Source organism: Triturus cristatus, chromosome 6, assembly GCF_964204655.1.
Source record: "Triturus cristatus chromosome 6, aTriCri1.1, whole genome shotgun sequence".
Classification (NCBI taxonomy): domain Eukaryota; kingdom Metazoa; phylum Chordata; class Amphibia; order Caudata; family Salamandridae; genus Triturus; species Triturus cristatus.
In genome coordinates, this window is record NC_140589.1 from 830,892,593 (window position 1) to 830,964,681 (window position 72,089).

The following is a 72,089-nucleotide window of genomic DNA, read 5'->3' on the forward strand; positions in this document are numbered from 1 at the left end:
GGGAAATGATAAGGGAAAGAATACCTAATGCATTCTTTTTGGATCTAAGCCCATCTGCAGTTCAACCTTCATACAGCAATTATATTTATATTTAGTAGATTTACAGTTCCTCCAGTTTGTATCTAAACTCCATATATTACAAGTAGGTAAAAGTTGTACCTACCAAAGTATAACACGACCAGAGATGGCTTCGTGATTGACAGAAGTTGTAAGAGAAAAGAAGTTTCTCTACAACATTATTCCAAATAAAGGTATCTACAATATAAAACAACTTTGTATGTTAGCCATTATGCAAATAATATCTTTATAGTTCAAATTTAAGACAAAAAGGATAGAGGTTGAAAGCAAGATTGCTTTCTTTGGCGTCCCCTTAATTCTTCAAGTAATAATAGACACGGGACCATCACCTCCAGATATTTATGTAATCTTTTGTCTCTCCCCCCTCCTAGCTTTCTATGATAGGGGGACACACCAAGTTATGGATAAAGTGGGAACTTTATTATATTGAGGTCCAAGTGCAGATATATGGGTCTACTTTTAGATTATAAGAAAGAAGGGTGTCCAATAAAAAAAGGGTCCAATCCAACATACCCTCCAAGGACTTTTGGATCTTCTTTTGAATGGACTTGCAGAATTTTAAAAGTCCCTGTTTAAATTTCAAAAGATTGACTGAAGAACAAACCAACACGCATTGACGAATATTGTAACACAATCAGATTACACCTTGCTCCAGCCCTGATGAAAATCCCTTAACACAGCCTAGGGTTGGAAACACGTCGGCATTTCCTCTTATCCACGAAGGGGGCAAAGTTAACTAATAAACGTGTTGGTCATTTTCATTCATTGTCTAATATTGCCTTCTGTTTTAAATACTTAAGTGCATACTGTTGATTCTCTCACTATTTCTACTTCGTTAAAGCTGGTGGTAGAGGTGCTTGACATTTCTAAAAATGAAGTGAACTGGGATATTTGTTTCAGTTTCTGTTTAGCACACAGCTGTTATATCACTCCGTATCACCATTACTTCATCCGTATCACCATTTCCATCAACAAGGGCAAATATTGTTAAAAGCAACTACATTATGCTTGTCAGAGAAGCATGAAAATGAAAAACACAATATGATTCAAGGAATTGTCCAGCACAATAATTAGATACATAACTTTGATAGTAATTTCTTAAGTAGCGCTTTAAGAAAAACCCATGATTAGAAGTCATCTCCTCTGTTTACAACATTACTATCACTTTGAAATAACAATAACTGGAAGAAAACTGGAAGTTTATGAAATTCAGGCAAATATTAATCAAAACTTCTCTTATGCCTGTCATTTCTCAGGGAAATTAATGGCCATGCAGTTGCTATTTCTCTTAACATTGCAGACATCAGTGACTCCTTCTTCTGGTTCTACTCAATCTCTCCACAGTCTTGAATAGAAATGCTTTTCAAGGAATTCAGCAGTACCTCAATATTTCCCCATTTACATCATTCACCAAGCCCAGCGTTTCCAGATGGACACTAGCTGATCACACAAAATCCCCAAAGATCCATTATCGCCTCCCATACATTTGCATTCAGTCATTCATAGGCCTCCATCCAAATTAACATTCACAAATAGACCATTGCTATACAACTGTGTGAGTGAAAATCTCCTCAATCAAAAATACCCATCTTCTGCAATGCTGCCTCACTCCCATCCAATCCTGGATGGCAAGTGTCTACCTAAACTGACCCTAATTTCCATCATCAACTGGACAAGACAGAACCTGATACAACAATTGACCTCTGACATGAAGATAGATTGATTTACATCCCTCATCTCTACGGACTCTCAGGGTCCTAAGTAGAGACTGTATTTTGCTGTCCATAAAGTAGTACACTAGTAATATGACTTACAAACTACAAAATCCTGTTCACAAAACTATGGCTGGAGATCTCCACCTCTGTCCCTCTTATCTTTTCTGTGCAAAGATCTCCACTGCAGTGGTAGAGATATGCATACAAGTAGGTATACATTTTTATAATAAATGTGGACGGGACAAAGGAATGTGGCTGGAAAATGGAAAATACTGCTAAATGTTGTGAGATTGGAGAAATTAAAGAAGGGATTTATAGAATGACATTCTAACAACACTCACATAAGAGTAAGACTGCTGCTATTCACAAAGTACACTTTTAAAGTTACTACAGTCCGAAAGGTGTAAATGTACTCCAGTCCAACCTTGGAGTAAGTTGAGCACCACACATGGCTAACCACTGGCACTGCCCTTAGAAATCAGTAGAGGTGGTGCATTAAAGTCACAGCCCCTAGGAGAGAATGTAAAACAAATCTTCACTATTTAAACTATACATGAATTTCTGCTGAATGTTACAAGTATTATACATCATTAGTAATTCATTTTAAACATGGATTAATAAACGTAATTTTAAAAAGCACATTAAGCTATATAACTTGTTTAAAATATATTAAATTAATGTCAATTAATCAGTCAAGTGTTTGACACAATTTAGTGAATATTAAATGCAAATTAAAATTTTACACAGTAGGATGTTTTTACATTATTATGTAAAGCATATTATTTATTAACTAAATGAATCTTTTAAATAAAAAATTATTTTAAAAACATGTAATTTTGAGGAGTTCATATGTTGTAATAGTTCATTGCATTAGTTCTAGTTTCAAAATAAAAATGTAAAATTAATTTACAGGTATATTTTACAAAATAGTTTTAACATTTTGTTTTTAACGAATTAGAAATTTCAGTAACTTTTCTTACATTTTCCCATAGTAACCTCTCTGCATACATCGTGATGGTCTCCTCCTTTACATTCCTAAATCGGTTGTTGAATGCTCCACCCCTGATTTGACGGGGTGTAGGCATGTGAGTTCTATGTGTACATTTACACTTAGAACTGGGGATTAGCAAAAAAAAGTGTAAATATGCACATGAATATTTACCTTTGTGAATAGACACATACTAACATGAAATGGCTTTTGGTCTCAATTGAGAAATATATATATGTTATATATATTGTGTCCTAAATATTGCTTACAAAAACATTGTCCCAGTGGCAATAGTTTTGCAGATAATATTTGGGACCAAGGATTTAGTGTAGATGACATTTTGGCTATTTTTCTGGCATCAGACCTCATTACAGTGGTTCTATACTCCTTTTACTCTTTACATGGAACCATTAGGTGAATTATTAACGACAAACACTTCTGAAGGATAAACATTGCAAATTAAACTCTGAAAGCCTGGTATCATTCTTTCTATGCAGAATAATATCTTCTTTCCGATACTTGGACGTGATGCTCTTCTTCCTAGCCTGGTACCAATGAGCCAGCATCCTTGATTTCCCATTGGCTTCTCTAATGAGAATCTTGCGTCCTGCTGCTCATCTTATCAGATGGCTAACCGAATATGACAACATCACTGCCACCTAATAGCTGTGCATTGGTTAACCATCTAGTCTGATATTATCTTCAAAACCTACCACACCATCTAAAGAGGCAGCAACGGAGCAACAGCCGACACAGCAGAGAGAGAAAATAACCATCGCAGCAGAAGAATAACAAGCATTGATAACGTAAGTTTTTATGTGAGAGAAAAAGGGTTTGAACAAATGAATCCCTTAACGTAACGTTGCATGCACAGGCAGAATGAAGCTGTAGGAATAAACTAAAATAAAAAGAGAAAAACAATTAAGTGTGTCTCACATTAAGAGAAATGAAAGCAGAGACACTGGCAGTTCCAATATCCCACATAGGCACCCTGGAGCAATAACTAATCTTCCAACATTCATTCTAAATAAAAAATTAAACCACGATGGAGGAAATTAAATATGCAAAAATAATGGTATTTTCTGACGGTTCAAGCCGATAGCTTAAAAATTGGGAAATACAGTCAAAGACACTTTGTCAGAATCTGAACAGTTTAGGACAGGTGGCAAACACGTGGCTGCACACTGCAGAGACTCGAGGCATACACATTACCCTAATTCTAGGTCTCCAACAGCATATTTTATTTGATGTGACATAAAGCTCAAAACATATCTGTTGTAGTTTGAAGAAAACCATGAAGCCAAGAAGACGAGGTAAGTAAAGCATTTATTTCCTGTCATCCACTCTCCAGAACTGGAGAGCTCTCCTCAACATTCTACTGTCACCTCTCAAGGGACATACCAACATGGTGGGAAACAGAGGGGTGTGCGGAGCATACCATTTAATACAGAACTGAGATTACAACACATCTCCCTATATATGTATTAAGAGAAACTATAACATGACATATACATTTTTGGCATGGCTAATACACCAACTTACAGTTGAGATGACACAGCAATTCTGTCCTTACTCCACGTCTGACCATTCTCTAGGCGTACCACATTCTTGCAATCTTTATCCACTTTTTGGTGTGTCTGATACTTGCTCAACCCAGGTTGTACATGTGTGGGCTTCTTCACAACCACAGTGGTACCCCTCGTGTACTCTTGAGTTTTGACTCCCTGACTATGATCATACCAACCCTTGTACCTACTTTGATGTTGGGACCTCAGCTGCTTACTGACCCCAAGATCTGGGTTCACCTTTTTTCCACCCCCCAGCCAGTGCGGGACCAGTTTGGTACACGGTTCCCTTCCCCTTAAGTTAACAAAAGGAGACACTCCCGTGACCAGATTGGGGGTAGTGTGGTATGCCCAAATGCACTCTCTCAGGGAATCTTCCACGTTGAACCCACTAGCAATGGCCAACTGAATGTGCTCTTTTATGAACCTGTTAGTTCTCTCCACCAACCCATTGGCTCTCGGACAATAGAGTGCAGTTCTCTCGTGTTTTATGTTTAACTCTTCGAGAAAAGTGGTCATGGCCTCTGAGGTAAACTGCACTCCATTGTCAGTAACCAATGTTGCCGGAATACCTTCATACACGAATACATTCTTCAAGAATGTGATGAGGTTACTCGTGGTAGTCTGCGGTGTGAACTTTACGTTTACCCAATGTGATGTATAGTCCACCAATACAAACATAAACCTCTTCTGGGTGCCAAGAACTTCCATGGGACCAATTATGTCGACTGCCAATTTGGTCCAAGGAACTTCTGGCATCTCTACAGGGGATAAGGGTGTCTTACGTGCAACCTTGCTCTTATCACTACTTGCACAGCTATTGCATTCCTTTACTTTAATTTCAATCATGGAGTCCATCTTTGGAAACCAGAAATCGTTCCTGACTTTGCATTTGGTCAGGCTCCTCCCCAAATGGCCCTCATGGGCCAGGTCAATTATTTTGTTTCTCATGCTGCCAGGTGGAACAACTCTTTTCCCCCTATGTATCATATCCGACATAACTGATAGTTCATATCTCACTTCCCAGAAATCCTTTACTTCTTCTGGAACTTGAGAACGGTGTTCAGGCCAACCATTGAGAATTAACTCTCTGAGGATGCTCATTTCCTTGTCCCCCGACATGCTTTTCTCCCACTCTTCCTTCGACAAAGAAGAGAGATGCATGGAAAAAATAGGAGCGTCCAACTTTTCCTCTTTTGCATACTCCTGCAGGGGTGACCTTGACAAATAGTCTGCAATTACGTTCTTAGGACCTGGCAAATACTCTACTTTGAAGCAATAGTTTTGTAACCCCAGGACCCATTTAGCAATGCGTGGGGAATTGTTGTGTATATTTTTTGGTGAAAACATGAAGGTCAAAGGCTTGTGGTCAGTGTGTATAACAAATTGTATCCCCCACAGGAAAAATTTAAAATGGTTCACTGCCCAGAAACACGCCAAAGCCTCCCTCTCAATCACGGAATAGTTCTTCTCCGCCGAGTTGAGCGACCGTGATGCAAATGCAATAATAGTGACCTTCCCTTGTTCATGTTGAGATAGCATTGCTCCCAACCCTTTGTTGGAGGCATCTGTGGTCAGGACCGTTTTCTTGCATGGGTCGAATGCGCCCAACGCAGGTGACTCAAGAATGCTCTTCTTTATTGCCTTAACCGCCATGCTGTGTTTTTCTTCCCACAGAAATTCCTTCTCTTTTTTTAGCATGTCACGCAACTCATCACACATGTCAGCAAAGTTCCTTACATATTTAGACATGTATTCAGCAAGACCCAGGAACGATTTAAGTTCTTCCTTGTTGGTAGGATCATGGGCGTCCATAACTGCTTGGACCAAACTATACTTTGGTTTGAATCCATCTTTGGAAATAGTATGACCCAAATAGTCAACTGAGTCCACTTTAATTTTACACTTTTCCAGTTTCACGGTTAAACCTGCCCTGGTCAATCTTTGACACACCGTGTTAAAAATGGCATCATGTTCTTCTTCCGTAGCCCCATACATTAAAATGTCATCTTGGAAACACAACGTGTTTTTGACACCATCCAACACTTGTTGCATCACTTTCTGGAAGATGGATGCCGCTGAGGCTAAACCAAACGGCATCCTTACAAACATGTAAGCACCAAACGGCGAAGAAAACGCCGTTAGCGGTCTAGAATCAGGGTGTAACTCGACTTGGTGGTAGGCCATGGACAAATCGATGACTGAGAAAAAACACCCTTTACCCATTGTGCTCAACATTTCATTTATGTTGGGCAGAGGAAACCTCTCCACCCAGATGTTGTCGTTTAGGCTGCGTAAGTCAACACACACGCGGATACCCTTATCGTTGGCCTTAGACGCTAACACCAGGGGGGCCAACCATTCAGATGCATCAATGGGTTGTATAACCCCCATGTCGCATAGTTTGTCCAGCTCGTTTTTCAGAACTTCTCGCAAGCGCAACGGCACAGGGCGCGCCCTATGAACTACTGGTTTTGCGCCTTTCTTAACTTTGATTTTGTGCTGGAACTCTTTCAATTTTCCTAGTTTTTCTGTAAACAGGTCAGGAAAGGCCTTTTGTAGACGACAGCATTCCTTGTTGTCAAGGGTGTCTACCAAAATGACTTGTTCTTTGTTATTTGGATCAAGGATGATGCCTAGTACTTTTTGGTGCTGCCATCCCAAAAGGTTCGCCCCTTTTTCAACCACATACACTTTTCCCATCATAGATCTTCCTTTAAATTCTATGTGGCTATTCAACATCCCCACTAGGGGAATGGGGTCTCTGGTGTACCCCTCAGGAGTAATGTCAGGAGGATGTAGCATGTTTTTGCTGCAACCTAGGATTTCCTCGAAGTCCTTTTCATTTATGAGAGTATACGGGGAACACGAATCAGCAAACACTTCAATGGCTTTGTTGTCTATATGTATTACACATTTGGGATAGTTGGGCTTGGACGTTTCATCACTGTCCTTGACTTGGAAAACGAATCTTGCCTGTGTTTCTCCACTGGGATTGCTGACCCTGGAAGTGTTACTCGTCCCCTCCCTGCATACTCTGGCCAAATGCCCTCTTCTATTGCATTTTTTACACATAATACTGCGTGCTGGGCAAAATGGGCTATTAGCTAAGTGGTTGCTGCTTCCACACCTGTAACATTTCAAATTTTGACCTTCCTTGTGGACGGATAGATTTTTCGCACTTTCCCTATTATGCACCTTTAGCACTTCTCCATCAACCTCTTCACATTGAATGGGGGCGACCACTTCTTCCTTTGCTTTCATTTCTTTAACACACTTGGCCGTGTGCTCAATAGATTGGGCAATGGCAATGGCCTCCTTTAAGGACGGATTTTTTGCAAGTAATTTTTCCTGGACTTTCCCACTGTTAGTACATCTTACTAGTTGGTCTCTTATTAAAGAATCATTAAGCTCCCCAAAGTCGCACAATTGCGTCAAACCTCTAAGAGCCGCTATGTAATTATTGATGGATTCGCTCTTTCCTTGTACTCTGCTAAAGAATTTGTGGCGTTCAAGCACCACGTTGACTTTGTCTCCAAAATGAATTTCTAATTTCATCAGTGTCAGGTCGTACACATCCGCATCGTCCTCTTCCTCCAGTTCAGGCTCGGGTAAAGTTTCGTAAACTTTACGACCATGCACCCCCAAATTATGCAATAGTATGTGTTGTTTACGCAAAGGAGAAAACCTTTCTCCACCCATCGCAATCAAATAGGATTCGAACAGCTTAGTCCAGTCCTTCCAGTGTATTTCTGGATCACCACAGTCATTTAAAAATGAGGGCGGTTGGCTCATCCCAGGCGTACCCATATTGTGAGAGATGGAGGGTACTTGGTTGACGTAACTTGCCTGGCAGGTGTGGGAATACACCCTGCGGACAATCACCCGCTAGCTAACCCACTCTAACAGAGCCTTGTGTAGGGGATACTCCAAGTCACTCTAATCCCCTTGTAACGCTGTAATAAGGTGAGATCTAGAGGGAATTTGCTTTAAATACGACTTCCTCTTTCTTTCTGATAGATTGCCAGACTCTGGAGAAAACCCTGCTGAGGAGACCTTAAATAGTGTAGTTTACAGTGTGTGTGCGCATCACAGAACAGAAACGCACTGTAGTACAAGAAGCAGGGATACTATCTCCTTCTTTGGGTGCGCCTCACAGTAACTCCATAAGGCACGTGAAATGTGTGCCTATCACAGTGGAAGCAAACAATGTAAACGGAAAGGTCTTACTTTAAAAGACGAATTATCTCCCTGGCTGGCAGATCGCTGCACAGAAACCGATGATCGGTGACCTCCCGATTCACAGAGGCATGACCCGGCTGATGTTGACTGGAACACCGGTGATCTGCCGAGAGGCGTCGACTCCCAGCTTCGCCGTGGTATCGGCTCGACGCTGCTGAAGCGCTGGGACTGACAGGGGGCGTGTCGACTTCCAGCTTCACCGTGGTACCGGCTGGAACAGCTGAAACGCCGGCAACTGACAGGAGGCGTGTCACCCTCACGGCCGCTGAACTCGATGAGGCGAGGGCATGAACTTTCCTGCTGCGAAGACAGAACTTGCCAGCTGACTGAGGGGAAACCCCAAGGACGTACACTCCTCTCGTGTTAACGCGCCTGGGGATAGCAGGAGCGTGTTGAGCTCAGCGCCGCTGACTGGATGAAATGAAGGCATAAGCCTTCCTCAGCTGAGGAGACAGAAGTTCCACGGAGGGTTTATACCACAGGATAAGCGGAGAGCACCATGAAAAGGCTGTCAAGGAACCCGTTGCTGCGATCCCTCGCGTAGGTTCGTCGTGGAGTCAAACTGCCCCAACAGTTTTGCTGTCGTCCTTTTTATCAAATCCGGAGAGAATGTAACGAAAGGGGAGATGACAGGCTGCCCCCTGCGCAGAGACGTCGCCAGTGTTGTAGTTTGAAGAAAACCATGAAGCCAAGAAGACGAGGTAAGTAAAGCATTTATTTCCTGTCATCCACTCTCCAGAACTGGAGAGCTCTCCTCAACATTCTACTGTCACCTCTCAAGGGACATACCAACATGGTGGGAAACAGAGGGGTGTGCGGAGCATACCATTTAATACAGAACTGAGATTACAACAATATCTTTATAATGCTGAAGTCGATATTTAGTTATATTGGTAAAGGATTACATAACACTAATTGCCTCCTTAAAAGGTGTTTGGGATATTGAGTTTGGGAGCCATTGCATCCATTTATTGTCTCATTTATGCACGTCCAGCGGCATGGGAGCAATCAAAAATCATTATACTTTTACAAATACCTATCACTTGACTATGTAAAAACTCTGCCAGGGGAGGTAGGAAAGTATTGAATAGTTAACTAGTTTCAGTAAAAAAAAAAGCTGGTGGTGCCTAAAAAATACTTTTTGGGTAGATATGATTTTGCTCCTGCAGTTTGGAGAAAATCTTAAATTTGCCAGCGTGCTTTTCTGCTGAGCAAGTGTGTGCTCTTTCAACAGCTACTAGAATCATCCAATGCAGACAAAGGGATGAGTGTTGTTCCCACAGAGAAATGATGCGATATGTCTTTTCAATATTTACATTTTTTTAAGGGGATCATGATAGATTCAGGGAAATGTCTCAGACATTTTGCATCATATATGGTTGTGATGTTCTCCTGTAGCACAGATGCGTAGCAGGTAATCCAGTTGGTGAGATGTAAATAAAATTCCGAAATGTAGTAAAGTGGGAGACTCTCACCTCAACATTTTGATAAGTGATTGGCTTAAGGCTGCCGAACAAGAGAATCAAAGTTATTAGTGTTCTCCTTCCTTATAGAAGAGGTACATGTAGCTCTCTCATGGCATATTGCAGGCTCCAGTGTCCCCAGGTAAAAGTGGAAATTGTTGAATGAAACAAATGGAAACTCTCAATCTATCACCACGCCTAAAACTGGTAATTGAGATGGATGGGAACCAAGAGCCTGATTCACCAAGGTAAACTTACATTTTTGTTTAAGTTTACGATTGTTTGCTATTCACAAAGAGATTTAAGAGTAAGTAAGTATTTTTTTTTATTATGCTTCATTAATTAAAACCATTGCATACATTAATACATTTTAAATAAAATATCTAGCTCTTATACAGTAAAAGACACTATTAAAAGGCCCAACATTTATCCAATAATAAATAAATGAGAATAAAAAAAAAATTAAAAGATGGACTTGAGTTGTTGAAAACTTCTGCTCCATACTCTTATAAGTCTGTAGATGTTGTTCCAAACAGTGACTATTCTGATGAAAGTTAGTTCTTAGCCAGTTTGGGCGAGTTTTTCAATCTTTTTGCGGTTATATCAAGAAATGTAGTTTGCTGACAGTTTAGCTGTATTATCTCTGGAGTAAAGCACAGCATTACTGCTTGTCTGCAAGACCTAGCTCCATGCTGCCTGAACGTTGGTTTTAGCAAGGTTATCCTAATATCTCTTAGGCTATTACAGATGCATATAATGTGGATAACATCCTCGATTCTACAGCCACATAAACGGCAGAGCTGGTCTCCTCTACTTGTCTCCCAAAGAGGTAGGAATTGATTGAAGGGCCCCATCCCCATCCGGAGTTTTAGGAATTTTTCCTTGGTGGTGATTTTTATTCCCGTTGTCAAGTAGGATTGGGGTTTGAGTGTGTTGTATGTGTTCAGTACCACCCAGCCGTGAGCTTGTTTGGCTAATGCATTTTTCTCCTCTATGACAGATAATAGTTGAGTTACCTTTGTTACAGCTTGTTTAAAAACAAAATGATTCGTTGAGATGTTACACAAGTCTGTTAGGCATAAAAGTTTGATGGATTCCTGCAGATATTCTCTTGCTGGCACTTTTTCGGGGCGAGACAGTTCTTTCCAGAGTTGGTTGTTCAGGGATCCTTCTTCATCGCCTTTAATTTGATGCCAGCATTTCACATATGCTCCCCTTCTTTCCATTGTCTGTTTTTGAAGGCCATATTCCAACCGTATTTGAGCTGGGGAAATGTTTCTAGGGAGTTGGAAGATCGCTCGGTAAGAGTTTGATATTATGTTATCAAGGGTTGTTACATCTTTTCCCTTCCCGATTTGCTCCCGTAGGTTATTGTGGGCTGAAGTTTGGCTCGCAGGACCCTTAGCAAAGGGTCGAGCGTCAGGTCCGGTAGCAATTTCTTCAGTGATTTTATGGCTAGGTAGGTCATTACCCCCTTTACCTGCAAAGATTCCATTTGTGGTTCAAACTAGTTGTTTTGGTCTAACGTTACCTCAGGTATTTGTAGCTTGTTGCTTGGTCTAAACAGTGACCGTCCAGGAACCAATTGAGGTGTTCCTTCTTGTAGTGGTTTACTGCTATGATTTTTGTTTTATTGAAGTTTATTTTTAATGCATTTGTGTTGAAAAACTGTGAGTCGCGTTCAGGAGATGCTGAAGTCCTGTAGGGGTCCAACTTATCAAAACTAGGTCGTCGGCATATAATAAGTTTGACAGTGTCATGTTTCCTAGTTTTGGTGCATGGGCTATACTTCTGTTCAGCTCCTCCGGGAGATCCGCTAAGAAAAGGTTAAACAGCAATGGGGCTAGGACGCACGATTGTTTTAGCCCTTTTGAGCTAGGTATTTTTTTGATATATGTGAACCAGCGCCTAGCTTTATCTTGACCCATGTGTTAGTGTGCAGGTTCCTGAGTTGGTCTAGGAGAGGGGGCGGTATCCCCCAGCCGTCCAATTTTTGCCAGAGTTTTATTCGGTCGACATGGTCAAACGCAGCTGTGAAGTCTATGAAGCAGAGAAACAGGGGGTATTTTCCCTGCTTAGCTGCGTCCATGAGCAAGGTCAGTGGCATAATGTTTGTTATTGAACCTTGTCCCTTCCGGGACCCTGTTTGTGTTGGTGGGATTATATGGTTGTCAGAAGCCCAAGTGGCTAGGTTGTTTAAGATGAGCCCCATATTTGGCCTCAATGTCTACGAGGGCTATCAGGTGGTAGTGTTTTTGGCATAGACCTCGCACCTTGTTTATAGATTGGGCTTATGATTGAGCCTCTTCATGACTCAGGAATTGTGGAGGTTCTGGCTGCATGCTTAAAAACTGGTGCTAATGCATTGCTCCAAAATTCCGGGTCATTTTGTAACAGCATTGGCGGAATGCCGTTGGGGCCAGGTGCTACTGCTGCAGATCGGAGCATATAAATTCTCCCTACTTCCACGGACAGAGTAATTCCACAGTCATACGCACATACACTCATCATACGCTAGGGCCCATCACACTAACATTCATTCTATTACTCTATCCACACTGAATATACGAGAGAAATCCTAAATCAATCTGCATCTAATCTGAGGTCAATGCGACCTAATTGATCTGTCTTGAATCATGATTTAAACATTAGGAACACATTTGAAAACTCAATAAATGACAAAGAAATAACCACCCGACACTGTGATTCAAACAAAGGATTATTTTATCTAAATTAGTTCAAATGAAAGTCAATCAATAGCGAAATCATTATTCTCATAATTACCTATTCTAGCTAAATGTCGTAAATGGGTCAGGACAGGTCTCTCAGTAAAGTCTCCCGAGTCGCCGTCCTCTCAATCAGCGTCGATCCTCTCGAGCATAGGTTCAAGAAGAAGTGGCCTTAGACCCTCCCTAGTCTAACAGTATTTATACTTAAACTTACATATTGAAAGTTACAATTAAACTCTAAACGTCCGTTGAGCCATTGAGCAGAGCTAGCAGGAAAGGATGTTGACTCGCAACATTTAGAAAATCTCCGCTCTCGAAAATCTCAAAAATAAAAACACGGAAGAAGGAAGCTCAAACTAAAAAATGCAACATCCATGAATGCTCTTCCTCGGAATCATAGTGAAGCCACCGCAAATTTATCAGAGTTCATTGTGGCTTTATTCTTTTCCAAGGGCAACTGGCATCAAGCCCGGAGCTGCTGTCCTTACGGAAACTTTTAATACAGTCAGAGGCCGAGGTCAGGTGGTTTCCAACCATATTCAGCGAGGCCTCTCGTCGTATTTCATCTACTCAAATGCAGGCTGTAAATATCGGCCATCTTTGTCTAGGCCAAAACAGACCATCTTAATTAAAAGAAACACAAAACAGCGTTACCACATCGTAATGATTAAACAGTGTTAATTCCCACTAATACCCTTATGTGTATGTAATTATCTAGCCATCTGCAACACAAGGAAGCATTAAAGCACGTTATTTTAAAGCGCAAACACATTACAAATAGCACTTTAGCCACACATATTTACTTAATTTGCTCACCAACTTAGTTCACGTATTAATAAAGCAACATAAATGCATTTCCACGTGTAATTCTTTCATTAGTAAAGTTGATTAATCAGAAACTTCAACAAAATTGATATTTAACAATTAATTATCAGTAATTTTAATTATGACATATAAACATAAACTGAAGTTTAAATTTCAATAAATTTTCAATAGAAAACCCTGCTCCAGCAATCCCCCCTTTGGTGATATATTATCACCACAAAAACCAACCCAAAAAAAAAATGTAGTCCCCATTTCTTAGGAGAAATTCAAATGTCTTTTTGAACAACATGTTACACACCAGTCTCTCTTTCATCCTCTTCTCTCGATTCTAGGTACACACTCTCCCTAAATTTCTCTAATTCAATTTCTTGTGGGTCTCTCTTTGACCTCTTTTGTTTCTTTTCAGTATTCTGTCTTATTATCTTCTTTTTCCCTCCCCTGTTTTTACAACACAAACACCCTAATCTTAGTATCAATAAAGCAACAATTACACATGTCAAAGGAAATAATATCTTACCAATTATGGTACTACCTATCTTAGCAATAAAGTTCTTAACAGCAACTATCTTATTAGCCAATTTAGTCCAGATACTTTCCGCTTCCAGTGGTACTAATTCTTCATGCAAATCAGTAATATTTTTGATATAGACCTTTAGATCTCTGCTTTCGTCAGGAATATAAGTGCAACAATGTTGAACTTTCAGCATTCCACAGACTCCACCCTCTTTGGCCAATAGAATATCAAGGGCAAGTCGATTTTGCATAGACATGGCGCGTACGGCAACCATCTCCGTATTTACCAAAAGAAACCCTCCAGCGGTGCTTGTCGATAAGCGATCCACCACTGTTGACAGTTTCCAAATACCATATGCATTTAATGAAATTCCCACTGCTGGAATTAAAGCTCCAAAAATATCTCCTACAATTTCTGACCAAGTTTCCCTCTTAAAGCGTGTTAGTAGATTAATCTGTTCTGCATCTTCTATCTTATCTATATGGAAAATCTTTGGAAAGACCAGGCCAACATAACATGTGCCATACCAATGGTCAGGCAACCTGTAATAAGCCTTATTCCCACAAATATAATACACTCCCGGGATAACTGGATCTTCTCCTCCCTTGAATCCCCATCCTGTTGCAACAAAGTATGTATCATGGCACTCACTAGTCCCAACGAAATAATTATTATATTGAGATTTCCTTCTGGTAATGCATAGTTTACCCTTCTGTGGTGCATCTAAAGCCAAAGTTGGACTGGCCCCATTCTTCAACTCCTTTCCCATCTCAATATCCCATATTGTCTCACTCATTTTATATTCCCCTGCCCTTTCATGCATGCTCACTCTCCTTTTCTCTACCATGTCTAGGAAAGCCTTTTCTTCTTCTTTCAAACTGCAAGTTAAATTGTTTCTAAAAATGTAATCTAATGTTAATTCTTCTGTTTCAATAAAAATCTCACCAAAAATGTTAGCTTCTTTAGCAGGGTTCAGTTTCTTATTCATAGGCAATTGCCCAAAAATGTTATCTTTATTAGACATCTCATAATCTATTTTCCCTAACAAATAAAAAACACTACTTAACACACTACATGAAATCCCATACGTAGCTGGAAGATGGTGATAAGTAACTCTTTCTGAAATGGATGCAGGCAATTGCATACAGACGTAGCAATCCCTCACTTCCATTGTTTTTACATATTCGTACAACAACTTTGTAAAAACATTGCTTGAAAAATCATTAATTGACCTATCTCTATGTATGTAAATGTTACTAATTCTAGTTGGAACTATTTTCTGTGAACTCTTCTCTATGTTAGTCACATTCCCAGTATGTATTCCAAAAGTGTCTACTGTAACTCTAAAAGTAACTAGTAAAGCAAGTACACTCCATAGTAGCATTAATAATCCTGTACAGCAGCAGCACATTCTACACCATCTTTTCAAAAAGGCACATCTACTTTGATTGTTTTCTGTGTTAGCCATCTTATTACTCTGGCAGTGTCTTTTGACTTAGCCTCTACTACTCCACTACTGAATTTCTAGAACTCTAGATTATTTCAAACAGCTAATTTTAGATTTTCTTCTTTTCACTCTTCTCCAAGTGACTCCTTCAGTTAACTCAATTTTGGATTTTCATCACTTTTCACTTCGTCTTCAGCAACATCAAACTATATCAGATCTTCAATATCCTGAGCATCTGACTCTTCTCCAATGTCAGTCAATGTAACTTTCAGGATTCCAACAGTTTTTCCCTCCTCAACCACTTCTCGTAAGGTCCCCTCTGGATTTCCTTGACTTTCTGCCTCTTCTTCTTCAGACAATGCCACGTACGTCCATTCCGGTGACCTATACTTCTGGTTGGGCTTTCTGATTCTCTTGATCTCCTCTGGTTCTTTTGATTCCTTTTGTTTTTCACCCTTTGCTTGATTCTGACTCGACACCTCGTTCACCTGTTCAGCTTTCAATGAATTCGCTCATGTCAGTCTGTACCTTAGCCTCTTTATCTTGTTAGGCCAAAGATCTCCTCTTACACTCCTTCTTGGTCTCACTTCTTTATTATTTCTTTCTCCGATCCAAGTTCTCTTTCTCAGAACTCGACCCTCTGATTTCTCATTCTCACTTTCATCCGATTCTGTTTCATTTGCCTCTGGTTCATGAACAATTTTCTCTTGCTCCACAGATTTTTTCTCCACCGATTGAGATTTCCCTATTACTGTCCCTCCTCGGGTCTCCGACACGCAATCTTCTTGCTGTCTACTTGTCCCTTCACCTAGCTTATCAGGAATGTTCCCTACACCTCCTCGGGGGTCTTCCGCAATCTGTCCCTGTCTATCTTCTTCTGACCCTACTTCTTCAGGAGTAATCTCAAGTGGATTTTCAATCTCTTCATCTGACTCAGGTGTAGTCTCTGCGGAATTGCTCTTTTCTCCTCTTTCTTCTCCACTGCTTGTAGGAACTTCAGGCACTCTTACAGAATCCGATCTCTCCTCTGAGGCTCTCAATGTTTCTCTTGAAGTCTCTCTCGGAAAGAAAAAAGAATCACCTGACTCTCTTTCTCCTTCCCCCCTTTCAGGATTCTTTTTTCTTCTCACTGGTTCAGTCTCTGCATCATCACTGGAATCTGACTCTTCAAAATACTCTTTACCAGTCCCATCCTTTGGATTCGGAACTCTCAGAGTATGACTTGCATGAACCCAGTTTTTCACACCAGCACACTTTACTGCAGTTGTCGTAGTCAGAATAACTTGTCTTGGCCTTCCCCACCTTGGAACCAAGCAATTTCTTCTTCTGTGCACTTTTATCCTCACCCAGTCCCCTGGACTCAGATCATGGGCTTGCTTCTTTTCAAGTGTGGTGGCGTCTCCTCCAACCTGGTGAAACACAGAATGAACTGCGTCAGCCAGGCCTTTACAGTATTCCAAAATCATGTCATCAGTTATTGTCATCAACTTGTTGACAGGCACAAAAGCATGTCTCATTGCTCGTCCCATCAATATTTCATGTGGACTCAACCCTGTGGTTCTATCTGGAGTAGACCTAATAGTCATTATCACTAGAGGCAAGACATCAGGCCATTTCATTCCAGTGGCTAAACACATCTTACCAATTCTGTTTTTGATTGTGCCATTCATCTGTTCAACAACACCAGAAGCCTCTGGTCTGTATGCACAATGTAGCTTCTGCTGTATGCTCAATGCTTCACAAATTAAACCCATGAGCTCATTGTAGAAGTGTCCACCTCTGTCTGACTCAATTGTCACTGGGAACCCGTACCTAGGAATTAACTCTCTTAACAGTAACTTTGCCACTGTTATTCCATCATTTCTCCTAGTCGGATAGGCCTCCACCCATCTTGAGAACAAACAGACTACCACTAGAACATACCTCAATCTATTCACTTGGGGCATTTCAATGAAATCTATTTGCATTCTGGTAAAAGGACCTCCTTCTCTGCCTATTGTTCCTAGGCTCACCACTGTCTTCTTTCCTGTATTGAATTGCTGACAAATCAAACATCTTTGACAGATGCTCTCTGCAATCAGCCTGAACTTTGCATTGTACCAGGTTTGTTTAAAGGACCTAATCATAGCGTCCCTCCCCAGATGTCCCTGACCATGATACATTCTTGCCATTGTTGATAGCATCGAGTTAGGCATGACTGGTCTTCCATCTCTATAGATCCAAACATGATCTTTCTCTCTTGGGACACAACCTGCCTTGATCCAATCTCTCATTTCCTCCTCTCCTGCTTCATCCTGCAACTGTTTAACTTCATCGCATGTTTCTAGGACATTAGTAAACATCCCAGAACAAAAAGACATTTCCCTTTCTCGTCCCCGGTTAATCGAATGATTGTTCTTTGCACAATACTGTGCTATGTCATTTGCAAAACGATTACCAAGAGTAACAAAATCATCTCCTTGTCCATGAGCAGCACATTTTACAACTGCTAGTTCTTTAGGCAGCTGTATTGCCTCAAGCAACTTCCCAATCACTTCAGCATTCTTTATGGGAGTCCCACTCGACGTCAAGAAACCTCTCTGTAGCCAAAGTTGGCCAACATCATGAACCACTCCAAATCCGTACTGACTATCAGTCATCACAGTCACTCTCAAATTCTTCCCAATCTTGCAAGCTTTCGTCAATGCCACCAATTCAGCCACTTGAGCAGATCTAACTCCCTTCAAAGGCGAAGCTTACATAACTTCTGAAACCTTGCACACCGCATATGCTGCACTTAGCACACCATCTTCAGTTCTCAGACATGATCCATCCACAAACAACACATGATCACTCTCAGGTAGTGGCAGAACTCTCATGTCTGGTCTAGGTTTTGTGCAGTAGTCAAGCACATCCAAACAATCATGATCAACATCATCTCCCACATTCACATTTTCAGCATCTGGCAAAAGAGTTGCTGGATTCACATTTACACATCTCTCAAGGGTCACATTTGATGCTCCCAGAATGATTTTCTCATATTTAGTCAGCCGACTATGTGACATATATTGAGTTCTGCTTCTTGTCAAAAGAATTGCCACATCATGAGGTACGAACACCCTTACAGGATATCCCATTATTATACCCTCACTCTGTTCCAAGCTTCTGCATGTAGCAGCTACCGCTTTCAGGCAACCTGGCAAACCCACAGCTACGGGGTCAAGTGTTGATGAGAAGTACGCAATTGGCCTTCTCAGTCGTCCATGTTTCTGGATTAACACCGAAAGTGCACATCCATTTCTCTCACTACAGTACAATTCAAACTCCTTCTCATAGTCTGGCATTCCCAAAGCAGGTGCTTCACACATTCTGCTCTTCAATTCTTCAAATGCTGCCATTTGTTCTGCATTCAGTTCCAATGGGTCTCTCACCTCACTTTTAGTCAACTTAATCAGCGGCTTTGCTATCAGGGAGAAATTACTTATCCACTGACGACAATAACCCACCATTCCCAGAAACATCCTCACTTCTCTCTGGGTCATTGGGGCTCTCATTCCTCTGATAATTTTGATCCTGTCATCAGTCACTTTTCTCAGACCTTTTTCAATATTGTGTCCAAGATAATGCACTTCTTTCTTGCAAAATTGCAATTTGGCTGGAGATACCTTTAACCCTCCATCTGCCAGATGATTCAGTAATGCTATGGTATCTACTTCACAAGCTTCACGTGTCTTCGATGCCACAAGTAGGTCATCGATATACTGCACTAGTACTGAACTTTCAGGCATGATCAAACTCTCTAAAGACTTTTTCAACAACTGATTAAATATTGAAGGACTCTCTGTATACCCCTGTGGGATACGGCACCATGCCAAAATACGCTGTCCAAACCGAAATGCAAAAATCGACTGGCTGTCATGATGCAATGGAATTGAAAAGAAAGCATGACACAAATCAATTACCGTGTACCATTCAGCATCATGAGGAATCTGATACAAAATCACTGACGGATTTGGCACAATGGGACAACATGCTACCACAATTTTGTTAATCTTTCTCAAATCTTGTACAATCCTGAACTTACCATTAGGTTTCTTCAGCCCCATTATCGGTGAATTACACGGGCTACTCAGTAACTCTCTCAAAACACCCTGTTGAATCATCTTGTCAATTATAGGGGTTATTCCCTCAATTATCTCTGGTGTCAATCTGTACTGTGGGATATTAGGATAAACGATTCCTTCTTTCACTGAAATCTTCACTGGATCTACATTATTCATCAATCCCACATCTTCTCCAGTAAAATCCCAAACCGCTGCTTTTACTGTGTGTCTCAACTCTTGAGGCAAATCATCTGGATTAAACACAGCATATGTTCCAACAATCTCACTTTCTCTATTATCTAGAGTCATCCTGTACAAAACATCCTCATCTGGTGTCTCAAAAGCTATTCCATCCGGAGTACAAAAAATTGTGCAATTCATCTTACACAATAAGTCCCTACCTAACAAGTTCACTGGACTAGTGTCACAGACTACAAATCTGTGCATGTCTGAAAATGTCCCTATTCTTACCCTTACTGGTTCGGTAAGACGAGTTTTAATCTGTGTATTAGCTACACCAACCACTTGGATTGCTTCGTCCGAGAGAGGAAGATTTCTTATATCTGCTGACCTGACAGTTGATCTCGTCGCTCCTGTGTCTACTAAAAAAGTAACACTCTCCCCATTTATTTTCCCATCTACAAATGGTCCTGCCTGGTCTATTTCTAGAGTTGCACCAAGTATGCACTCTTCCTCCTCTCTTCGGCACCGTCAATAGTCCCCTTCAGACTCACTCCCTTCATTCTTTAACCAGTACTGCTGTACCGGGTTTGAACGCCTCGGTTTGTTTACCTGCTCATCATTGTAGAATCCCGAGTCCTGGTTATATTTCTGGGACCCTCTATTCTGCGGCAAGGGCGGTTTTGGCTCTTGACTCTGCTGTCTGACAACCTTCTGCTGTTGCTGCTGATGATTACACCCCTCGTTCTGCACCTGTTGATTCAATGATTTATTCTCATTACTCACTAATGGTGGATTGGTACACTCGGATCTCCAATGCCCCAATTGTCCTCAGTTGTGACATGGGAACTTCTTTTTGGCTTCTTCTAGATTCCCCTTTCCTTTTCCTGTGCCATATCTGGGACTATTTCCTGGATTATTTGCTTGTTCCACCAACTGTGCTTCTTGTCTTTCTGCAACTTTCACCTGTGCCCACATTGCTTTTTCTTTCAGCTTTCTCTGTTTTGCCTCAATTTCATCACTGAAGTACTTTGCATGTCTCAGGATTTCATCAATCTTTTTACTCTGCCAATCAACTGTGTGCTCACGAATCCTTTCACTGATTTCAGGTCTCAAGCCATATACAAACCTGTATACAAAATGACTCAAATCCTTATCACCCAAGTGTTCATCTCCACTAAACTGTTTAAAAGCCAGTATCAGCCTTTCATAAAAAGCATGAACTGATTCTTTTGATTCCTGATGTGTTCGATCTATCTTAACCCAGTCTGTCTCTTTAGGGGGTACCTTATTTTCCAGGAACACAATAACCTGCTCATATTTCCTCATGACCTCCGGGTCTGGAGCTCCCGTTTTCTGATCTCTTGGGTATTCCTTAGCAGGCCAATCTACAACTATTTTACACTCTGTCCACAAATCTGCTGGATCAATTATATCAAACAGACTATTCAGGTCAATCCACAGCACTCTTGACAATTTCACAAACCTGTCTACCTGCCTATACCACTCGACGGGCTTTTCTCTCAGTCGAGGGAAATCATTCGTAAATGACAAAATATTCTGTCTAGTCCATGGGACATGTACATATCCTCCTCCAGGAATCTCTCTCATAGGATAAGCATCCACTGTTTTTTCTTTTTCTCTCATGGGAAAAGCTGAGTAAGTCCTGTCCACTGAATCTTCCCTTTTCTTGTACCACCTATCCTTCCACTTTTCCACATCACCCCATTTTCGCAATAAGGAAATCATTTCCTTAATCTGCCCTGTTCTGCCAACATCATTTAGATTCTCAATGTGTTTGTCAGAGAAATCCACCCTGTAAGGCTTCTGCAAAGCTTTCACCTTATCCATGTCAACTCCTAGTTCACTCGCTATTCCTTTTAACCTGTCATGTGTACTCTTAGCCCTCCAGGTGATACTCTTGCACATGAATAACAACTCTCCATCATGATGATTTTTCAACATTTCTGAAGGAATTGTTCCCGCAATAAGCTACTCCAGTTCTATGCGCAACCTGGCTACATCAATTGCCTGTGAATCTTTATCCTTCTTTTGAAGAACTTTCAACCAATCATTCAAATCCTCAGCTGTTATTTCTGTAGACTTTTTCACTGCACCCACTTGTTCTGCCATCCTCTGTGGTTCCAATATTGATCCTCCTAAACAACCAGTATTCAATCCTGAATTAGGCTGTACATTTAACTCTCCACCACATGTGTCATGTCTCAACTGTCTCAAATTATTTTCTTCTGTCCTTATTCCTGACTCTCCCAAAGAACAAGAACCAACCAAACCATTTCCTACATAGGGAACTGTCAAACCATTTTCACCCATTCTTTGCTTATCAAAAATAGGCATAACCGGACCTATGGTTACAGGCACTGTAACAGCTTCTAGATTTTTCGTTAGCTCTCTAATTTTCTCTGTCAACTCAGATGTCGTTCTTGCTAATTCTCTTGTTTTCTCATCACCGATTTGATTCTCTCTCTCTCGCTCTCTCTCTCTCTCCCTTTCCGTGAAAGAGCTACCACTTTTCAGATCAGGTGTCACAATTTCCGTTTTAACAATTCGCAAAGTATCTCTTATGGGAGTAGCAACTGGCGTTCTCTCTTCTGGTTCCGGTCTATATGGAGGTAGTCTCTTCTAAATCATGTCATCCAAGACCTCATCCTCATAATCATTAGCCCCATACCTTCTCACTTCTGTATCAGGCACCTTTTCTGCACCTTTCCTCCCTTCCGTTTCTTCAACAGTTCTCATAGGATATAGTCCCTCTGACATGCTAGCATCTCGCCATCTCCTCATTCGATCATGATGAGTTTCACGATCATATTTCCTCCCAAAAATATACCTATAATTGCCTCCACTCCTCTGCTTTTCTCGCTCATGCACCTCATCTTCCCATTCTACCAGCGCCTCAAACTGTGTTGGCCTTGGTCTAGGCTTCAGACACATCATTTTTTCCCGTAAATTTCTCAACACGGCCAGATTAAATGAACCATGTTCCGGGAAAGCTAAAACACCATCTCCCTTAGTGTACTTAGCCCAATTGTCTAACCATATACAGGTATGATACCCATATTTCGCAACCATGAAGGATGCAGGAGTTCTTGTCGGAGGTAGCAATTCACCTTCTCTAGTTATTATGTCTTTATCCTTGTCGAACTACCTTTTAATTTTACCGAACAAGGATTTTTTCTTCTTTTCCTCCGTTTGGTAATACATTTTAGCATTTACCACTATTCTCTAGTCCCTTCCGCAACTGTACGATCTTTTGTCCAATAACAGCGCGACTCACACCAACGCACCAATCCTGGAGCGTCTACGTCACCCTGTACTCCTTCCAATCCCAACGCACCAATCACAGCGCGAGCACTGTTCTAATCCACTACCCAATCACAGCGCGGTCTGTCTCTGACGTCAGTAGTCGCTGCAGTCGCTTCTACTCTTGTCTCCTGTCACTCGTCTACCCCTCCTTTACAAAACCTTCTCAGTAGACTTCGTTTCAGATTCTTCAAAATCTATTAGTTACAACATATAAACATCTCCATTGTCTGCTTCGCTAACCACGGAATAGTAAAGAAAGGTCTTTCTCACAAAAATCCCGCTTCTCTCGAGAACAGCGCTTACCTCTGCTCCACTACGGAATTATTACTTTCGTTGACACAGTAGTACATCCCTCTACTCTGCCCTTCTATCATGCATCCATTAACTGTTTCCTCCCAGAATGCTCCAAAGAGTCTCACAATCAACTAAATGCTCATACATTCACGCACTTTCACACGATAAAATGTAGCACATTCACTCAGAATCCTGCCTTTCCCGAGAACAGCGAACAGTCTGTCCCACTACAGAATTTTAACACACGTTAACCAAGCAGCGCTTACCTCTGCCCAGTCCTTCAAACAAGCTCAGGAAATACCTATTACTTCTCCAGCAGTAAGCTTTAACGGCAAACCTTACGGATCCCTGGGACTTAAGACCAGAGTGTCACAGATAACCTTCGCTACCATACACACTCCTTTTATACTGAAAATATGTCTCTAATAGTAACACACGACGATGTCACTGATTCCGAACCCAGACAATGTGACGCGCAACTTCAATTGTCACACGCTTTTCCCTGCATACGTACAGGGCCAACAATCCCGTCTTTCCCGAGAGCAGCACTCACTTCCCTCTGCCCTACTACGGAACTGTCACCAGCTCCCCACGTTCCAGAAGCCGTACACACTACATATAACTCAATACGACGACCTCAACATATAGTGTTAATACATATATCAACATCAATCAATAAATCAATGAATCCAAAAGCCTATGTACAAGCAATCTATCAGATCAAGACAATAATCAAAACCATCATACTGCTACCAGGAAACTGCTGCAGATCGGAGCATATAAATTCTCCCTACTTCCACGGACAGAGTAATTCCACAGTCATACGCACATACACTCATCATACGCTAGGGCCCATCACACTAACATTCATTCTATTACTCTATCCACACTGAATATACGAGAGAAATCCTAAATCAATCTGCATCTAATCTGAGGTCAATGCGACCTAATTGATCTGTCTTGAATCATGATTTAAACATTAGGAACACATTTGAAAACTCAATAAATGACAAAGAAATAACCACCCGACACTGTGATTCAAACAAAGGATTATTTTATCTAAATTAGTTCAAATGAAAGTCAATCAATAGCGAAATCATTATTCTCATAATTACCTATTCTAGCTAAATGTCGTAAATGGGTCAGGACAGGTCTCTCAGTAAAGTCTCCCGAGTCGCCGTCCTCTCAATCAGCGTCGATCCTCTCGAGCATAGGTTCAAGAAGAAGTGGCCTTAGACCCTCCCTAGTCTAACAGTATTTATACTTAAACTTACATATTGAAAGTTACAATTAAACTCTAAACGTCCGTTGAGCCATTGAGCAGAGCTAGCAGAAAAGGATGTTGACTCGCAACATTTAGAAAACCTCCGCTCTCGAAAATCTCAAAAATAAAAACACGGAAGAAGGAAGCTCAAACTAAAAAATGCAACATCCATGAATGCTCTTCCTCGGAATCATAGTGAAGCCACCGCAAATTTATCAGAGTTCATTGTGGCTTTATTCTTTTCCAAGGGCAACATGCATCAAGCCCGGAGCTGCTGTCCTCACGGAAACTTTTAATACAGTCAGAGGCCGAGGTCAGGTGGTTTCCAACCATATTCAGCGAGGCCTCTCGTCGTATTTCATCTACTCAAATGCAGGCTGTATATATCGGCCATCTTTGTCTAGGCCAAAACGGACCATCTTAATTAAAAGAAACACAAAACAGCGTTACCACATCGTAATGATTAAACAGTGTTAATTCCCACTAATACCCTTATGTGTATGTAATTATCTAGCCATCTGCAACACAAGGAAGCATTAAAGCACGTTATTTTAAAGCGCAAACACATTACAAATAGCACTTTAGCCACACATATTTAATTAATTTGCTCACCAACTTAGTTCACGTATTAATAAAGCAACATAAATGCATTCCCACGTGTAATTCTTTCATTAGTAAAGTTGATTATTCAGAAACTTCAACAAAATTAATATTTAATAATTAATTATCAGTAATTTTAATTATGACATATAAACATAAACTGGAGTTTAAATTTCAATACATTTTCAATAGAAAACCCTGCTCCAGCACTACCGCCTGTCTGCCCCTTGCTATTTGTTTCTTTTTTTGTGGTACTACATGGCTGCTATGCTCATCCCTTATTCCGAGTGTGTGGTTTTGTGCAGATATTGATTCCATCTCCCGTTGCTGTTGGATTGACTCTGTGCTGTCCCATTCCTCTGATAGGGTTGAGTTTTGATGTGTCACTTCCTTTGCAAGCCTGCTAGAACTTTCATTTCCCAGATGTGCCGAAGGTATTGTCATTAGCTCTAATTCATTGAAGTGGTTAAAAAGAAAGTCTACCCAGGCTGCTTTGGTAATGTGGGAGTTGATGCCAAGATGGTTTGGCCGCTGAAGTCTGTTAACAGATTGCTAAAACTTGGCTCTATTTTTATGTTTTGCATCATGAAGGAGTGTGGCCCAAAATTCGTTGTTCTTAGTTCTTTTGCTGGTCCATCTTCTTCACTTAAAAAGAGCCTTTGATTTGCGAAAGGAATGCTGCAGACTCTAGTTTCTCTGTGATTTCCAGAGTTGCCTTAGTGTGTAATTTATTGTTTGTTTCATTTTCTTAGAAACTAAGCTCCTTGCATTCATCATTGGCTAGACTGTTCTGTTCCTTTGTTTCAGACCCGTTTTGGTTTTGATTTCATCGCCAAGAGACATGACAAATTTCTTCCAGCTTTCCAGTGGCTGAATTGTATTGTCCTGTGCTTGATTGAGTAGGTCTTTGGCTGTAGTTGATACTGCTTCTATATTTGTTGAGTTGCACCTCATTCATTTGAGGTTTGTTGTTTCTACCGAGACAATGGTTTTATCGACCTCCAGAAGTAAAGTTGAGTTTGCTTGAAGTTTCATTTCTTGCGGCAAGTGGTTACTAAATTCGTTGTTGCCTATTTGGAAGGAGGCTATTTTATTAAACAAAGTTAAAGTCACAAATGCAAAATCTAAGTGGGAGGATATTTTGACTGCGTGGTATGTAGGTGCTGGTGGGTTGGCCCCCTTGAGACGACCATTAACTGCTCTCAAGTTTAGGTGCTCCAGTTCCGGAAGAAGGTAATTCGAGCACCCTGCTGTTTTGACTTTTTTTGAGCGGCCTTGAGTCGGAATTTCCCATGCACCGGTAAGATCTTGTCTAGAGTCGTCGTCCTGGTCGGACCCTAGGAGGTGCATGTTAAAATCTCCAGCCAAGATGATGTTGTCTGTGTCTTCTTCTTCCATTACTCTTGTTAGTTCTTTGATCATCTCCTTGGCTGTCTTTAATTTGTGTTTGGGGTGTATGTAGATGTTTATTTTTACTACCTTCTTAACTGTCTGGTTTAGGATCACCTTAGCTATTGAAGCCTGGATGCAACTTGGAGGGGCAATCTTTAGGGGAAGAATTTCACCAGTTTGTGTTATTGAGGATAGGAAACGTAGGCCCCCTGATCGACTACCGAAGTCAGATCCCTTGGTAGCCGGGATAAAACTAGAGATGTAGCCTTGTAGCTCAAAGGGTTTGTCCTCCCAGGTCTCCTGGAGTAGGATCATGTCAAAGGTTTTTAGGTAATTTAAGACTTCATGATCACTTGATTTGAAGTTTAAGCCGTTGATGTTCCAAATGCATATATTGATATCGTTGTAACCTTGTTGAAGATTTAATGGACTGGGTATCCGATGTCTATTTGGTTGCGCTTACAGTATTGTGCGTTGTATATTCTGCCAGTTGTTCATTAGTGTTGGTTCAGTTGAGAGGGATTGGCCTTCTATTGGGAAGCGTCCCCTTGCTCCCCTTAGCACTGAGGTGGACTTTCTATATTGACTGCTTGTTTCGGAGGTTAGAAATGGTTCTGGGTATAGTGGTTTTGGCACTGTTTTCAAAGTGATCCCCAAGCTTTGGAGTCTATTTCTTTCTTGGATAATTCTACTTGCTATCTCTGGCGTTTTCCATCTGGTTTTGGACGCTTCAGAGCTTGGCAGACTGTTGAGATTTAAGAGTAGTATCTTCACGAGTGCAGAGGCTTAACACATATAAAGATGTTCCAACCACTTCATTATGCACTATGATTATCTTCATGCCGTTGAAATGCCTCACGTGCTTATGCACTCCCTTATATGACACTCCAATTTTGACACTTTTACTATTCAATCTCTACCTATGCATTAGCTGTTTAATACAGCAACCATTTTGTTAATCAATAATCTGTTTGAGATTCAATCAATCAATATAAGCTTTATTTGATTCCACATTGTAAATCATAAAAGCACTATTAAAAAAACTGTACATTACACACATCAGTATTGATAAAAATATTAAAAACATATGTACAGCAAAGATAAAAAGAAAAATGAAAATCAAATACTTATAAAAGCAAAATTGTTGATGCTAAAACGTTTGTGAGAGTAATAATATTGAGCATTTGGAACGCTTTTAAAATTGATTACTTTGTACTACATTGATCCGCTTTTTCTGGGGGGCTTCAAAAAGTTAAGGGGAATTATTTTAGGGAGGCACTCTGACACCTTGACACTTGCAGCAGGCTTTGACCACCCACATTTGGCACAACCGCTTCTACCGACTCTCGGCGGCGGTGGGCGCCATCTTGAGTCAGGCGGGGACAGCGCTCTAGTCGCGCCGTCCTCCCGCCCATCTGACTACTTAAGTGATCTTTCCCGCGCGCTCCGCGCCCTTCAGAAGCTCTCCCCGGTGAGGGGAACTGGGGCTGCGAGCAGCGTACACAGCATATCGTGGTGTTTTACTCGTCATTGTGTTTTTCTATTGAGCATTTGGAACGCTTTTAAAATTGATTACTTTGTACTACATTGATCCGCTTTTTCTGGGGGGCTTCAAAAAGTTAAGGGGAATTATTTTAGGGAGGCACTCTGACACCTTGACACTTGCAGCAGGCTTTGACCGCCCACATTTGGCACAACCGCTTCTACCGACTCTCGGCGGCGGTGGGCGCCATCTTGAGTCAGGCGGGGACAGCGCTCTAGTCGCGCCGTCCTCCCGCCCATCTGACTACTTAAGTGATCTTTCCCGCGCGCTCCGCGCCCTTCAGAAGCTCTCCCCGGTGAGGGGAACTGGGGCTGCGAGCAGCGTACACAGCATATCGTGGTGTTTTACTCGTCAATGTGTTTTTCTATTGAGCATTTGGAACGCTTTTAAAATTGATTACTTTGTACTACATTGATCCGCTTTTTCTGGGGGGCTTCAAAAAGTTAAGGGGAATTATTTTAGGGAGGCACTCTGACACCTTGACACTTGCAGCAGGCTTTGACCGCCCACATTTGGCACAACCGCTTCTACCGACTCTCGCGGCGGTGGGCGCCATCTTGAGTCAGGCGGGGACAGCGCTCTAGTCGCGCCGTCCTCCCGCCCATCTGACTACTTAAGTGATCTTTCCCGCGCGCTCCGCGCCCTTCAGAAGCTCTCCCTGGTGAGGGGAACTGGGGCTGCGAGCAGCGTACACAGCATATCGTGGTGTTTTACTCGTCATTGTGTTTTTCTATTGAGCATTTGGAACGCTTTTAAAATTGATTACTTTGTACTACATTGATCCGCTTTTTCTGGGGGGCTTCAAAAAGTTAAGGGGAATTATTTTAGGGAGGCACTCTGACACCTTGACACTTGCAGCAGGCTTTGACCGCCCACATTTGGCACAACCGCTTCTACCGACTCTCGGCGGCGGTGGGCGCCATCTTGAGTCAGGCGGGGACAGCGCTCTAGTCGCGCCGTCCTCCCGCCCTTTTCTCTTTCTATAACATGTGCATGCCGGCCAGACGGCGCAGCGGGCTGGCGCAGCGGGCGCGCCGGACGCGCGCCGAAGCCGCGCCTAAGCCAAGCCCGTCTGCGCCCGTCCGCGACCGGACTGCGCCGGGCGCAGGGCATGCTGCCCAACTAGCCCCTAAAATCAGGTACGACAGCTGAAATTTACGCGCCCTACGTCCTAAAACAGTCAATCACTGCGCTGATTGCCCCCCTATTGATCCCCTCTCCAGCCCCTTCTTATGTTCACATCGCAAATGGGTACCCCCCCTCTTAACCTCGGAAGTACTTGACTCCCCTTCCCCTTTAAAGACTAATCCCACTTACTTTAAGGGAGGTCTCATTAATGCTAGATCCCTAGCCTGTCACAGCCAAGACATACTTGATTTAATAACAGGACATGATTTAGATGCTCTTCTTATTACCGAAACTTGGCTCAATGACTCGTCAAATCCCGACCTGGCTACTGCCCTTCCCCCTAATTTCACAATTTTTAGGCGGGACAGACCACTTGGGCGTGGCGGTGGGGTAGCTTTAGCTATTAAAAAAACCTTCCCCTGCCATATATTTGATCTAGGCCTCCTCAAAGAAAGTGAGGGCATAGGCTTCTCAATTAAAATTAATGCCGCAACCTCCTTTTCAGGGGGACTCATATACCGCCCTCCTGGGAATGCCACCCCTTTTCTTGAGTCACTAGATGAGGTCTTGGGAGCACTTACACTGCACTATCCCAATTTTACCTTATTAGGAGATATGAATTTGCATTTAGAGTCTTGTATAGACCCCCATGCCATTTCTTTCCAACATTCATTAAATATCTTTGGATTGTCCCAACTTGTCACTGCGGCCACTCATATCGCGGGTCATACCCTTGACGGTATTTGCTCTAATCTTACAACTCTGACCACGTCCCTCCCGATACCTCAAATTTGGACTGACCATTCTTTCATTCCTTTTAATATCAAGACACAAGCCCCCACCTTGCCTAACAAGAAACGCCCCCCCCCCTCCTTTATAGTGAATTGGAGGAAAGTGTCGGAACATATTAAATTGGCCTCTCAACCCCCACCTAAACCCCCGATACTAACTGGAGACGTAACTGCCGACTCCCATAATTTCCATGCTTGGATTGACCAAATTGTTTTGGAGAATTCCGCACCCAAAAATCAACATGGGAATCAACATAAAAGAAAACCTAACCACCTTGGTTTACCCAGGCTGAGGAAATATGAATTTTGTGATCAGTTATGTCCCCTATCATAGACCCCAACGGCTCCATGTGCATGCTATAAGTACATGTATGTTCCCTCCAGTTCCAGTTTTGAAGACGCAAATACATGTGCGTCCACCGTCAACATGTCCTCTTTCAGATCCACCATGAATGGGTCAGATATTCCATTCCTAAGTATGAAAGGCCACCGACTTTATGTGGTTCACTTTCCACATTTTACAGATTCAGGCGAGTAGGCCCTGAATTCTGCCATCAAGCCTTTCCTGCTTTCTGCCTCTGGAAGCTCCAGCCCGAGCCTGCATCTGTATCCATGAACTTTGTCCTACTCCCTGCGCGGCTAACGGTGCCTGATCCAGCCTGTTGCCTGCCAAAAACTGTATTTCACCTTCAAGATTATCTGCTCCGCTCCTCATCTGACGCATTCCTGTCTAGTAGTTTAGGTAAACATTCCTCCAGCTACCGTGCAAGAGGCCAGGCCTCACTGTCCTCGTGTAAGTAATTCATAGCCCTGTTACCATGGAAGATTCCTGCCCCCTCGCATCTCATGTAGACACTTAGACGCTTGTACACGCACTAACAGTCAGTATAGAATAGATTCCGTCCGAGAGACCTTTCCTTTTGTATAATACAGTTCTTTAAACATAAGATATTAGATATGATTTGGGATTAGGTTGACATGACCCCTCAGACTTCTGTCTCCACATGTAGAGCTAAATGTCAAGTCCCCTTCACCCTCTAGTTGCACGTCAATCACACGTCATGCGGCTGCGCACGCATCTCTGCCAAATATTTCTGCTGATATTGCAGGATTCTCTTATGGATCCACCCACTTGTGACATCATGTATAATGACGTTTTCTAAGTTACGCCTATATGTCCACCTTTTTGGTTACGTATGCATATTTTATCTCTCTTATCAACTGTTACGCCTCCTGCATCTGTTTCACTATAATGCATTTCTTATAAAAGTGATTACCTGTCAATAATGTATTGCCTTCCTTCCTGAACTTTCGTGGTGATGGAATTTGAAGCCTGCAATTCGAATTGTATTTCCTTTGTAAAGGAATAAAGCCTTTTAGAACCTCTAATACCACGGATTCTGCCTCTTATATTTACTGAGTTATTCTTACTAGATTTTACCGCATAAAAAATAGTACCGGTAATGAAATATTTACCACAGAAATTGGCGCCCGAACAGGGACACTTTCTCATCTCACGCGCCGGAGGTGCGTTGCAGGCCCGGTCTCCTGCCACAGCTGAACGGACAAAAACGCGTACCTGCAGGATTTCCTGTATCTCCCTCCGGCCAAGCGGGGGTGACTGAGGCTGCGATCAACACCCAGACGAGGCGGTGAGAAGTGCGAAGTATCCCGACCAGAGCCTAGCTGAGAGAGCAAGATCCGAGGTATACAGAGGCCCACCAGGTTCCGAAGTTCCGAGTCCAGCCGAGTCGAGTCCAGTCCGGTCCAGTTTCAGTTCAGTTCCGAGGCCTTCCGTTCCGCGCTACCCGGTGAGTACCATTGTCGGGGAGGCATTTAAACGTGCACATAATCTGTGCCGGTCAAGACGGGTTTGGGTACACAAATCCGGTCTGCACTGTTTCAGCAGTGTATCTGTACTGTTTAGCAGTATATCTAGTATGTCTTGCATATAATTAAGTATTATTTAGTGTTAGTATTATGTCAGTAACTAGTTTTCTATTAGTTATCATCGTTCGTTAAAACTGTTAAGTGTTAAATGTTTTAAATACGTTCTATACATTGTGGTGTGAATGACTGTTCATTATTGTGTTTATTTGTATTAAGTGTGTTTAAGATTAAGTAGCCAGATCTAAAAAATGCCGCTCTTTTCGAAATTAAGACAGATCAAAACTAGAAAAGGGGTACTCGAAGAAGCTGTTCCCATCCCACCGAGGGACACTCCAGGATACTTTATGTATCATAAGCATGGCCTAGATGCCGTGTTATTTCTTGATTTATGGGTGGACTACACCAAGGATTTACCAGAGAGTCAAAGATGGCCCGCAGCGGGGACCTGGGATGCAGACTGCATCATGAGAGTAGAAGAAGAATTATGGAAAAAGAAAGCCAGACAGTCACAGAAGGATGCCATCGAATTATGGCGTAAAGAATCATATAGACGTACAGAAAAAGCGCTCAGACAGGAAGAGAAAGGTAGAGAGAATTCAAATAAAGCCCGAGAAAATCTATTGATTGAGGAAGGTACCCGAGTTAAATCGGAACAAATAGATAGACAAAGAAACACTCTTATGAATGGTATGTATCCTCTTCTGGCCGAAGGGTTACCTAAGGCTACCCCGGAAATACCAAAAGACTTGACTCCTCCATTACTCCCGATAAAAACACATCCCAAAACAGCAAAGGACGTTTTCCTTTCCTCCTATTTAGATGACGCAGCTCCCGAGTATGCTAATGCCATACAACACACACCGCTTGCCGATGGTGTTCAACGTCAAGATCATCCGTCTGTATCTCCGCAACAACAAACTCCTACACAAGTTCCCACAGGTCCGTCCGTTTCTACTGTTTTTCCGGCATTTACAATTTCTATCTTACGTCCAACGAATCCTTTCTTGCCCAGTACCTCAGATGGTGCTACAGGAGGTACGACAGACATGTTTGCCACCCCGCCGCGAAATAAACAGACCCTTAGAGATTTAGCACTCCAACGTACACCCCAACTAGTGACATCCGACATGTTTAAAGAACATCTTGTGGATTGTAGATACGATCCAGTGCCAGGTAAACAGGACAGATTGCTAATATCATCACTACGTATACGACGAGCTACATTATATCTAATGACAATACCAGGAATGGTTGAACACCTAGACAATATATATCACTTTGTCCAAACAGGGCGAGGTCCAGAAAGTATTAACGAAGCTATGGAATACCAGAAAGTGGATGTCCAAAGACAACTACTACGTTTCTTCATAAACTGCGTGATCAGGAACCAAGACAGGCCTGGGGCAGATCATGATACCATGCAAAAACTTGCCAAATGGGGTCAGAACATATCAGAAGAAAAACATGATAAACAGGTGTGTATAATAGCCATGTATCGAAAGATCCGCAAGGAAGTAGAACGAATACATAAAGAAAGACGAGAAGCAGACAGAATTGAATCAGAGGAAGAGGAGGAGCAAGAATCAGAACAAATAGAAACGATAGCTTACGTAGGTAGAGGAAGACCCCATAATAATACTAGAGGCTTCAATGATCCGATATGTCCGATACGTCCAGAATGTAATAGACATTTTCAAACCCCTATGTTAAATACAAGGTCCCCTGAACACCTATTCCAAGCCGCTGATAAAGTACTCCGAGATCGAAGGGGGTACCATATGCTCGATTCCATGGATGAACAAGAATTAGCCAGGTCAGCAGTACAATGGGCTGACAGTCCTAGTAAATACAGTGATGATGCACTAGCACACACGTTTCTGAATCTTGCCCCAGACGAACAGCGTTTAGCTAGTATATACATGATTCAACACCTCCTTATATTATATAAAAGCCAACACTCCGATCCAGGACCCTTACCTGACATATTGATAGAACTACTCACGAATAAATGGAGAGGGTCAGGTACTGATTTGATTAAAGAAATTCTAGAATTTCGAAACCAGTATATAACTTTTGTGTGCCCAGAACATGTTCCAGTTCCCATTATGGGAAGAAAAATGTATCACATAGATAGACTGAATCCGTTACGCGAAGTACACCCAATCAGAGGTGAAGGTAATAACTTTACACGCGTGTTTGTGTACACACCTATAACTAAAATTGAATTATTAGAAATGAAGAAAGTAGTACCCAGCCATGACAAGGATCCAGCAGGTTTCCACCGTGAGATAAAAGACATGTTACTCATGGGAGAGTATACCTACCCCGACATTATGAAAATACTGAAAGTGTTAATGCCTGCCGGTGTTTACGAGAAACTCAAAGAAAAGGAATGGGAGGTGGGAGACCAAAAGATAGATTGGACCGCATTAGAAAACGAAGAAAAGGCCCGAGCTGCAGGAGCAGGGCTTGGGGAAAAGACTACAGCATTACCAGGATTACTAGTGCAGGTACTGCCACGTTTATTAACTACGAAAAAAGAGGACTGGGGTGCAATCTCAGTCTGTAAACAAAAGCAAGATGAAGACACTAGTGATTTCTATTCCCGATTTGAAAAATGTTTTGGTATAAATAGTGGCATAAAAGCAAGTAGCGAGTCATATCCACATCTGTTTGTGACAAAATTAGTTGAAAATTCCCTACCGCAAGTTAAGAATAGAGTATTGAAATTTGAGAGTACCTGGCAGGGTAACACCCCGTCACAGATGTTACAGATGTTACAATATCACCACAATAGAATTAGAGAAGAACAAGAACACGAACAAAGACGTATGAAAGATACAAAAATGAAAATGCTTGTTGCTCAGTCAGTTCCAGCTGATGGTCACCAAAAGGGTGATTCAACAGGTCCAGTTAAAGGGACATGTAACTATTGTAAACAACAAGGTCATTATATACACGATTGTCCAGTTCTGAAACATAATATCGCCACGGGTAGAACTCAGGAAAGACCACGTCCACCTAGACAGGATCAGAATCAACAACAAATTCCTCAGCATGCACAACATAGGTCAGCTCCGCAACAACTAGCTCCGCAACAGGCAGCTCCACAACAGACCATAGCACCACCACAAGCGCAGCCTATTGCTGCCACACAAGCGACAACGCAACAGATGTACCAGTATGCACAAGCAGATTATCCCGATTATCAGCGATACACATGAAATAGCCTAGAGAGGGAAGTTGGCTTACCCCTTATTGAGGTTCCTGTAGATCAAGAGGGACCTTATGTACATAGTGAACTATTAGGGGAAGACAGAAAGTTTTTACTTGATACAGGGGCAAGCAGAACAACTATACGACGCAGTGAAGTTCCAGGGGCACCCCTCTCAGGCTCACAGAATATTTCCCTTGGATTCTCAGGAAAGCCTATCATTAATGAAGTTACACAACCTCTTCCACTTACGGTTGGTCCATTGACACGTACTACAGATTTATTGCTTACTAAATCATGCCCAGAAAACTTGTTAGGTATAAAAACATTGAAAGCTCTAGGAGCTAGAATATGTTGTTCTCCGGAAGGAGTACGATTATTTTTACGTGACTTTAAAGGTCACTACGTGTCCAGAGACATGGATCACCGACTGCAGAGTTTACCTACGCATTTATGGGCACAAGGCCCCACTGATGTTGGTTGCATGAACATTACACCATATCGAGTCACACTAAAAACAGGAGTAGTACTACCACGAATGCGACAATATAGGTTACCACCAGATGCTGTTGCGGCCTTACTGCAAATCATTGACGAGCTCATTGCACAAGGAGTGGTTGTCGAAACCGACTCCAATGTATGCAATTCCCCGATAATTCCGATTCTTAAAAGAACGGACCCAAAAGCACCACCAGTATATCGATTAGTTATTGATCTGCGCGAATTAAATAAATGTATTGTACCACAATACCCTGTGGTCCCAGATATCTCTTCATTACTAACTGCTATTGATTCAGAAGCAACGTTCTTCACTGTAATTGATCTCAAGAATGCTTTCTTTAGCGTCCCAATAGATCCGGAAAGTCAATATCTGTTCGGATTCAGTTTAAATGGACGAAGTTTTAAATTCACACGCGCACCTCAAGGATTTACAGAAAGTCCCAGCATCTATAGCCAAGCACTAAAACGAGAACTTGACAGTATCCACATGCCAGTCAACACTGCCTTGCTTCAATATGTCGATGATCTGCTGATCACCGCCCGAAGCGAACCTGAATGTGAAACAGCGTCACTGACGGTTTTGAAATTTCTGGCAGACAAGGGGCACAAGGTGTCCCCTTCTAAGCTGCAATTCTGTGTCCCGCGAGTTGTCTACTTTGGGCACTCGCTGTCCAAGGAGGGAAGACAGCTTACACCCGACCGCATCCAGTTAATTGCTAACATGTCACCACCCAAGACACAAAAGGAAGTACGGGCTTTTATAGGTCTCACTTCATACTGTAGGCAGTGGATCCCTCAATATGCATTTCTAGCTAAACCCCTCATCCAGTTGACAACACAGGAGGCAGCCACATCGACTGTCCTCCCTTGGACTCAAGAACACACATATGCCTTTGAAAGCTTAAAGAAAGCTTTATGCCAAGCACCTGTTTTAGCAACACCATGTTACAATAAACAGTTTACACTATTTGTTACAGAACGCGAAGGTACTGCCTTGTCAGTACTCGCTCAGGAACAAGCAGGATCACACAAACCATGTGCTTATTTCTCTAGTACATTAGATCCAGTAGCTCAGGCTCTTCCTGCATGCCTGAAATCAGTGGCAGCAACAGCTTTAGCAATCAGACAAAGCGATGCCATAGTGTTAGGACATCAATTGACAGTACAAGTACCACACGCAGTAGAGGTTCTCTTGAACCGCACACAAACACAACACTTGACTATAGCGAGACTCACCGGTTATGAATTAACATTGTTTCAACCACACATAGAAATCAGACGTTGTAATACGTTAAATCCTGCCACACTGTTGCCAGTAAACGGAACAGATCCATTAGCACATGATTGTATAGAAGTCATTACCATCACGACGAAACCCAGACAAGACTTGACAGATATCCCTTTATCAGATTCGGACCTGACATTGTATGTAGATGGTTCATGTATGAGAACAAGTACGGGAGAGTTAGTGGCCGCTTACGCAGTCACAACAGACACTGAAGTCATTGAAACAAATTGTATTAACACTTTGTCAGCTCAAGCAGCAGAGCTCATCGCTCTGACACAAGCCTGTACTCAAGCAAAAGATAAGAAAGTCAACATATACACAGATTCACGTTATGCATTCGGAGTCGTCCATGACTTCGGCGTGCTGTGGCGAGAGAGAGGTTATCTAACTTCTCATGGTGCCCACATCCAACACGGACCCCTCATTCAAGCCCTATTAGATGCGATTCATTTACCTACTGCCATATCGATTATGAAATGCAAAGCCCATACAAAAGTTACCGATATCATTTCTCAAGGTAACGACCTAGCTGACAGAACAGCTAAACAGACTGCTCAGAACCAGACTCATACAACTGACGCGACAAAGACAATAGTTCCGACACCAACACATTGCATGACAGTTAAGGATCCCGCCCTTGATGTAATTGACATACAGACACATGCTACACCAGAAGAAATAAAGAAATGGACTGAATTAGGAGGGATCCAAACGGATCAAGGATGGATGACAAAGGAAAAATCTATATGGTTTCTTCCCGACTCCATGGTTCAAGTCATCATTAACACAATATATAGTCCAGCGCACCTAGGAGAAAAAGCTATGCTAGACAGCATTCAACACATTTGGTTCAACAAACATTTACGAGCCGCAGCTAAACAAAAAGTTCGTACCTGTATGATATGTTGTCAGTTTAATCCAGGTAAAAGCATCCCCGTAGAGCAGGGTGGATTTCAACCTCCCGATCATGCTTTTGAAGTCCTCCAGATGGATTATATCCAGATGGAACGATGTCGAGGATTCAAATATGTTCTCGTAGTTGTCTGTGCTCTTTCCCGTTGGACAGAAGCCTACCCGGTTTCAGATTACACTGCCCCGACTACTGCCAAACAGTTAGTTCGAGAATTCTTCCCACGGTATGGTTTGCCACGTGTTGTCTACTCAGATAACGGCCAGCCGTTCTCATCCGAACTAATGAAACACGTTTCACTTTTGTTAGGCTACCAATGGAAATTCCACTGTGTCCGACATCCTGAGGCAGCAGGTCTCGTGGAACGCCATAATCAAACTCTGAAAATTAGATTGTCCAAAATATGTAGAGAAAAAGGTGTCGATTGGATAGTAGCCTTACCAGTTGCACTCTTTTACATGAGAATGGTAGCACATTCTCGAACAGGGCTATCCCCGTACGAGGTGATCTTCGGTAGACCACCAAATATGTGGGGGACGCCTATACCTCGCAAAATCACTGATGTTGACTGTAATATGCTGACAGATTACCTGGCTTCCTTGATGTCTGCACTACAATCTTGTCGTTCACAGGTAGCTGCAGCTTTTCCCGATAACACTGAGGTGAAGCCCCATGACGTGGTTCCAGGTGATATGGTCCTAGTGCGGAATTTCGACCGGAAGACCCAACTGGAGCCTAGGTGGAGATCGCCAAAACTTGTTCTACTAGCAACAAGGACAGCCGTGAAGATCGAGGGACGTAAAGGGTGGTTGCACTCGAGTCATATCAAGAAATTTTATGGACTACCGTCCAGTATGAACACTCAGCCCTGCATTTCCTCACAGACAGACTCAAAGCTCCCCTTGGTTGAACCCACGAAAACGGAACTTTATAAACTGAAATTAAGGTCTAGCAAGTCAGACAATTTGATTGTTTAAGTCCTCTCCAAGGTGAATCGGTTGAATTTGTCTCTGACATGTATCCTCTAGACCGGAATAGAGAAAGAAATCAACAGATGCAGCTTAAAAAGCATGCGTATTGTAAATCACTTCGTAGTCATTGCACAGTAACACTATTAATTTTGTTATTTCTAAGTCTTCTGATCATCATTTTTAGTATATTGCTGCATATGTATTACCCTATTTCTAAACGTGCTTACAATGTTACTGCTGAACATTCTTTTAGCGAATTACCTCCGCATGAGTTGTCTTATAGATTTGCGCTGCGCAACAACACATTCATTAGTATGTTGCATCATTCCCATCAGACCAGCAATGCTACAAATTGTTGGATATGTGGCCGACTCCCTCCCTATCAGAACTATAAGGGAGTTTTGCCCCTCTTTCCATATCCGTTCACACACAATGGCTCCTGTGGAGCATGGTTTAGTTTGATTAATTCCCTAGATTCAAATTCCGCAGTTTATCAAGACAACTGGGTATGGGGAAACCTGAACCTAGTTTTGCTTAAAGTCTGCTACCCTAACAAGGAGGGACTTCCCAAAAGAACAGGAACTGATCTAGAAAATGAAGTATATGGATTAGGTAATTTTACACTTAACCTCATGATCCTGAATGTTGAATCCGAAGCCACACCAATCTTGCCCGCTATGTCAGTATTCCCAGTTAAAGGGGAATTATGTGTAAGAAAGAATGGTTCCATACACATGGGCCATAGTAAATGCACCACTGTAATAAAATTCAGTGATCAAGGCAAATCTACATTTAGAGCTTCCCGTCATTCCTACTTCATATGTGGCCAGACCGCATATATACGTCTACCTCTAGACTGGGATGGTACCTGTTACATAGCATTCCTTCTGCCACCTGTTTTCCTAGCTCCTCCTGATTATCACAGAAATACCCATTTAGTACATAATAGACAGCAGAGAGATCTCCCGATTGTCGATTACACTGAAACGGCATGGGAACAATATACAGATTTCAATAAAGGTTTCTTTCCCTATATAGGTACAGTCACTAATAGTAAACTGATACGTAGATTAACTAGAACCCTTGAAGCAGTAGTAAACGAGACTACTTCCGCCTTAGGCAATTTAACAGAAGAGCAGTCTGCTATGCGGATTGTTGTGCTTCAAAATCGTCTTGTCCTTGACGTCATCCTGGCCGATAGGGGCGGAGCTTGTAGAGTCATCGGATCAAGTTGCTGCATTTTCATACCAGAAAATTCACCGTCAGTATATAAAGCCATAACCCGCCTTCATAAGATTATAAGCCAGATACACCAGAGTCCAGGCACCTGGACTTGGTCCGGGTGGTTCTGGAGCGTGTTGTCCACCTGGGGATGGAGGATCCTATCCTTCCTAGGTATTGGCTTTCTCATACTATTCAGTTGCTGCTTATGTCTACAATGTGGGCCAGCGATTTGTGGCCTGTGTGCCACATCGTGTATCCCACCTCCAAGTTCTCGTTCAAAATCCCGGAAGAAGAAAGAAGAACAAATGATGCTATATGAACAGATCGATGGATTGATGAAGATCGATATCTCCTGAGGGTCCGTAGGGGACAAGGAGGGAATGAGGAAATATGAATTTTGTGATCAGTTATGTCCCCTATCATAGACCCCAACGGCTCCATGTGCATGCTATAAGTACATGTATGTTCCCTCCAGTTCCAGTTTTGAAGACGCAAATACATGTGCGTCCACCGTCAACATGTCCTCTTTCAGATCCACCATGAATGGGTCAGATATTCCATTCCTAAGTATGAAAGGCCACCGACTTTATGTGGTTCACTTTCCACATTTTACAGATTCAGGCGAGTAGGCCCTGAATTCTGCCATCAAGCCTTTCCTGCTTTCTGCCTCTGGAAGCTCCAGCCCGAGCCTGCATCTGTATCCATGAACTTTGTCCTACTCCCTGCGCGGCTAACGGTGCCTGATCCAGCCTGTTGCCTGCCAAAAACTGTATTTCACCTTCAAGATTATCTGCTCCGCTCCTCATCTGACGCATTCCTGTCTAGTAGTTTAGGTAAACATTCCTCCAGCTACCGTGCAAGAGGCCAGGCCTCACTGTCCTCGTGTAAGTAATTCATAGCCCTGTTACCATGGAAGATTCCTGCCCCCTCGCATCTCATGTAGACACTTAGACGCTTGTACACGCACTAACAGTCAGTATAGAATAGATTCCGTCCGAGAGACCTTTCCTTTTGGATAATACAGTTCTTTAAACATAAGATATTAGATATGATTTGGGATTAGGTTGACATGACCCCTCAGACTTCTGTCTCCACATGTAGAGCTAAATGTCAAGTCCCCTTCACCCTCTAGTTGCACGTCAATCACACGTCATGCGGCTGCGCACGCATCTCTGCCAAATATTTCTGCTGATATTGCAGGATTCTCTTATGGATCCACCCACTTGTGACATCATGTATAATGACGTTTTCTAAGTTACGCCTATATGTCCACCTTTTTGGTTACGTATGCATATTTTATCTCTCTTATCAACTGTTACGCCTCCTGCATCTGTTTCACTATAATGCATTTCTTATAAAAGTGATTACCTGTCAATAATGTATTGCCTTCCTTCCTGAACTTTCGTGGTGATGGAATTTGAAGCCTGCAATTCGAATTGTATTTCCTTTGTAAAGGAATAAAGCCTTTTAGAACCTCTAATACCACGGATTCTGCCTCTTATATTTACTGAGTTATTCTTACTAGATTTTACCGCATAAAAAATAGTACCGGTAATGAAATATTTACCAATAGCCATCTTCTCTGTCGTAGACTAGAAAGAAAATGGAGAAAAACGTACGATGAGGCTGCAAGGGCGCTTTATGTCCAACAAAGGAAATCATACCTCTCTAACATAAAAAAGGCAAAAAAGGAATATTTCACGAAAGCCATAAATGATGCCCATCAAAAACAAAAAACTATCTTCACTATAGTTAAGTCCTTCACCCATCCCAAAACTCTTGCGCCGGAAATTCCTCCATCGGCAACCTTGTGCAATCAAATCGCTGACTTTTTCGTAGAGAAAATTGTTAATATTCAGAAAGACTTCCCTCCTTCCTTGACCACCTCTTGCAAGGTTACAGACAACCACGGTCTGCTCTCTAGTTTCAAACCTGTTTCCATTCAACAAACACGTAAGGCAATTTTGGCATGTAAATCAGGAGCCCCCACTGACTCCTGTCCACCTAGCATCCTGCACCATTTGATTGATACAGTGAATCCCTATATTAACACCATCATAAATGAATCTCTCGACTCCGGGATGGTGCCCAATGACTGGAAGAAGGCTATTGTGAATCCTCTGATGAAGAAGCCAAACAAATCCCCCACTGATCTTACCAATATGCGCCCCATCTCATTACTACCTGTCCTTGGTAAAATCACGGAACAGCTGGTATATGAAGAGTTGAAAACCTTTGTAGAGACTGGTAACATCCTGCATCCGCAGCAGTCGGCATTTCGATCTGGTCACTCCACAGAAACAGCTCTGATCGAACTAGCTGATTCTATCAAGTTCCTGCAGGATGAGGGCAGACAGGCCATCCTCATCCTGCTTGACCTAACAGCAGCGTTCGACACTATCTCGCATGTCATCCTGATCAACAGACTGCGAGAGATCGGCGTGACAGACACAGCTTTGGCATGGGTTAAATCTTTCCTATTTAATAGGTCCCAAACTGTGTCCTTGGGTCCCTATCTATCCAGCGAGAAACCCATAACATCAGGAGTGCCCCAGGGGTCCATATTAAGTCCCCTCTTTTTTAATATCTATATGGCCCCCCTCCTCGCTGTGATAGAATCCCATGGGATCCTCGTCACGTCATACGCTGACGACACACAACTTGTCGTTACAATCGACAAAAAGTGTACGAGCGCAGATCTGCGTTTCCAAAATTGTCTTTCCGATGTCTTCCAGTGGCTTAACAACAATCATCTAAGATGCAATAGTGCCAAGACCGAAATCATACTGCTGAGCAAAGATATATCCTTCTGCCCGAAGGACTGGTGGCCCACAGGATCTGAGGCTCCACCTAGCGCTGTACATTCAGCGCGGAACCTGGGCGTGCAATTCGATTCATTCCTCTCTTTCGATGACCACGTCAGGACCACTGCTGGCCGCTGTTTTGGACTCATTAAGTCTTTGAAAAAATTCTTTGACTTCCTCCCCATTGCAGCCCGTAAATCAGTCGCGGTAGCTCTAATACTCTCCCGACTTGATTATTGTAATGGTTTAATGGCGGGAGTAAAAAAGTCCACCCTTAAAAAGCTGCAGAGCACACAACATGCAGCCGCCAGATTGGTGTTGGGACTTCCTAGAAGGTCATCAGCTTCAACGGCGTTGAACACTCTCCATTGGCTACCGTTACACAAAAGGATTCTTTTTAAACTTCTCCTTACTGTTTTTAAAACTATGAAAAACTCAGGGCCCCATTACTTTGCAAAGCGCTTCATACGCTACAACCCTTCGCGAGATCTGAGATCATCTGGTACAAATCTTATTACCATTCCAAGATTCAAATACAAAACCAGGGGTGGGAGGACCTTTACCGTCCTGGCAGCTAGGGCATGGAACAATCTACCTGTCAATCTTAGATTCACCGACAAGGAGAGCACCTTTAGAAAACTCCTAAAGACCTGGGTTTACCAACAATCAGATACCTCTGTATTGGCAGCTATCTAGCTTTAGTCTCCTCACCACGTACCATCTCTTATGTACCCGCTGCTTGCTAACTTAGCGCCAAGATGCTCCTTCCGGAGCGTATGTCTGCGCTCTACAAATACCCAAAAATATCAAATATCAAATAATAGCCCATAAATAGCATGACATAACACTGCAGATGTCAGAATTCAGGAGAGATTGTAAGAACAAGAAGGCTGGCAGAGCCCGACTGGCTACCGGGCATTTTGGTGTGCTGCCAAGCTGGAGGCTGATTTCGTTGTTGGGGACCTGTGTGTGTTTAAAGCCATTTGTTTTGCTTTGTTTATTTAGAAGCACACACAGGTCCCCATCAACGAAATCAGCCCCTACCACAGTGAAATCAGCCCCCAGCTTGGCAGCACACCAAAACGCCCGGTAGCCAGTCCGGCTCTGAAGGCTGGTCGGCATTGCTCAAAGTTTAAGCACCTCAGCAATGGCATAAGTAATCATTTTCTTGCATTAGTATGCAATTTACAAAATAAAACAGTGTACACAGTACTTTGAATTGATGTATTATCACAGGGACAATTGATAAAATTTGAGACCAATCGTTTATATTGGGAACACTGATCAAACAATTAAAAAGGTCCATCCTAAAACAAGTCAATATGAACATGTGTTGGGCATTTTGTAATATTTTACAAAGGTTATATATTATATGTAACGGGAATCATATGATTCTTAAGGACACTGGGCTTCTGTTGTTCTGTGGACAACCTTAAATCCTCCAGCAGGGATAGATTCTCTGTCTGCAGTTCCTTCCTGTTGGTGGATATCAGGGATTATGGATGGTCAAAATATTCTGTATGCCCCAGATTAGTTAAAAAAAACTTTTGACATACTTAAACCAAAGGATTTTAAGGGCATGAGGGAATTCAAGACAATCCGTGATGATTTCATGATTTGAACCAGTAGACACAGATGTCCAGATCTTATGCCAGAGCAACACTGTCTGGGTTTTGATTAAGTCTGCTAGAAAAGGCACCTCTAGTTCAGAATATCAGGAAAAGGTGGGACAGAAGTTGGGTACAGCATGGAGATTCCTTAAAATGGCATTTTCAGCCTTTTGTAGCCATTGGCGTTTAACAAAAGGTTACTGCCAGGAAAACCCTGGCAGTAATGGGCAGTGAAAATTGCAAAATTCTCCCCTGCGCCTGGGAGATAACTCCCGTAGCCTGGGGTGCATTTTTTTGTGTATTTTTAAAAAGAAAATTGTGATTAGGGATTTTCTATTGAAACATATAAAAAGAAAATAGTTTGATGGACGGCACTTGCATATTGATGGAGCTGTGCACCAAACTTCAATAAGAATTGACAGGAACTTCTGTGATGGTGGATCCTGCCAATGCTTCAGAAATGACCACCAGCTTGGTAGTCATTTCGAAATTTGGCGGGCAGAATAGTCATGGCCTGGCAGATGTTCAGTCCCCTGCCTGGCTACCAGAGATGACTCTGTCCACCAAATTATTAATTGAACCCTAAATTTGGTGCCCACAACGAAGCCTTGGGCTTTAATACCTTAGTAGGAGACAAGCTAACTTTTTAAAGTTTATTAGGATTTTAAGGCAATGATAAATACCTACAGTGTAATAAAGGTGTTCTGGTAGCAAGAGAGGATACTGAGATATAAGGAACATTTTGTACAGGCAGATTACAAACCAAAACCATTGGGTGATGAGGTGGTCTGTTATAGTATTGAAGAGCTTGTAAAGCACCAAGGAGTTAAGGACATAACATAGAGAAAATAATGGAGCTGCAGTAACTGCTCCAATGGAATTTGAAAAACGCCTCATGTTCCTGGTGTTCTGTTCTGGCTCTTGTTGCATTTATGGCATTGGAAGATTGATTATGTGTTACTTTTATTTTGTCTATCGTTTAGCTTTCAACACTTGCCTCCTTGAAGGGCCTGTGGTTTTCGGTATGATTCCTCATGCTCTTCTTACCCCCAGCTTTTATCTTTTTATCTGCTACTCTTATTTAATTTGTTGCTCTGTGTCCTTTAGTGCCAGTTGCAGGATCCCAGCACATTGCTGTCTTTGGAGGTCTAGTTGTTTGACAAATAACTGATCATGTGCAAAGTTGCTTCACAGCCTACTTCAATGTGCCAGAAGTTCCAGAACCAAATTTGCAGTAATATAGGTATTGATTCATTTATCACATTTTATAATTGATTGTGAGTTGAACTTGTAATTTCTACTGATATTTTGTCTACTGTTTTGTTTCTCAACAGCCTCCTTGAAGTACTGTAGTTCTCTGTGTGAATCTTCACACTCTTCCCTTCCACAGCTATTATCTTGTTATTTACCTGCTCTTGTTTTATTTCTTTAATCCACTTGATTGGCTGCCATTGCAGGCTCCTTGCACATTGTTGACCACCAAGATCTAGTCATTTGAGGACCAACCAAGCATATCCATGGACACCTCAGCAGCCTTTTTCTTTTTTTTTCTTTTTTTTTTAAACTTTGTTTATTGGGTTCAATCACAGCCATACATAACATGATTGGACGACATGTTTAAGGTTGTCAATATAAAGTAAGCAGACATTACTTATGGTTACACGTCAAGCATTTCCTACAATACTTGCTGGTCTATGCATCTCCATTTCAACAGTAGGCGACACGCAGAGCTCCCCTCGATATTTATGCCAGTGTGACCACTTCCTATCGCACTTCTTGGGACACCACCGAGCCTTAAAAACCTCAGTCTCCGCCAACATACATCTATCCATTTCTTTGGCCCACACGGTGACAAGTGGTGGGTTCGCTCCCCCCCTGCCTCTAGCTAGCTCCCGTTTCACCAGCGTGTACCCCAGTGTCGTGAATTGCTGTTCAACCTCCGTGAGATCTGTCGCCTCCCAAACATTCAACAGTCCCAATTGTGGCGTTAATATTACTTCCTTCCCCAAAGCCGTACTCATGTGGTCTGAGGCTCCCTCCCAAAGGGCACGTATCCTTGGGCAAGTCCACAGAGTATGGTAGAATGTGGCCTGCTGTCCACAACCCCTTACACAACGGTCATCAGGTCTAGCCCCTATTCTCGCCAAAACTGTCCCGGATATGTATGATCGGTGGAGTATCCTAAGCTGGATCAGCCGAAATCTCTGTGTAATAGCCGCTTCTCGCGGGGACATGAGTGCCGTCTGCCAGTCCTTGTCGTCTATAGGACTGATGTCATCCTGCCACCGCTCCCTGAGCTTCGGGAAAGTGTCTGGCAGGTTATTACTCAATTTCTTGCAGGTGAGAGATATTGCCTTTGAAGGGAGGGGCCCGTCTAGCAAACGGTCTTCCAGAGGTGATGACTCTGGTATATCTTTAAGGGATAGAAATGCTGCTTTAGCGTATGTCTGATCTGTAAATACCGATACACTTCTCCCTGCGCCAGATCATATTGTTTCTGGAGCTCACTAAAGGTGAGCATTGCTCCCTTTTTCACCAGATCCCTTACTGCTGATATCCCGATGAGGTCCCATTTATCAAACCCGGGCTGATAGCACAGCATTCCCAGTTTCTTGGTGAACCACATTGGTGTAGCCTGCGAGAGAACACCCTTCCATCCCAGCCGGACAGTAACCACACGGCAAATTCCCAAAGTGTGTTGGGTGGGTCCAAAGGACCTCCCCCTATTTCTCCTGTCAGTAGTGTATAGGGGCCCCAAATATCCGGAGCGATCCGTTTGGTATCGGTCCAGGGCATATGCTGGGTCATCTGGGGGGTGATACTTCCAATGATTAATGGTCACCAGTTGCCCCGACCAGTAATAACGCTGTAGGTCAGGTAGTGCTATGCCTCCATCGTACCAGCCTTTTGTCAATTTCTGGAATGCTATTCTAGGGGCCCTGCCATCCCAGAGCAATGTGCAAATTTCCCCTTCAACCGCTCTAAAATATGTGTCTGGGACCCTGTGGGGACAGTTGTGTAGTATATAAAGAAAACGAAGAAGGGCTAGCATTTTAAAGAGTGCCGCCCTCCCCACCGGTGTTAAGAGCCGAGACCTCCAATGTTTAACATCCGCCCGTAATCGGGCCAGAGGGGGGGCCAAATTGGAGCTGTAGAAACAAACCGGATCTGAAGTGACAAAGATCCCTAGATAACGAAACCCCTCCATCGCGACCGCTATAGTGCAGTCTGCCGGAAGGCGGGGAACTACGCCTCTCAACATAAACAGTACGGTCTTGTGCCAATTGATCGCATACCCCGAATATTTGCCAAAATTTGTGAATATATCCAACACGACCCTAATCGATTTATACGGGGATGCCAGATATAACAATATATCATCCGTATAAAGGGATATTCGATCTTCCACGTCATCTGCCCAGTGCAACCCTCGCACCATCACATCTTTACGCACCCAGGCAGCGAGAGGCTCTAGCATAAGAGAGAAAATCAGTGGGGAGAACGGGCACCCCTGACTAGTACCTCTTCGTAGCTCGAAAGTTCTAGATGTAAAACCATTAACCCTCACCTGTCCCAGCACACCAGTATATAGATCCTTTACCCAGGCTATAAATTTAGGGCCCAGTCCCACTTTCCCTAGGACCTAGAATAGATACGGCCATTCAATGGAATCGAATGCCATTGATGCGTCTAGAGACAGCACTGCTGCATCCTCTTCGATATATTTCCTACGAGCCATCACATTATGTAAACTCCGTTTATTAAGGGCCGTATTTCTACCTGGCATAAAGTCAGATTGGTCTGGGTGGACCAGCGATGCAATGACTGACACCAGTCTATTCGCCAAGACTTTTGCCAACACCTTCATCTCTAGATTGAGGAGTGCGATTGGCCTATATGAGCCACAATTATCTGCTGGCTTACCCTGCTTATGAAGGACTATGATGGAGGCTAGCCGCTGATTTACTGGTAGTCTACCCACTTCTAAACTTTCTTCATACATGGCTTTCAAGTGCGGCACAGTCAGAGAGGCAGTAGCCTTCAAAAACTCTACTGGAATGCCGTTAGGCCCCATCACCTTTCCGGACTTAATCTGCCCCAGGGCCTTACTTATTTCCTCATTCGAAAGGTCTGCCTCCAGGGTTTCCCGTTCCACATCCGAGAGGCCCGGCACGTTACTGTCCTGGAGGAGCTGACGGGAGTCCTCCAACATGTACTGGGTAGAGGGGGAGTACACAGTTTCAAAATGATCAGCAAACTTCTCTGCTATTTCTTACGCATGGAGCACTACTTCACCCCCCAGCGTCGTCATTTTTTGTGTACCCATCTAGACCCCTGTTCTCGCCTTTCTAACCACGCCAGTGTCCTGTCAGCCTTGTCCCCAAGCTCATAGAGTCTATGTTGGGTGGCACGATGTTTAATCACCATTTGTTCCCTAGTTTTTATCCTGTACTCGTCTTGTTTCAGTAGGAGTCTATGGCTAGTGTCCGTCGAGGGGTCTCGTGAATGCTCCCGCTCTAGTTCGAGGAGGTCGGACTCTACCTAGACCAAGAGTTCGCGCCTTTTTGTGATATAACTCGTCTTTAGTGACAGAGCTTGCCCCTTAAGAACTGCTTTGTATGCCTCCCAAATTATTTGTGCGGAATCGACTGAGCCCAAATTTTCAGTAAAGTAATTCTCCGTTTGAGTACAGAGTCCGTTTCTTATATCCGGTATATGTAGGAGCCATGGATTTAGGACAATAGTGGTGCGTGGTTGTCGTTCCCAGTGCGTATACTCCGTCCACACCGGAGAATGCTCTGAGATACCTCTGGATAGAACTTTGTAGTGGGCGAAATTACCTATCGAGGATAGATGCGTAAGGAAATAATCAATACGTGATAAACTGCGGTGGACACTCGAGAGATACGTGAATAATTTATCAGTTGGGTGGAGTGCCCGACCCACATCTGTCAAACCCATCGCCTTCACAAAATCAGCCATTAGGTCGTTTGATCTCTCCCTAGACTTCGGTGGGTGGCGATCAACAGTGTCATCTAAGGTCATGTTGTAGTCTCCCCCCATTATAAGTGTGCCCTCCCTGAGTCTCGTCAGCCTATTCCCTAGTTCTTCCAATGCCGCCTTGCCCAGAGCTGGCGGCACATATACAGAGAGTATGTTGATGTCTTTACCGTCCCACTGGGCCTCTGCCCCCACGAAATGACCCCCTGTATCCGCCCATGTCTTATGAACAATAAGGGGCGTATTTTTCCTCACCAAGATAGCCGCCCCCCTCGAGCCCATGGTGTAGTCTGCGTGTATCAATAGTTTATATCCCCACCTATTAAGGGCCTTGGATTTCTGACCTACCAGATATGTTTCTTGCAGCAGGAGAGTGTCTCTTCAGGTATTGTTGCACTATTCCCCTTTTAATTTTATCCCCAACCCCGTTGACGTTCCAGGACATTACGGAAAGGGTACGGTCTCTATCCTGCCCCATTACCGTGTAACATACTCAATGCCAATACTCGGATCATCACTATGTAGGAAAAAACTTGAACCTGTCCACTCAGTATTCGCCGTCCAATGGTCAATATGACTACTATACGCTTTCGAATTACAGTTATACCTCGCTTACCAATAACACAGTCAAAAAAAAAACATCCCCAATTCTCAGCCCCCTGGTCCCCTCCCCGTCCCTCGATCAACAACACGATGCACCTTCAAACCCCCTTCAATCCCAAACCCCTCAACAATCTTCCCCCTCCCTGCCCCCCTGCCCGTGGATTTAAAACTACCCACTCTCAAACAAGGCAGAGTGCCTCTCTCCCCCCCTGAAATGCTAGGAATGCACGGGACGATCAGCTTCCATCCCCGCCTGCTCACAACACAGTTAACTAGAATTTTTGTCGCTAATCCACTGATCACATTGTCCAGTTACATTCAAATCGCATCTTATTAATCCCATCGGTCTCAGACCGTGCACCGGGTCCCTTTTATAAGTCTCGTACCCGATGTGTATAACAACAGCCTACCCGAACCCCCCTACTTGCGCTTTCAGTTGGGTGCTGGCTCTCCCTCAGTGATGCCAAGGGTCCTCATTCCTGTGCCTTCAGCGGACCTTCTGCCTCTGCAGGGCCATTCCGAGTCTCGTCCGCACGGAAACCCCTGCGTTGGTTAGTCCGTTCAGAACGTTCACGTCTCTGGCCTCCCACCGTGCTCCATCCTTTCATCCAGTCCCAGACTGCATACGGTGAATCAAAAAACCATGACTTGCCATCCGACTCCCCCCTCAGTTTCGCAGGAAAGAGCATCACGTATTTCACCTCCCGATCCCGCAGTTCCTTCTTTACCGCTTGAAAGCTACGACCTTGGGCTTGAACCTTGGTCGTGAAATCCGGAAAGAAGGTCACCTTATAGTTATCTATATTCAACGGAGGACCGGACCTCGCCGTCTGCAGTATAACGTCCCTATCTCTGAATACTCGAGCAATAAGGGGCCTTGGAGGTGCTCCTGGTTTCGGTCTACCTCCTGGTACTCTATGAGCTCTTTCAATAGAGAAGTAGTTAGAAAGAGACTTAGGCCGCAGGTGCTTAGTGATGAGGTCTTCTACGTATAAGTCTGCTGCCGGCCCCTCCGTTCTTTCCGGAACCCCTAAAATGCGAATGTTATTTCGGCGGGCCTGACCTTCATAGACATCCAGTTGCTGTTCCATCCTGTCCTTTTTCTTCTGCATTGCAAGCATCTGCGTCTGAAGTTCCGACGTGTCCGACTGTAGGGCACTAGTTACCACCCTAAGCTCCTTGACTTTCTCGTCCATCTTCAGGAGGTCCGCCCTGATGAGAGGGACCTCCACCGTGAGCGAGTCCACCAAAGCGCGCACTCCATTAATAGCCACCATGACATCATGCAGTTGGCTCCGGTCCTAGTTTGGGGCCTGCCGCCCCTCCATCCTTCTCTGACTGTGGTGAATCACCCTTGTCTCCCACTTTGGACCATGCGAACTTGGCCAGCTGCTTTTGGGCGTTCGCCTTGTGCCCCTTCCCTCCCGTCGCCATGGGTTCGCGACAAAGGATGCCCTCCTATTTGAAAGGCCTGGACCAGTTCCGAAGACTGAATTGAAAATCGTTGACAAGAGTGCCTGGGTTGCCAAGGATCGCCGTCGGATTCGAAGTCTGGGTATTTCGGCCTCAGAACATGAACTATTGTGGCTGGGCTTCCACCCACCTCGCTGCCTACGTCTGTACGGCTCGATGATCGTCATCCGCGTTCTGCAGGAAGCTTCTCCTCCCGCTATTTACGGCATTCTGTCTCTATATCCCCTGCGGAGCTGGAGCCTGCAGCGCCGTCCTGTGACAGTACAGACCAAGTTCAGAGCGCCCTCCAAGCCTCAGTCCGGCTTCCACAGCACCAACCCGTCCTAAATCAGTCGGGGGAGTTTCATGAGTTCCTACACATCACCACGCAGTCAACAATGTCTCACGCTGATAATCCGCCCCGCAGGAGGCAGTAGCTGTCCCCCATGCCAATGCTGTCTAGCTGTAAGGAATTGTCAGGGCTAGCAATCCCCATCCACAGGTGTCCCTCACTGCCCTCATCCGTCACTACTGGACAAAGCACCCAGTGTTGATGTCTGCCCCAGAATCACTCCTGTGTAGGTCCGGAGGCCCAAGCCATGCTTAGGGTATTGTCTATGGGCCCGCTCCCGGCAGGTTTAACTTGACAAGAGACCCTCCAGTTACAGCCTCATCAGAACATACGCCCGGGAATCCAGTGCAGACTTCCCCCACCGTACAGCCTGTATGTTCCGTGACATCGCTCATGTAGCAGTGCCAACCTACACCTCTCAGGCAGGGCACAGGCCGGGTCACCACTTTAGTGCCACAACGGTGGAGTGTCCTGTGGGCCACTGCGCCCTGTTCCCCCGATGTCTTCCACCACTGGCCTTAAAGTAAAGCGTATCGATCCAGGCCACAGGGCTATATGTCCCACAGGGCGGTGCCTCTTACTACTTACGGGCTCTCATATAGACGCCAACGCTCTCCTTTGGACCTGCAGGTCCGCGCTGTGTGCCCCACATCAACTACAGAGATCGTCTCTCCAGCGGTAGTAAATTGGTCTTCCGCCCCGCGTCCGCCGTCTCACCACGCACGCCGCAAAGCCGGGGTCTCGCGTAGCCTGCAAAGGCAGTTATCTCCAGGCCTGGGACTGCCACGCCCCCTCCAGTATGCCGGCGCCAATTGTGTGCCGGTCCTCCCAGGTGTTAGATCCCCGCCATGCCACGACTCCCCGCTGGGAACCTTTCAAGCTGCAGCACACGGCCAATGATAGCGGCCATGGCGCTCAAAGGCCTTGAAGCCAGGGGCCCCGGTGATTAAGTCACTCACCGGGTCCTCCCCCCCACGGCAGCACCGCTCGGCACGGTCCTCGTCTGCATCAGGCTCCGCTCAGGATTGAGGCACTTCGGGATTCTCCGCGGACCACACAACTGCCTGGCCCTTTCACCGTCTCCCGGGCAGCGTCAAAACTTCCATTCTATGAGCCTCCGCCATCACCGCCATTACCGCCTCATCAGGGACGCAGCAAAAGGGGGTTGCCGAAGTATCCAGCTGAGTCGCAGCACCCGTCGAGTCTTTCCCAGAGGGCAAGGGGTAAGCTACTGTATATTTTCTACGAATTTGGTCAGTGGATGGCAGCGGATATTGGAGAATATACAGCGGGCGTTCAGGAGCCCTCTCAGGCAGCAGCCATTCTCGTTGGCCGCTAGCCACGCCCCTCCAGCAGCCTTTTTCAATGTGCCAGGAGTAGGTCTTTGCACCTAGCATGACAAGGGCAAGCCCATCTGCAGCCATCCATGTCTGGATGAGCCCGGAGGACAGTTATGCTGCTGGTTTTCACATCAAAAGCAGCAACAATGCAAGCATTTCAGAGTGTGCAGGTGCATCAAAGCTATCCCAACACTGACCTGTTGAATCTCTGCCATATACATGTGTGCCTGCCCCTTGAGTTTGCTCCATTATTGCTGCCCTAAATGTAGATGTTTTTTAACCTGGTATGATAACACATGATTCTAGCTATCCGTAAAGGTCTTCAACCAGCCTAACATTTGCTTTAATACTGTTTTCTTCTTACCATATAATGCATTAAAATATGTGATTTGTTTTGTAGATAACAATTTTGACTACCTTTTTGTACAGAAATGTGACCTAAAGATTGGTCTAAAATATCAAAAACTATAGTTACTCCTGCAAACTACAGTCTGGTTCACACCAATGTCCCAGTGATAAATGAGGTGATGATGTTACATTACCTTTAGTTCATCCTATGATTAAGAACTTTGCTTGAAAAGCAGACATTTGAGGTGAGCAGATTCAAAGTGTTGTAGGGGGCTCTATATAGGAGTTGTTCTCCACCTAAATTTGGGAACTTCTCAGAGTTCGCCTCTTCGTATTTTATGTTTAGCTTTATGCTTATCTAGTAACGATTTCAATGATGCCATGGTCTCATGGAGGTCATCTCACTCTTATAATATTTTTCTGGAAGTTTTACTATTCATGTTGATAAGTTAGAGGCTCCTGTTGTAGGTAGATTTCTCAAAATAATACACCATTGCTCATTTGCACAATTGCAGACTTCTGTGACCCATGCGTCTGACCACATATTGGATCGCATTGTAGCTCCTGCAGTCTCTCTTTTGCTTACTACAACCTCTTTGTCTGGGTTTTGCGTTCTCTGCAGCAGCCTCCTAAAAATTGGAAGAACATCACCCCATCTCAATCAATCAATCAATCAAAGACATTTATAGAGCGCACTACTCACCCGTAGGGTCTCAAGGCGCTAAGGGGGGGGGTGCCGTTACTGCTCGAACAGCCAGGTCTTGAGCTTCTTCCTGAAGGAGAGGTGGTCTTGGGTCAGGCGCAGGTCGGCCGGGAGGGAGTTCCAGGTCTTGGCGGCCAGGTAGGAGAAGGACCTTCCTCCTGTTGTCGCTCTACGGATGCGTGGGACGGCGGCGAGGGCGTGGCTGGCTGATCGGAGGTGGCGTTTGGGAGCGTAGAAGTTGATTCGGTTGTTGAGGTAGCTCGGGCCTTGATCGTGTAGGGCTTTGTGTGCGTGGGTGAGGAGCCGGAAGGTGATTCTTTTGTTGACGGGGAGCCAGTGTAGGTCTCTCAGGTGTCCGGAGATGTGGCTGTTTCGTGGGATGTCGAGGATGAGTCTGGCTGAGGTGTTCTGGATCCGCTGGAGTCTCTTCTGGAGCTTGGCGGTGGTTCCGGCGTAGAGGGCGTTGCCGTAGTCCAGTCGGCTGGTGACGAGGGCCTGGGTGACGGTCTTCCTGGTCTCCGTGGGAATCCACCAGAAGATCTTCCGAAGCATGCGCAGGATGTTGAAGCAAGACGAGGAGACGGCGTTGACTTGCCTGGTCATGGAGAGGGAGGAGTCCAGGATGAAGCCCAGGTTGCGTGCGTGGCTCGTCGGTTTGGGTGCGGTGCCCAGGGCGGGGGGCCACCAGGAGTCGTCCCAGGCGGAGGGCGAGGAGCCCAGGATGAGGACCTCCGTCTTGTCTGAATTCAGCTTCAGGCGGCTGGTCGTCATCCACTCGGCTACCTCTTTCATCCCTTCGTGCAGGTTGGCTCTGGCGGTGGCGGGGTCGTTGGTCAGGGAGAGGATCAGCTGGGTGTCGTCGGCGTAGGAGATAATGTTGAGGTTGTGTTGGCGTGCGATGGCCGCAAGGGGGCTCATGTAGACGTTGAAGAGGGTAGGGCTCAGCGAGGATCCTTGAGGGACGCCGCAGATGACTTCGGTGGCCTCTGATTTGTACGGAGGTAGGCGGACTCTCTGCGTTCTTCCGTCGAGGAAGGAGACGATCCATTCCAATGCCTTCTCCTGGATTCCGACGTTGCTGAGGCGCTGCACTAGGGTGTGGTGGCAGACCGTGTCGAAAGCCGCGGAGAGGTCTAGGAGGATGAGGGCCACTGTTTCTCCGTTGTCCATCAGGGCTCGGATGTCGTCGGTGGCGGCGATGAGTGCGGTCTCGGTGCTGTGGTTGGCTCGGAAGCCGGACTGTGAGGGGTCGAGGGATCCGTTCGTCTCGAGGAAGGCGGCCAGCTGTTTGTTGACGGTCTTCTCGATGACTTTGGCTGGAAACGGGAGTAGCGAGATGGGGCGGTAATTCTTGAGTTCGGTGGGGTCTGCTGTAGGTTTCTTGAGTAGAGCGCTGAGTTCGGCGTGCTTCCAGCTCTCGGGGAAGGTGGCGGTGTCGAAGGAGGTGTTGATAATGTCCCGCAGGTGGGGTGCGATGACAGCATCGGCTTTGTTGAAGACGTGGTGAGGGCAGGGGTCGGTCGGAGATCCGAAGTGGACGGAGTTCATCATGCGTACGGTGTCTTCGGTGCTGATCGGAGTCCAGGCTCGGAGGGTGGTGGTGGGCGGTGTTGTTGTGGTCGTGGCGTGCGTCGGTTGGATGCTGAAGCTGTTGTGTATGTCCGCGATCTTGTTGTGGAAGTAGGAGGCGAGGGAGTTGCAGAGGTCTTGCGATGGGGTGATGTCGTTGTTTCCGGCGTTGGGGTTGGAGAGCTCTTTCACGATGTTGAAGAGTTCCTTGCAGTTGTGTGCGTTGTTGTCCAGTCGGTTTTTGAAGGCCGTTTTCTTGGCTGCGCGGATCAGTTGGTGGTGCTTCCGGGTGGCGAGCTTGAGGGTGGTCATGTTGTCCGGTGTGGGTTCCTTTCTCCAGACTTTCTCGAGGGCTCGGCAGTTCTTCTTGGAGCTCTTGAGTTCGTCGGTAAACCATGGGGCTTTCTTGCTGCCGGGTCTGCTGGGCGGGGTCCTCAGAGGGGCGAGTTCGTCTGCGCAGTTGCTGATCGACTTCGTGAGGTTGTCGGCGGCCTGGCTGGGGTTCGCTGAGCTGGCAGGAGGGTGCTGGCTCAGGGAGGCGGCGAGCTGGTCGGCGGTGATCTTGTTCCAACTTCTACGGGCAACCTGTTGCTGGTGGTGGTGGATCGTCGTTCTTTCGAAGGTGAAGTGGATACAGCTGTGGTCCGTCCAGTGGAGTTCTGTGGCGTGGCTGAAGGTGATGTCTTTGCTGGATGAGAAGACGGCGTCGAGTGTGTGTCCGGCAAGGTGTGTGGGGGTGCTCACCAGTTGCTGGAGTCCAAGGTTGGCGAGGTTGTCCAGCAGGGTGCTGGTGTTGCGGTCGTTGTTATTCTCCAAGTGGAAGTTGAGGTCCCCAGGAGGATGTAGTCAGCGGAGGGGAGGGCGTGCGGGCTGATGAGCTCGGCGATGTCCTCGCTGAATTGAGTGCGTGGTCCCGGGGGTCGGTAGATCAGGGTGCCTCTGAGGGTGGTCTTCGGGTCGGTGTGGATCTGGAAATGCAGGTGTTCGGCGGTGGTTAGGGTGTTGTCGGTGCTGGTCGTGATACGGATGGTGTTCCTGTGGACGATGGCGATGCCTCCTCCAGTCTGGTTGTCGCGGTCCCTCCGGGTGATCTTGTAGCCCTCTGGGATGGCGATGGCGATGTCGGGCGCTGAAGAGGCGTTCATCCAGGTCTCCGTGAGGAAGGCAACGTCCGGGGCTGTGGTGTCTAGGAGGTTCCAGAGTTCGATGGCGTGTCTGTGGACGGAGCGGGTGTTGAGCAGGATGCACTTGAGGTGGTTGCTGCTGGTGTTCGGCTTGGCGGGCGCTGGTGTGGGGCAGGTCCGGATGCAGGTCAACTTGCAGGCGTGACAACTGAAGGGTCCGTAGGTGCGTCTCGGGGTGGCTTGGTGGCATCCTGGGAATCGGCCGGTGTTGAGTGCGATGAGGGTGGCGGCGGTGTACGTCAGGCGGGTTGGCCGGGGTCCTCGTAGGCCAGGGGTCCAGGCGCGGACGGGCGTAGACGGGCTTACCTTTGGCGCACCTTCGGCGCACAATCGGCGCGCCCGCTGCGCGTGACCGCTGCACGTTTGCACGGTCGCCATATATGGCGAAGTGCGCGGGGGGCGGAGCAGCTGGGAGGCGGGAGCGGGGAGGGTACAGAAGAAAAAAGGGGCGGGTTCAGCGGTCGTGGCGGGAAGCGGGGAGCGGGGAGGGATAAGACGGGGGCGGCTGAAAAGGAAGGCAAAACAGGCAAAATGGGGGAGAAAAAAACAGAAACACAGCAAAGTTACCAATCTAAGCACAAATACAGAGGAGACAGTGACACCAGGCAAGAAGCGAGCACAGACCACGCCGCTCGATGGCAGGGGGCGTGGTCACGCGGCGGAGCCGGGGCAGCGAGTCAGATGGCGGGGAGGCACACGCAGCAGCTGGTGGCCGTGCGGCGCGGGGGTGTCCTAGAACTAGGTCACACTCACCTGCGTCACACGGTCGCCATATATGGCCAAGTGCGCAGGGGGGCGGAGCAGCTGGGAGGCGGGAGCGGGGAGGGTACAGAAGAAAAAAGGGGCGGGGTCAGCGGTGGTGGCGGGAAGCGGGGAGCGGGGAGGGATAAGACGGGGGCGGCTGAAAAGGAAGGCAAAACAGGCAAAATGGGGGAGAAAAAAACAGAAACACAGCAAAGTTACCAATCTAAGCACAAATACAGAGGAGACAGTGACACCAGGCAAGAAGCGAGCACAGACCACGCCGCTCGATGGCAGGGGGCGTGGTCACGCGGCGGAGCCGGGGCAGCGAGTCAGACGGCGGGGAGGCACACGCAGCAGCTGGTGGCCGTGCGGCGCGGGGGTGTCCTAGAACTAGGTCCCATCTCGTTTAATCCTACATCTTTCTACTTATCTTAAAACAGCAGCTCATTTATTTCAACCAAAGACAAGTACGATCTGTATTGTCAGTCTTTTTCTACTGTCTTCAATTTGCTAGCAGACATGAGCAACAAACACAAAAAAGCTAAACACTCACCATGGTTTAATGAAGCCTTGTGTGCCCTTTAACTAAACTGTAACTTACTTAGCCTATTTATCATTATTAACCAGGAGTACAAGGCAGTCCTTTTTAAAAGCAGTTCTTAGTTCCTTGACAAACGCGTGTTGCACTCAATATTCCACTAGAATTCCTACAGCCACCAATAAACAACAAGCATTTGCAATGCAATAGGTCTCGCATTTACGCGAGTTTCAGCTATTGGCATTGTAAATGATAATGCCTTTATTTATGTTTTGGTTTTTAAAACATAAAAAAAGTGCATTGTCATTTACAATGCCAATAGCTTAAACTTGTGCAAATGCAAGACCTATTGCATTGCAAATGCTTGTTTCTTTCTGGTTGATACCGTCTCTGGCTGATTACCGTGACAGGCATTAAAGTGGCCAACATTAAAGTGAAGTCACGCATTTATAGCACCTCCATAACTGGCCAGGGTGCTCATAGCACTGTGTGCCTGAGCAAACTGATGGCAGCACGTGGTTTGCACTGCTTGCGGCAGGTTCGGGGGCTGGCTCAGCTGAGCTTGAAGCTCCACAATGTAGCCAATTTACCCAACACACCAGTGGCACCAGCACTGACGTTAGGCGGGTCAGTCTGATTTTGCCCAATCACAGCTAGTGTGTAACACAGAGACACCCTTATAGGCTGGCTTTGCCGCGCTAGTGGGTGGGGCACTGTAGTGCAAACGTTTTCAAACAGCTAGCAGCTCCTGCCGCAGCTCGCACCGTGCCTCCTATTGCACCGCCGGCACCCACGAGTAGTGTGCCTCAACTGATACTGAGGCTGCACTGCAGTCAGGCAGCCAGTGCAGTGCCATTATGCCACAGCGAGTCAATAGTTCTGGACCTCGTACAGGGGTAAGTCAGTCATGCAGCTGGCCAGCCTGCTCATCGAGCTCCACAGACCAGTAAGTGTCACTGTGGAGTGTGTGTGTGCAGCTCCAGCCTCAGCCTCGGAGTCTCTCAACTGAGGCGTGGCTTGCTCTGTGCTCCAGTCAGTCCTAATTTAATTTACTTTCGTTGTGTGTGCACTGCAGCCAGCAGCCCTGCTCCTTTGACTCTGAAAATACAAGGTAAGCAGGCGCCCATTGTGGTGCAGAATGTGAAAGGGCTCCTCCTCTTAGGAGTGCCTGTTAATGGGACCTCCCGGGGCGTGCTGATGATAGTGCCATGCTGTGTTGAATTAGGTTTGAAGTGCCGAGGGGTAATCAGGAAGGGCAAGTGGCCTCAGGATGACTATCACCGAGTTATATTTAAAGGCCCCTCCCAGCCAGGCACACTGCTGTAATAAACCAATCTAGAAGTGAACCCCACTGTCATTACAGCTGTAGGCCCCCAAAAAAGAGCACTTGCCCACCTGTTCAGTGTCATTACACATACACGCCCCAAATTGGAAATAGCCTGTCCCCAAGTGACATTAAACCTGAGAGGCCCCACACTTAACAGCCAGGGATTTCAACTGTTGCTAAAACTAAGGCCTTAGGCGCTTGCAAAAGGCTATACGCTCCTTCTCACTAAACAGAGCGTTGCAGCCAAGAATTCAAATGAAGATAAAGATGAATTTATTAGTACATAGTGTTTAAAGACACTGTATTTTCCATTGTAGCTGTAATATGTACCGCCACTATTACTAAGTATGATGTTATTCAGTGTATTTAACTACAAGCTTTGGCAAAGGCTTGTCTAACTATTGGCTTTGCCAATACTGTGGAGCAGCAGCAAAAAAAAAAATGCAAAAACTGCGTGATGACGTGTAATCATCAAGGTTGCTGTGGCGGCCCAGTGTGATGACGTATGCACGTGTATGCCTTGCCTTTTTTTTTTATTATGTACGATTTCAAGATGTCGAATGTCACCTTTAGCAGTCAATTTATTTTTGAAAAAGACAGGTAATTTCTGATGTATATGTTTCCCTCGTCTTCATTTTGCTTGCAACAAAGTGTCACCCATAATCGCTGAATGCCACTCAGAATTAAAGTGAAGTTATGAAAATGTCATACACAAGCAATATGAAACCTTGGCATCTATGCGTCTCCGCTGATGCGGTCTGAAGGTGGCGTGGGGGGGGGGGGCTGTTGCGGCCTCTCTGCTGATGCTGTCTAAAGGCGGGGTGGGGGGCAGAACACAGCTGGGCTGCGAGGCCTCTCTGCTGATGCTGTCCGAAGGTGGTGGTTGAGGGGGCAGAAGAGGGCTGTGCTGCGTGGCGTGATACTGTCCGAAGGCAGCATGGGAGGGGGGCAGGGGGAAGCAGAAGGCTGAGCTACAGAGTCCTCTCAGCCGATGCCATCTGGGAGGGGGAGGCTGACTCGGGACTGTTGTGGCCTTTCTGCTCACGCTGTTCAAGGGGAGGTTGGAAACAACAGCGGGCTGTGTGACAGGCGAAAGTGAAAGACGAGTGCTTTCAGGCTGCCAAATGGTGCGCGCGCCCGGCACACATGCACAGTAGTTGGCGGCCTGAAAGCACTCGTTTGCACTTCCAAAAGTGCTTACTATAAGTCTCGCCAGAACAGCGCTAAAGCGCTGTCTCAGGCGAGACCTAAAAATATGTATTTTAAATCATTGACGACATTTCTTGCAATTTAATCACTTGTTCTCACGCTACCACTCAACTTATTGTGAACCATTTTTTTAAAAGTTTTTTTAAAAACAGTACTATTAGACATACTATGACTGAACAATTTTATATTATTCTTTCTTCCCCTAGAACGACAGTTTGGGAGATCTTAACTTGGACTGAACTCATACTCTTTGATCAACCTTGATTAATGAAAATCTGGATCTCCTTCCGACAGCATCCCAGTTAAATGTATTTTCTCCTTAAAAACGTTTTGCATCTGCTTTGTTAGATATACTAGATTCATCTCTTTGCTCCAGTGAGGGCTGTGCCTCCTATAAGGCTATTCTTCCAACTTCAAACAATTTACATGTAATCCTTCTTAAACCCTTAACTACTGTCCTATTTCTCTTCTTGCTACTTTTAAGTTTTCTTAAATCTATTTTATACTGGATAATGCTCAAGCAGGCTTCAACCCTCATTGAGGTACAGATTCTGTTACAGTTTCCGTCTTTGACAATCTTAATCATGCAGCTGATGTTGACAAGGTCAACATATTGATACTCTTAGATCTCTCTGGTACCCTGTCAACCAAACACTGGTTCTAAATGATTGCGATGCCACAGGAATTGAGGGACTCGGTTCAGCTCATTTCTTGATGAATGAACTCAGCAGGTTGTCCTTGATCTGTTTGTTTCCTCTTAACAAAATCTCTGTTATGGAGTGCCCCAAGAGTCCGGTGACTAACTTCTTCTTTTTAATCTTTTGCTCAGGCCTTTGGCTACTCTCCTTTGCTCATTTAACTTTCAATGTTTTTCATATGTTGACATAACTCAAATTATTTATAAACTGATTAATCATTCGTCTGGTAACGCAGGCTGTCTTTCTGTAGTGTGCATCTGGATGGGTAACCGCTGGTCAATACTAAGCAAAGAAAAGACTGGCATTCTTGTTAGTAGTAGTCATCCCAATGCATGACTGCCCTTTTTTTAGGACTTAGAATTTTAACCCATTCCCTACTTTATTTATTTATTTTATTTATTTGAGAGTTTTATATAGCCAGTATGTGCCCCAAAGTTATCAGAGCACTGATCAGTAACAACAGTATTCTCCCTGTTGTAGTGGTTACATAGATTCTAACATTACGTAACATGCTATGTGCATGCACCTTCATCCAAAATACACCTGATATATTGTGTATATTAGTTAAATAGTTTGATATATCTAACCGGTAAGCCCAGAGGGTAGTGCTTGGTAGTTACAGGAGAGCAGTTCTGGCATGAGGTAAGATCAATGTTTCTTTGTTGTGTATGAACTCGGATCAGGTAAAGTACTAGTAATATTGGATTCTGATTTGAGTCTATATTTCAAGCAGTAATGCTGTCACATTCTTTTTGTAGTTGGCTATCAACTAGTTAGAGTGAATCTTTGACAACAGGGAGTTCCAGAGCCTGGGTGCTTTTGCCAGAAAAGGAGGGTGCATAGGATCTTTCCTTCTTGAATCTTGGTGGAGCTAGTAGTATTCTGTGCTACTTAGGGTACAAGTCTTTCATGTCCTCAGTAGTTTTTTTATAGGTATTTCAGTGTGCCCATATGGAAACCTTTGTGTGCGACAAAACCTGTTTTAAAAATGCATCTTGCTTCTATTGGGAGCCATGCAAGCTTCTTTAGTATGGGTGTAATGTGTTCCTTGTGACATTCAACTGTCATGACCCTGGCTGCTGCATGAATGGTGGTCCTCATGGCAGTTAGGAAGGCTTTAGGTCTGAGAGTCGCATTGCCATATTCCAATCTAGAGAGCACAAGGCATTGCGCTACTTTCTTGCCATCCTCTTCCGGAATGAAAGGCTTGTCCTTCATTAGTAGATTAGGGTTGTACATATCATGTATTGCTGTGGAGTTTATGTGAGAGTTCCCACTAAATTGTTTGTCTAGTGCTCACCCAGCAATTTAGTACAGCTGATTATTGCAGCACAGCACTTAAGAGCAAATAGGTGAGTTATCCATTCTTGGATTGGCAGGGTCCTCCTTCGGGGCATAATGGGAGCAATTCCATCTTCAGAGTTTGAGTTTCAGGTGCCTTGTAGATAGTCAGTGTTGAGCCTATTTTAGTGTTTCGTTTAGGTGAAGGATACCTCAGAGAGAGGAGATTTTAGGTAGAGTTGAGTGTTTGCATATAGATGGTATGCAAGGTTGGTGCGGGGTAGAATCACAGTCAAGGGTTTCATATAATGACGGAAGAGGATAGGTGATAGAACTAAGCATTGGGGGACTCCTTGATGTAGAAGGAATGGATCAAAGAGTTCATCGTTCATTTTGACTAGTTGTGATCTGTTGGTGAGGTAAAGGGTGAACCAATTGAGATCTGTGCATCCTATGCACAGGCATCATTTTAGGTTGTTTATGAGCTTGTCATGGTTGACTGTATTAAATGCTGACAATAGGTCAAGGAGCATAAGCAGGCAAGTGTTGCCTGTATCCATCATCTTAAAGATGTCATCTTTGTTGTTGAGTATGGCAGTTTCTGTGCTGCAGTCTGTCCTGAAAACTGACTATAGGATGTCGAGTAAGTCATAATTCCCTATTTGTTGGCTGAGTTGTATCAGTTAAAATGTTTCGAGAGTCTTTGCCAGGAAGGGCAGGTTGATTACAAGGCAAAAGTTGTTCAGGTCTTCAGGATCGGCTCATGGAGATCTTGAGGAGTGGTATAACCTGTCCTATATTTAAGCAGTGTAGCATTGATTCTTGGGATAGTGAATTGTTGATTATTTTAGCCCAAAGTGATATGAGGAGAGGTCTGAGTATTTTGGCTAGGGTTGAGGGCAGGTAGGCCACAATCTGGGCCATAGGATTCAGGTCTGAAATAGCTTTAATGATTTAAGTTTCCATGATGGTTTGGAATTCATGCCATGTTTCATTGTTCTTCAGAGGCTAGGGGTGGAGGTGTATGCTGCCTTCATTCTTCTTTGTACCTTGTGTTGGTTGCATAGCTGTGCCTGGAGTACAGCTGCGGGTGTGGTTATTGTCGTTCAGAAAAACTCCAATTTTTATCATTTTATCTGCAAAGAATTTCACAAAGTCTTCGCATTGTTTCACTGTGGCAGTTGGGGGATTTTTGCTGTTTGATGATGTTGTAGAGAGTTGTTGAGGGGGTTTTCTGTCTTGTCTAGTTGTGAACGAAAGAAGGAGGCTTTTGATCTGAAGACACTTTTTTATATCTGTTTCTTTTATTGCATATGTGTGTGATCTATGATACTGAGTGATTTTGTTTCCACCTTCTTCCCTGACTACCCTGAGCTGTCTTGTTTATGCACTGAGTTCTTCAATGAGTCAGACACATGATGGTTTGCTTCTCAATGTTTTGAGGTTTAGTGGTGCAACATGGTTGAATACCTCCAACATTGTTCAGTTTTTGTGTCTGGTTAAGTCCTCAACTGTATGTTTGTCACCAGTTGGTAGTAGGCTGGCTTTTATCCTCTCCACTAGTTTGTAGTGTCAATTTGCTTGATGTTTCCTACCCAGAGTTTGGGTCTATATGACTGCCCTTTATGGTTTTGTAGTATTGAGTTTACATGGAAGAGGATGATGTGATGATCTCACCACTTTACTGGTGGAGTTCAGCATCAAGGAGTCGGCCTTGGCTATATAAGTAAGTCTAAAAAAAAGCCCCCCCTTTACAATGGTCTGGTTGTCACAGTGTTGACTTGGATGTTTTTTTCCTGTGAATTGGTTGAGATTCGCCCTCAGGGGGTAGTGGTGTCATGCTAAAGAATGTTGAAATTCACTACGAATACATTGTTGGGGTTGAGGAGGGATTGCTGTGTTAAAAGGGCTACAAGTTGCTCTGCGAAGATTTGCTGGTCTCCCAGTGGTTGGTAGATGATGTCAAATCATGCTGAGAGATTTCATTTTTGTCTCATCTGCCTCTTTTGGCTCCTCCTCTGGCAAAGAACCTATGGTAGAATTGAGCGCTGAACTGTCACATTCATAGCCGTGACAAAAGAAGCATCCAGAGCTAGACAGGCTTCTTCCACGAAGAGCCCTCACCTGTTGCTAGCTTAGCCTAAAATGCATCTTTATAGAAGTCACAGCATAATTAGTCCCCAAAAAGGAGACTTCCAGTGGAGTCAAGCTGAATTGTTGGAATAATATTAGCTATTTTGCTAGGCCTACTCAGAAGGGCAGGCTTATGGCTTTCAACAGTAATGGTGCGAGGAGCATTGCCATACTCGACAAATTAGTGTATGAGCACTTACTATCAGCAGAGGTAAAATCGAAAGGTTTGCAATTCCGTGAAGTATGAGCTTGAGTGTGTCTTTAAAGATTGTGCTATTTATATTTATGCAGTGAAGATGTACTTGGGTATGATTTGCAAAAAAGTTAAAGGATAAGATTTAGTATGAGAATAGAGTGAGGGCTATAAGGTAGGATTTTGAAAGAGGAACCTAAGACAGTTGAAACAGAATGTCAGGGCACTGGCTTTTAAATGGGAGGATCAGAGGATGGGGATTTTTTTGGCATTGTGACATCGAGATTTAGATTTAGGAATGTGGAGGTGAGATGGAGGGTTCTCAGGATGGCACTTGCTGCCTGGGATAGAGGCCTGACTGGTGAAATAAAGATGTTGGCTTACCACTCCTGCCGTTTTTGTCTTCCTTGTACAGAGATTAGAGGATGAAGGGGCATATCAGCAACAACCAGCGATAATTGCTGCTAAGCGCACTTAGCGCTAGAATAATTGTCGCCGGCTAGCGTCGATTTTTATCGCAGAGATAGCGTGCTTTTAGCAACGCTTATCTCAAAAGCGCTAAAAATCCTAGCGCTAACTGCCTAACGTGAGATTATCGCTGGAAACCCAGCGATAATCTCACGTAGTGTGGCGTTAGCTTGCTGATAGGGACTCACAAACTTAGCCATGATATCCACCTTCCATAGGATATCATGGCTAAGTCAGTCCTGAAGCAGGCGTAAGGAAAGTAGCGATAACAGGGGTTATCGCTACTTTTCCTGCCGCTATGCTTCATAGCGTGGGGCTTGATGATAGGAGAAATGTCGCTTAGCGACATTTCTCCTGTCATGTTAGGTCAGGAATGCCCACTTTGCATCTCATTAGAGATGCAAAGCTGGGCGTTAGGAATCCCCACATTAGCGTGGCCTTGCTAATTAGGCGATAAAATTATCGCCGCTTTTCGGCCGAAAACGGCCACAAAAGCGGCGATAATTTTTTATCGCCAGCTTGTAAATATGCCCCCAAGATAGCAACGTATATCTCAAACAATACTTCCTTCATTTTAACATTATATTTTGAAACCTAACATTTGTTCACATTAAAACTTGCAAAATCAGACCATAGACTCTTGAATATAGAGAGCTTGCGATAATTCTCCTTTTGATGACAGCCAACATACAGAGTTGGTGGTCAGAATGGCCTGCTCGTGGAAGTGTAAGCGGCCTTTTTAAATAGCACCTTCAGTAGTTATCTTTTGTGTGCCAACAACAGTGGAGATTATTCCAAGCAGGCATTATTTCATCCCCAGGTCGAACTTTGAGCACCAGACATAGTGACTCATTAAGGACTTTGTGGGTGTAGTGGAATCACAGAAAAGCTGATTTAATCAGGGCTGGGAACAAGGGTGTTGTGAATCCCCCGCTTTAGCAGCTACAACGAGGGTGATGTTCATTTTTAGACTTCTTCTGTCTGCAACTCGGCAGACAAAAGTTAACCATTAACTCTGGAATACAGCATCCATAGTCGAGGAAGCAGGAGCAAGGGAAAACAACACTGGGCAAAAACTGGGAAAGGAAGAAGGAATATTGGAAGGAAGTGTGAAAAGAAGGCTCTATGGGTGAATGGGTGGATGAATGCGAATGTGAATAAGTGAGTGAAAAGATGAGTGAATGATAGGCGAATGGACAGGTGGAAGGATAGCAAAGTAAATGGATGGGTGGATGGATGAGTGAATCAATAGGTGGATTGGCAGGTGAAAGGGAGGCAGTGTAAAGGGATTGATGCCTAAGTGAATGGATAGGTGATGAGCAGGTGAAAGGGTGGCAGAGTAAATGGATGGATGAATGGATGGATAGCTTGATGGACAGATAAAAGGACTGCAGGTAATGGGATGGATGGATGAGTGGGTGAAAAGATGAGTGGATGGATGGCAGTGTGGATGGATGGATGGATGGATGGATGGATGGATGGATGGATGGATGGCAGTGTGGAAGCATGGATCATGTATGGATGGATGGCAGGGTGAATGAATGGCTGGATATGGATGGCTGAGTGGATAGATATATGGCAGAGTTGAATGAATGGATGGATAGCAGAGTGAATGGATGAAGGATGGATGGACAAGTGGATTGCAGAGTGGATATATGGATGGCAAAGTGGATGAATGGATGGATTGCAGAGTTGGTGGGTAGCTGGAGGGATAACAGAGTGGATAGCTGGATGGATAAGTGGATGGATGATGGATAGCTGGATGGCAGAGTGGATGAATGGATGGCAGAAGTGGGTGGATGGATAGTACAGTGAAGGGATGGATGAATAGATTGATGGATGGATGGCAGAGTGTCTATATGGACAGATGGCAGAGTAGATGGAAGGATGGATGGTACAGCGGATGGATGGCAGAATGGATGGATGCTTGGCACAATGGATGGATGGATGGGTGACAGTGGATGGATGGATGAGTTGATGGATGGATGAATGACGGATGGTAGGTTGGATGGATGGATGGAATGAGGAAAGACTGAATGATGTATGAAAGAATAAAAGGGTGAAAGAATGTACAAGTGTAATAGTGGATATCAGCGGGTGGGTGGAACGGTGAAAGAATGAATGGATAGATGCTTGGATAGAAGAGACAAGGAAGCTGTTCTAGCAAGGATTTGGTTCACTTGCTTTGCTTGCTTGGTGACATCAGTGCCTTAGTTTAAAGTGGGGGCTATTTTAATTGGGCCATTGTAATTTAATTTTCTGGTTTCCTCCTTAGCTGGGAACCAAAAGCATCCCAGGCAAAAATGCTCAAACTAGCCTTTCTTCTGTCCCATCTCGCACTCTCTCTTCTGTTGTCTTTCCTTTCTCTCTTTACTCTATCTCCCCTAAAGCCCCCGCTGTGCCTGCTGCAATTAAACTGAGGGAGCTGGAGAAAGTAGGGGAGGCGCCAGTGGTGTCTTGTGCCTTCAAAAACCTGCTTCAACTGCTTCAGCTCACCTGGGAAATGCCCGATAGAATAAATGCGCAGTCCGGCCCTGTATTTACAGGCTCTTGCAGTGTGAGGACACCAAGGCTATATGTGCCGTAATCCTTTGGAAAGTTAAAAAACAAAAGAAAACAATAAAAACCGATAAAAATAAGAACATCTATATGAGCGGGAAAATGCTCTACTTGTCGTAGTCATTTACCCAGTGACCTAGAATCCTAGCTGTGATGAACAATTATTTAAGCTCTATAACTGGACATACACCGGCCCCAACGGACCACTGAGCTTGAGATCATGGGTATATATTTACATATATTCATGATACACCGAATATCCTACCGAAAATGTAGACATTGCTGTTCCTTTTGACCTTCTACCTTAAAATACATTTGTCTTCATGATTGTGTCTCGTGCTCAGGTAGCCGTCTCGGGAGCATCGGGCTATGTCTCACCTTAGCAGAAGGCACAGCTGATTTGCATGCAAACGTTCCTGTGGAGCTGCTGCAATGTATAAATCCACAGTAGAGCTCTCATTTAACTTGTCAAATAACATCAAGGAATCTCTGCATGTGTGTGGCAGATCATGCGCCGTAGTGGAAAGTTGGGCTGAAAAGCAGTGTGTGACCTCTCAATATCATATGGCAGTTAATGAGGCGTGCGGCTTCATTATGAGGAGACTCTAATCTCTTGTTTCCCCTGTTTCATACTGTATTTCTCACTTTCTCCGCTAAATTGCGACAGACGACCTCTTAATAAGTGAAGAGCGGGCAAATAAAAATGGTGGAATGCTAGCAGTTCACTAAACGCCTCGAGACAAGAAATATGTGATCACAAACCAGGAGATGCAGAGGGGAATGTTATTCATTTGACACTAAGGGGATATTTATGAGAACTGATGCAACGCTAAGTTTCAGCAGCAGTGCATCACAAATAGTTGTGCTGCATTGTGCTACTTGTGTGCAACATGGATGCGCTGTATTTATGGTACGGTGCACCATATCACAAACACCGAAGGTGGGTTGGAAATTCTGATGCATGAGAGAGTGAAGCGACACTAAGGGGCATATTTACCACCCCCTATCGCCACTGTGGTGGCCTTCGGGGCTTCGCCTTATTTACAAGGCAGGGTTAAGCCACTTAACGTGGTTTAAAGCTGCTTTGTAAATAAGGCCCCCTTTCACGCTATACTTAGTCTGAAAGGGGAGGGCAATGGGTATTGCTGTGGGTATTCCACCGCAACACCCATCGATTTTGACGCTGCCCCATATTTACAAGGGCAGCGTAAATATGGGGCAGCGCCAAAATTTAGACCAGGGAAATCCTCGTCTTTCCCTAGCGCATTGAGGCAAAATGTTTAATTGCTCCGTGTTTTTGCTGTTTTCATTAGGCCTGGGCAAAAATTTCGTTCCGTTCGCGGAAATTGCGATAATTTGACATTTTTGCGTTCCGCGGAGAGCGCGAAAATGTCAAAAATTCCGGTTTCCGCAGCTTGGCGATAATTTGTTTCTTGCTCGCGCTGTAAAATAATACATTCTCGCGCGCGCGCGATCGCCTTACCTGAATCCCTGCGTTCGCCGACAAGTTTTCTTGATCCGGTCGCGTTCTCCATGAGATGTTGTATTGTTTTTAGCCATTTGCGCTGTCTCGCGACAGTTCGCGCCCGCAGTGACGTCATGCGTCGCGCGATCACGTCTTTCTTCTCGCGATCATGCACCGCGAGAACAACTCAAAACAAGATGGCCGCGCCCGCAAGCAACCACATGGGTAAGTTGGCGACCCGCAACCATGCAGAAAATCTCGCGAACATGCCGGAAAAAAACTTCCGCATCTTCGCGATATTTCTGCTTGTTTGCGATAATTTTAAACATTCTCGCGATAATTTGCGAAGGTTAATTCCGCAAATTCCGCCCACCCCTAGTTTTCATGTGTGCTGCATTGTCAAGCACACATGTAAACAGCAAAATGCCTCCCTGTACAAAAACAATCATTTAAAAGAAATGCCGGTTTGCAATTTCTATGTGTGCTGCATAAAGCAGTTCACATAGGAGTGACAAAACGGCATTTAAAGATTGTATATGTGCAGGATGGGGAACCTTCCTGCACATAAACAATCTTCCCCTCAACACAGGCATCCTTGCACTATGGTTGGTGCTAGGCAGCTAAATTTAGCGCCAGCGCAGGGGGAAACGCAGAGCTGCACCACATTCTTGTGAATAAGGTTCAGGCCTGCGTCTCTAAAGGGATGGAGTGTGGCGTTAAGCCAAGGAGGCTAACGCCACACTCCGCTACTTAACTTGTAAATATGCCCCTAAGTGTCACAACGCAGTAGCAACCTACATTATGCAAAGCTGATTTGCGTGTCATAAAGCACCTTTTCGTGCCGCAAATCAGCATTGCGCCATATAAGAGTGCGTCTTGTTGCTGGAAGCTTAAAAAAAGTGAGGCATTTGCAGAAAAAAAATCCACAGCGCTTCTGGACCACAACAAAGCTCAAACCTAGAGGCCAACAACACCCATCCCAGCTAAGATGACCAGACAGCAACCCTGGGGAAGAGGAAGACCATTTTCAGTGATTAGGAGAACTCGATATTAATAGCTGAGGTGACAAAGAATGAATACCTTCTCTTTTTTATCTCCAAATTGCCATTAGGGAAGACGGAAGGCATTTGACAGTCCACAGTGGATAAAATCATCAGTGTAGGGCAAACAAAAAGGATAGTGCCGGAGTGCAAGAAGCACTGGCATGATTATAAGCGCAGGACCAAGAAGAAACTGGCCAAGAACCTGAGGGCAGCTATGAGCACCAGATAAGGACCCGATCTCCAGGAGGACCCATTGGAGAAGCAGGTGGCCTCGCTTATCCGAACAAAGTTGGTGGAAGGACAGGAGAGTGCTGCGGTCAAATTCCAGGAAGAACAGGCTAAGTCAGTACAAGGGACCATATAGTCAAAACTGTCATGTAGTGATGTAGCGCAGTGCAGCAACACACTCAGCTGCTCTGCACTGTGCTACGTGCAAGGGAAAGGATATTAATGTACCATATGTCAACTCACACATCACATAAATGTAATTCACTTGGGCAATGATAATTCATGCAGTCCAGCCCAGTCCAGCCCTGCCAAGTTTCTCAGGGCCATGTGTAATGTGCTGGCCCAGTCCAGGTGGGTGTCCTTTGATTCCTGGGACTTATAGTGTAATGTAGAACATAATTGACCAGGACTACAAGTCCCACAATACCAAGCACAAACCCGTGACTGGAGCAGCACATCATGCATGGGCCCAGGAAACTTTGCAGATATGTCAGTGACAATGCAGGCCCCCTTGCACCATCAAGCAAGTGTGCTCATCTAGGTGCCATGCAGCCAACAATGGAAATTAATGGACTGGAATGCGGTGTGCTAGAGGATAAACTCCTCATCAGAGAGGGGATCAAGGTATTTAGTAGGTGAAGGCTTTCCAAGTAGGATTGTGTGAAGAGCCAGGTGTACAGTACAGTAACTAGCACTAAAGCATATTGCACTCAGTGGTCCTGATGTGAAGGGAGAGATTTGTTTACGGGTATTGCCTGCCATTTAAGAGACCACCCTACCTCCTGTTTTGCTCAAATGGATATTGGGAGCGGGGTCACATGCAAGTGATGGACAGCAGAGGTCTATGGTTGTGTTTGAAGCAAGATGGTGTGTGAGCCAGGATGACCCCTGGTAGAGTAGTGCTTTGTGTGTGTGGCTGAGCACATTGTACTGTCAGTGTCACTGAATGGGCAGTTATTGTATCTCAAGGAGGTGAGATGTGATGTGCGTGCTGGAAGGTTGGCTGAGTGATAGTCAGCCACAGCTGTCTATGATAGTTTGCCACTTGTGTAGCAGCTTGGCTGAGATGCCG